The 72089-nt window shown below is 37.7% G+C and overlaps 3 protein-coding genes across 5 annotated transcripts; all 3 read left to right on the top strand.

Moving 5' to 3' along the window:
- The first annotated feature begins 19859 nt into the window (after window positions 1-19859).
- On the top strand, window positions 19860-34982 carry LINC3 (little nuclei3). Of its 3 annotated transcripts, XM_088213052.1 has the most exons (8): window positions 19862-20340; window positions 28599-28808; window positions 29258-29511; window positions 29643-29913; window positions 29994-30077; window positions 31054-33089; window positions 34208-34400; window positions 34493-34982. In XM_088213052.1, the coding sequence occupies exons 1-8, from the start codon at window positions 20005-20007 to the stop codon at window positions 34724-34726; spliced, it is 3618 nt and encodes a 1205-aa protein (XP_088069178.1). In that variant the 5' UTR covers window positions 19862-20004; the 3' UTR covers window positions 34727-34982. The 3 variants fall into 3 exon arrangements, with proteins under 3 accessions (XP_088069179.1, XP_088069178.1, XP_021910301.1); XM_088213053.1 differs by lacking the exon at window positions 34493-34982 and having other exon boundaries at window positions 19860-20340; window positions 31054-33102; window positions 34208-34346; XM_022054609.2 differs by lacking the exon at window positions 19862-20340 and having other exon boundaries at window positions 28668-28808; window positions 29258-29416.
- A 12929-nt stretch (window positions 34983-47911) lies between these two features.
- On the top strand, window positions 47912-51253 carry LOC110823866 (piriformospora indica-insensitive protein 2-like). Its single transcript, XM_022054363.2, has 2 exons — window positions 47912-48946; window positions 49926-51253. The coding sequence occupies exons 1-2, from the start codon at window positions 48734-48736 to the stop codon at window positions 51147-51149; spliced, it is 1437 nt and encodes a 478-aa protein (XP_021910055.1). The 5' UTR covers window positions 47912-48733; the 3' UTR covers window positions 51150-51253.
- Window positions 51254-54261: 3008 nt separating this feature from the next.
- On the top strand, window positions 54262-54997 carry IDA (Putative membrane lipoprotein). The gene has a single exon (XM_022054352.2). It carries the CDS (start codon window positions 54414-54416, stop codon window positions 54714-54716), a length of 303 nt encoding a protein of 100 aa, XP_021910044.1. The 5' UTR covers window positions 54262-54413; the 3' UTR covers window positions 54717-54997.
- The last annotated feature ends 17092 nt before the right edge of the window (window positions 54998-72089 follow it).

The following is a 72089-nucleotide window of genomic DNA, read 5'->3' as shown; positions in this document are numbered from 1 at the left end:
GAAGAAATTGAAGAAAAAAAAAAACGTGTGTGCCACGTCAGCAGCCACGTCAGCAGACCCAGTCAGCAGGCCTGGCCAACCAGGACCTGCCACGTGGCAAAACCACGTCGACCGGGGACGGGCCACGTTGGCGATCCGCGTGCGCGCGATCTGACGGCCCAGATCAATCGCGCGCACGGACGGCCCAGATTTAATTGCACAGACGGTCCAGATTTAATCAAAAACGGACGACCCAGATTAAATCAAAATGGACGGCTGAGATCAAAAGGCAAAAGGGTATAAATAAGACCCCCAAACCAGAACCCAAACCCTAGCCGCCTGCCCTCGCCGGAGAAGACGAACCAGAAGCCGGCCGCCGCCACTCGCCGCCGCACCGGAGGGATTTCCGACCGCCAATCGAGGTAAATTTCATACCCCCAACTCGTTTTACCACGCTGATTTCTCCAGTGGCCAAATCGGAGCCAAAATTCCGGCCAAACGGCCGGAAAAACACGGCCGAAAGCCAGCGGCGCCGCCGCGCCCCTTCTCGGTTTTTGCCTCCGATGAGGCCCTTCCCGGCCTCCGTTTAATGCAATTTTTATATCACCGTGATCACCATTCTTTTCTCTACAGGTTGATCGGAGCCGAATCACCAAAACACGAACTTCACCGGAGAGCCGCCGCACCCGAGAGCACCGCCGCCGGTAAGCTTCGGTTTTCCGTAAATTTTCGGCCCCCCGAGGGCCGTAGGGTTGTTTTATCGCAGGAACCAATGCGAGTGTGGCCGAATTCGGCCTGAAACGGCCGAAAACGGCCAACCCGAGGCAAACCGCCACCGTGCCGGAGTTGCGATATTGGCCGAAAGGGGCCCTGGGCCTAATTTGGGATTTTTTGGAACACGTGCAGGTACCAGTAGTGCGTTTCAGTTCCCCGAGAAAAATTCAGGAAAAATTTGGGACAGCCTGTAGGCGCACTGTGAAGCCGTGTTCGGACTCCGAAACGAGTAAGGACCCCTCACCCTATTTCCTATCACGGTTTTAAAGTTCAATAAATAATAAAACGGTATTTCATGAATCAACGAATGTGTGAAATTGCTTAAGGTCGCTAATGGAGCCCGAGTCTAGTGTGTTTGTCGGTTAACTGTTATTTGGCATGTTTACAGTTTTAAATGCAGCATGAGCTTCGATGTTTTCATTTTATAGTTTCGTGTGCATATTTTACTGTTTTATTGATTATGGATTGAATGACCAGGATATTAATGCTGTATGTTGTCTGTTTGGCATAAATTATCGTTTTGCTTGTTTGTATGTGATTGATAATGCTGACTGAGGGAAAAGGAGAATGAAAATTATGTAAATGGAAATTGTATAATGTGTTCAGCATGACTAGATATCCTGGGAGATAGTGGACGGACCGGGTCCGTAGGGAACCCTACCGGGATTGTGGTCTCCCATACCGGACGGGGTATGGAGATCTTATGTGTTTTGGCGCCCATACTGGACGGGGTATGGGAACGGCCCGTTTCACCCTCATACTGGAGGGGGTAATGAGGTCTATGGTTTGGCGCCCATACCGGACGGGATATGGGGACGGCCCTGGAATGGATTTCAAGTGTTAAGGATTAACGGGTAGCGGGACCCCTATAGATCCCCATGGATACTAGTGGGCTGGTGAATTAGGAAAATATGTTGTGTAACGATTGAATTACGAAAAGTTTGATAGGTACTATGTTATACAGTTCATATATATGTTTTCATGATGATGATGATGTTATTGCTTTCGTATATTGTTTTATGAATTTCACCGAGGTAAGTGAATGGTAAAGGTTTTATTATTAATAAAAGGATTTGTTGTAAATTATGCTCCATTGGTCTTTTTGTGTTTTCTACCCACCTTTACCTCCGTGACGGTGAGATATCGTGATGTCCTTACTGGGCTAGTATAGCTCATTCCTTATTTAATCATTTCAGATCAAGAGGACATCGTTCCCGAGCCGGTTCCGCAGGAGGACGACGAAAGGGACGCCTAAAGACTCCATAGTCACATTCGTAGTTTTTACTTTCAAGTTTCTCCTTTAGGTAGTTTAATCTTTTATATTTTGTGAGCACGTTTTTGGTTTTAGTGTAAGGGATGTTATTCAAATTTTGACTTCGCTTCTGCATTTGATATTTATAATATAAAGTCCATTTTAAATTTCCGGGGCTGCTACAATCGATCCTACGCGCGTGGACGGCCTGGATTTGTTCCCCCTTTAAACATGATCGGACGGTCGAGATCAAACGCGATGAATGGTGCAGATTCATTTCTTACTTAAGCGTGATCGAACAGTCGATATCAAATGCGATAAACAACCCAAATTAACGCGAGGTGAGTATAAATATTTCATATCACACTAAATCCGAACCTTAGCCGCCAACCCCCCGCCAGAGAAGAAGAACCAGTCGCTAGAGAAAGGAGCCGACCGCCGACTATCGCTGCACCGAAGCCACCTCCGATCGCCAAAAAAAGTAAAAATTCTACTACCTGTTCGTAATTCAATTTTGAGCACTCATGTGGCCATATCAGAGCAAAACGAAAGGCAGGTGAGCCAGGAACTACAAAAAAAGCCTGGCGGCGTCGCTACAGGCAAAACTCATAACCTCCTCCGATGAACCCCTTCTTGTTTTCCATTTTGTGTGATTTTTCCACCGTTGTGTTTACTGTTCTATTTTTTACAGGTTGACCAAATAAAAAATTTCAGTTGTGAAGGTGAGTTGGCTGAGCTGCCATACCCAGAAAACTCCACTACCGGTATATTCGTTTTCTGATTTTTTGGGCCAACCGAGACCCCCTAACGTATTTTTTCACATGGATATGTATAAAGGTGGTCGAAATTGACCAAAATCGACCGAAAATGGTCAGGCTGCGGCAAACCACCACCGCGGGCGGTGGGGTCGTCACCGGAGCACGGCGACACCGCCGTGTCGAAACCCCGAAATTGGCTGAAAATAATTTTTAACATCGATTCTAGGTAAAGATCTCTCACTCTTTTATCTGTTACGGTAAATTGAGAATTAATAATGAATAATTATGTATTTTGTAAAAAATTAGAAAAATTCTAAAAATAATTACAAGTCATTAGTGGAGGCGGAACCGATTAGTTCATATTTATCCTGATTTCCTATTTATTTTTCTGTACTGCCTAAATTACTTACTATTATATTATGCGTATTTAAAGTGATAATTTTTATAATCTTCTCGATTATTTAATTTATTTGGTTCCTCCTACATTGTTTATTTGATTGTTTGGTTACTTGGTTATTCGGTTATGTTAAATTATATTGCTTGCTTAAATACCGTTTAAATTAATTGATGAATATGAAATGAGATGTTGGTATGCTTTAGTGGTTATTTGGATGATGAGAATCTAAATAAATTAAAGCTTATTGGGCATCATGAAAAATGATAGACGGACCCGGTATATAAAAAATCTTACCTTTTATATTATCTCAGTCGAACGGGACTGAGAAGCCCCATACCAGAAAGGTTGGGAGATATGGTTTACTATCATATTGGACGGGGTATCGAAACAATAATATTTTTGGTGCCCATTATCGGATGGGGTATGAGAACGACCGGGTTAATTGTCAAATCTTGATACTAGGTCCACAAGTAGAGAAATATCTCTATGCATTCTCAGGGATCCTAATAAATAGGTTAAAAGGAAGAATTATGCACAAAAATAAAACGTTACCTGGTTATTTGTCTTCATATGTTGATTTTAGGAAAACTTGTAACAGTAAGTATGGAATAAAACGTTTTAAAGTTAAATGTATTTACTTAAATCAAATGCTCAATTAGTTTTTTTATTATTTTTACCAATATTTGGTTTTCTGTATGAGTGATTAATGTGATATTCTTATTAAGCTAGTATAATTCACTATTTTAATAACAATTTCAGATCAAGAAGACCAAGATCCAAATCTCAATCAATAAAATGGTTGTAAGTAGTTCACCTCGTGGACTTCCTTCAAATGTTAGTGAAGGTTAACCCCTAAGATATCTATTTATTTATTTTTAATTACTATTTATCTTTTTTATGAACAAATGTAGAAGGAACATTTTCGTAACCCTATTGGGCATTCTAATTTACTGTGTAAGAAATGTAAACCCTAACTTTATTGTTCACTTATGCATTAAAGATAATAAATTTATTTTCTTTAAGGTTTCATGTAATACTCGGACCCAGAATTTGGATCGGGATTAATTTTAAAATAAAAAAAATGTAAAAAAATCTAATTTTAAAATTAATAAAAATTTAATTTAATGTAAAATTATGGAAAAAAAAATAGGTTGAAGATAAAATTGAAAATAATTTTGAGAAAACATGGTAAAAATTTGGGTTCAGATGATGTTTTTGAAAAAAAAAAATCAGAAACTAGGAGTAAGAATGCAATTAAGAAAAATTGTGTCACATAGGACTATCTAGTCAGTAATCTCGACGAACCAGAGCGCATCGCGTGGCAAGGCACGCTTAGTACCACACGGGAGGTCACGCTGGCGATCAGTGTGCCTCGCGATCAGATGGTCCAGAAGTATTTTCAGGCATGTGGATGGTCTCGATCTGTTCCCTCTTCAGGTACGATCGGACGGTCGAGATCAAATCGCGATGAACGGTCCATATTCATTTTCTCTTTAAACATGATCGAACGATCAAAATCAAACGCGATGAACGATCCAAATTAACGCAAGACGGGTATGAATATTTTGTATCACACCAAACCCAAACCCTAGCCGCCAGCCTTCTGCCGAAGAAGAAGAACCAATCACTGGAGAAGGGAGTCGATTGTCGCCCGCTGTACTGCCAGAGCCACCTCTAACTGCCAAAAAAGATAAAAATTCTCCCATCCGTTCGAAATTTGATTTCGAGTACCCCATGGCTAAATTAGAGCAAAAGGAATGGTGAGTGAGCCGAAAATCGCGGGCAAAGTCTAGCGGTGCCGCCACGGGTAAAATCTGAAACCTCCTCCAATGAGCCTCTTTCTGTTTCTTATTTTGTGCGATTTTTTCTCTATTGTGTTCATCGTTCTATTTTTTACAGGTTGACCGAAGAAAAATGTTCGACTGCAAATGTGAGTCGACGGAGCCGCCGTACCAAAAAATTTTACTGCCGGTAAGTTTTTGTTTTTTGACTTTTGGGGGCCAACCAAGGCCCCTAACATGTTTTCTCATAGGGATGGGTATAAAATTGGCCAAAACTGGATAGGCCGAGGCAAATTGCCGCTGCGGGTGACAGTGCCGCCGTGTCAGAATTTTGAAATTAGCTGAAAAATATTTTTAACACTGATTTTAAATTTTTTGGGGTATTTTTATGTACGTGAAATATGTTTTAATCTCTGTAGAAAAATTTAAGAAACTCGGAGATCACTAGTAGATGTAGTAGAAAGTTCGATATTTTGGACACTGATTCGGATAAAAATCTCTCACTTTATTCTTTATTATGGAATTGAAGCTTAATAATCGTTAATATAGTATTTTGTGTAATTTAAAAAATCTTGAGAATAATTACAGGTTTACTAATGGAGCCGAAACTGATTAGTTATTTATTTGTTGTCTTGTGTAACTAATTGTTGAATTTATAACTTTAAATATATGATGATATACTAGAATGGTTGAATGATTCAGTTGTGCTTTCTTGATATATATATATATTGTTTGTCTTGTGTGATTTACGATTGATTTGTGAAATTGGTAATTAATATGCAAACAGAAAATAGTTTGGTCATGTAAATTAATGAATGATAGTTTTACTACATATCCTGATAGATGGTGGATGGACCGGGTATAGGGAACCCTACCGTGAACATTGCCTTATACCGAACGAGGTATCGAGGAATTATATTTTTGGCACTCATATCGGATAGGGTATGAGGACGACCCGATTCACCTTCATACCGGACGAGATATTGAATGATGACATTTTTGGCACTCATACTGAACGGGGTATGAAGACAGATGGTTAGTTGACAATGTTAAATATTAGTTCACGTATAGTGGGATATCCCTATGGGCCCTAAGGGATACCAGTAGGTAAATAAAAATAGAAAGTTATTGTTATTGCTCACTTGAAAATAAGATTAATATATTATTTGAGTTATTGTCCATATAGGTCAATTTTGAAAATTTCATAACAGTAAATATATGCAATAAATGATTTTTGTATGATAAATTAATTTATTTAAATCAAAAGCTCCATTGATTGTTTTATGATTTTTACCAACATTAAGTTTTTGTATCAGTGAGTAGTGTGATATTTTTATTGGTATAGTGTAGCTCATTATTTCATTTACTATTTCAGATTAAGAAGACCAAGATCCATATCCCGACCAACAAAAAAGTTATAAATAGTTCACAATCGAACTCTCTTCAAATGTTAGTTAAAGTCGTTCTAGAATGTTTAGTTATTGGTTTTTTGTTTATTTTCTTAATTTTTGTAATTTCTTTTAGAATGGTTATTCCCGTCATTCTATTGGATATTCTAAATTATTGTGTAAGGAATGTAAAATCTAAACTCTATTATTTCGCTTTCACACTTAATTTATGACTTTATTTTTTTTTAAGTTCCGGATCTTTATATTTCGAACATTTACATAAAGATTAAAAAAAAAGAGAGACATGAGATGTATATTTATAAAAATGGAGAGTGTGTGTGCATTTGTATGTATGTATATTTGAAGATTATTAACAATTTTTAAATATAAAATAATAATTATTAGATTTTAGTTACATAAAGGTCAATCCACAAAAGTAAATAATTTTTTGAAAATGGTGTTATTGGTATTAAAAAGGAATTGATAATTATACTATTTTTTTTTTCACATTTTAACTATAAATATATTAAAAAAAAACATAATACAACTAATTATATAATCCATGCATAAACTAATAAAAATGTAGCATTGTCATTGTTTTTTTTTGTTATCTACTAAAATCAAACTTTTTAAAATATAATTTTACCTTTTATAATTTGACTCCATTGTAATTTCTTTAAAATAATAATATTGCAATTCGTTTTTATATTTTATTGTGACAATTTAATATTCCACAATTTGTTTATTTCAATATTTTAAATAATATTATTTTTAAATTTATCAAATAGAGACAAAAAATATAATAAAAATAGATACTCTCATTTATTTGTTTGCATAAAAATAAGTAAATAGTGTTAAAAAAAAGAAGAAAATCATTATATTAAAAATAAAATAAATTATGATATTAAATAGAAAGTAAACCAAAATATAAAAAAAAATAAATTAAAATATTAAAAATGAATTGTAATATTAAGTAAAATACATATCAATCAAAAAATTGTTATTGACAAATAGTAACAAAAATAAAAAATAAAAACAAGTAAATCTTAAATGAAAGAAAAGAAAAACTCATTGTTTGGATAATTAAAAATTGAAAAGGTGAAAGGAATAAAACCATTATTGTGAGATTTTATTAATTTAATTATAAATAAAATAAAAATATTTGTTACGAATAAATAATCTGTAGCAGCCCCGGAAATTTAAAATGGAAATTATATTATAAATATCAAATGCGGAAGCGAAGTCAAAATTTGAATAACATCCCTTACACTAAAACCAAAAACGTGCTCACAAAATATAAAAGATTAAACTACCTAAAGGAGAAACTTGAAAGTAAAAAAACTACGAATGTGACTAGGGAGTCTTTAGGCGTCCCCTTCGTCGTCCTCCTGTGGAACCGGCTCGGGAACGATGTCCTCTTGATCTGAAATGATTAAATAAGGAATGAGCTACACTAGCCCAGTAAAGACATCACGATATCTCACCGTCACGGAGGTAAAGGTGGGTAGAAAACACAAAAAGACCAATGGAGCATAATTTACAACAAATCCTTTTATTAATAATTATGTAGCACCCGGAAAGGAGGAAAAAAAAAAAAAAAAAAAAAAAAAAAAAAAAAAGAGGGCGGCCACGTCAGCAGCCACGTCAGCAGGCCCAGTCAGCAGTCCCGGCCAACCAGGGCCTGCCACGTGGCAAGACCGCGTCACTCCAAAAGGAGCCACGTTGGCGATCCGCGTGGGTGCGATCCGACGGCCCAGATCAATCACGCGATCGGACGGCCCAGATTCAATCGCACGGACGGCCCAGATTCAATCAAAAACGAACGGCCCAGATTAAAACAAAATGAACGGCTGTGATCAAAAGGCAAGGGGTTATAAATAGAACCCCCACACCAGACCACAAACCCTAGCCGCCAGCCGCTCGCCGGAGAAGACGAACCAGAGGCCGACCGCCGCCACCCGCCGCCAGTCGCCGCCGCACCGGGGAAATTTCCGACCGCCGATCGAGGTAAATTTCATACCCCCGACTCGTTTTTCCCCACTGATTCCTCCTATGGCCAAATCGAAGCCGAAATCCCGGCCAAACGGCCGGAATACGCGGCCGAAGCCCAGCGGCGCCGCCGCGCCCCCTCTCGGTTTTTGCCTCCGACGAGGCCCTTCCCGGCCTCCGTTCGATGCAATTTTTATATCACCGTGATCACCATTCTTTTCTCTACAGGTTGACCGGAGCCGAATCACCAAAACACGAACCTCGCCGGAGAGCCGCTGCACCCGAGAGCGCCGCCGCCGGTAAGCTCCGTTTTTCCGTGATTTTTGGCCCCCCGAGGGCCCTAGGGTTGTTTTCTGACAAGGACCAATGCGAGTGTGGCCGAATTCGGCCGAAAACGGCCGAAAACAGTCAACCCGAGGCGACTCGCCGCCGCCAGCGGCGGCGCCGTCGCCGGAGCACGGCGGAGCCGCCGTGCCGGAGTTGCGATTTGGTCCGAAAGGGGCCCTGGGCCTAATTTGGATTTTTTTGGAACACGTGCAGGTACTGTTAGTGTGTTTCAGTTCCCCGGGAAAAATTCAGGGAAAATTAGGGACGGCCTGCAGGCGCACTGTGAATCGTATTCGGATCTCGAAAACAAGTAAGGACCCCTCACCCTATTTCCTATCACGATATTAAAGTTCAAAATGGTAAAAACGGTATTTCTTGAATTAACGCATGTGTGAAATTGCTTAAGGTTGCTAATGGAGCCCGAGTCTAGTATGATTGATGATTTACTGTTATTTGGCCTGTTTTACACTGTTTACAGCTTTAAATGCATTATGGGGTTTGATGTGTTCATTTTATAGTTTCGAATGCATATATTACTGTTTTATTAATTATGGGTTGAATGACTGAAAAACTGATATTGTATGTTGTCTGTTGGTATGAATTACGATTTGCTTGTTTAAAAGTGAATTGATGATGTTGATTGAGGAAAAGGAAAATGAAAGATTGTATAGACTGATAATTGTATTATGGGGGTCAGCCTGACTAGATATCCTGGGAGATGGTGGACGGACCGGGTCCGTAGGGAACCCTACCGGGATTGTGGTCTCACATGCCGGACGGGGTATGGAGATCTTATGGTTTTGGCGCCCATACCGGACGGGGTATGGGGACGGCCCGTTTCACCCTCATACCGGACGGGGTATTGAGGTTTATGGTTTTGGCGCCCATACCGGACGGGGTATGGGGACGGCCCGTTTCACCCTCATACCGGACGGGGTATTGAGGTTCATGGTTTTGGCGCCCATACCGGACGGGGTATGGGGACGGCCCTGGAAACTGATTATGAATGTTAAAGGTTAACGGGTAGCGGAACCCCTATGGACCCCCACGGATACTAGTAGGCTGGTAAATGAGAAAGGGATATTTTGTACAATGATGGAATTACAAGAGGCGTGATAAGTGTTATGTTTTACAGCTTAGATTATTCAATGATTATGATGATGTTATTGTTTTTCTCATATTGTTTTCATAAATTCCACCAAGGTAAGTGGATGGTAAAAGTTTTATTATTGATAAAAGGTTTTATTGTAAATTATGCTCCATTGGTCTTTTGTGTTTTTCTACCCACCTTTACCTCCGTGACGGTGAGATATCGTGATGTTCTTACTGGGCTAGTGTAGCTCACTCCTTATTTAACCATTTCAGATCAGGAAGACATGGTTCCCGAGCCCGTTCCGCAGGAGGACGACGAAGGGGATACCTAGAGACTCTGTAGTCATACTCATAGTTTTATTTTCGAGTTTCTCTCTTAGTTAGTTTAATCTTTTATATTTTAAGTACGTTTCTGGTTTTTCGTGTAAGGGATGTTAACTGAATTTTTGATCTCGCTTCCGCATTTGATATATTTAAATACTCATTTCATTTTAATATTTACGGGGTCGTTACAGTTGGTATCAGAGCCGCATTTCCTCGGACCCATCCCTTACACTATAGTCCTTCAAAAAAAAAAAAAAATACTCATCGATGGGTCGTTACTCAACCATTCCTTGTAAATGCAGGTACACAGAAATGAGGAGAGGAAGGCCCCCACTAAACCGAGCGGCACAAGATAATTCACTTCGGGAGGATTTGGACAGATTATATGAGATGGTGGAAGCTCTCGTAGCTGCCCAGCGAAGGCAAGAGGAGAGAAGGGAGTTACCCGGACCTCCTCCGCTAGCGCAGGTTGAGCCCCCGTTACAGCAGGCTGATCCCGAGCCACCCCGGCAGGAGCCTGTTCCTCCACAGTACCACCCGGCACCACAGCCGCGGTACGACCCGGTACCACAGCCACAGTACCAACAGGTACCGCCACAGCATATTCCAGTGCCCCCACCCCATCAGCAGGCGCCACCACAGGGTCCCCCAGTTCACCCTCAGCCGGCCCCAGTTCCTTTACCTCGGGACCTCGCTCCCTCCTTGATCGACCCCGGCTTCATAGAGAGGTACAGGAGACTGAACCCTTCTACTTTTTCAGGGGGATCCTCTTTCGAAGAGGCCCAATACTGGCTGACGGAGACTGAGAGAGCATTTGAGACCTTGGGAGTAATTCCTGAGCAGAGGGCTGCCATTGCCTCCTACATGCTGGTAGGGGAAGCAGTACGCTGGTGGGAGCTCAAGCGGGCCACCTTGCCTGTACCAGTTACTTGGGAGCAGTTTCTAGCGGCTTTCCATGCGGAGTATCTCCCTAAGCACATCCAACATTTAAAGGAAATTGAATTTGCTCAGTTGGTCCAGGGTAATATGACAGTGTCGGAGTATGCCCGCAAGTTCCTGGAGCTGGGTCGACATGCCCCGGAGACATTGTTGGATGAGGGCCGAAAGGCCAGGAAATTCCAGTGGGGTCTCCGCCCGGAGATCAGACAGCACTTGTTGGTGATGGAGCTCGAGACATATTCGGCAGTCCTGGCAAAGGCGCAGATCATAGAAAGGAGCTTCGACACCCGCCCTCAGCTAACGGGAAGTTCCCGACCTTCAGCCCCGCTCCGCAGGCCAGCGCCTACCATGCCTGTCCAACCCAGTAAGAGACCCAGGCCTGCCGTTCAGGGCCCTCCTCAGGCTATGGGGGCAGCTCGTGGGAAGATCTGCCAGTACTGCGGCAGGGATCATGGGGACCGACCCTGCTACCGTCTCAACAACACCTGTCGCATATGCGGCAGTGCCCAGCACTATGCGAGGGAGTGCCCTAGGAACCAGAATCAAGGGAGGCCTCCAATCCAGGGCAGAGTTTACAACCTTACCCAGAAGGATGCCGATGCAGACCCGGACGTGGTACATGGTATGTATACTATCTCTGGCCACATTGCTCATATTTTGTTTGATACTGGTGCATCACATTCTTTTATTTCACATGTTCTTGCTTCCAAAATTTGTGTATCACCTGATAGACTAGATTCATTATTGTTTGTATCTACCGCTGGGGGGGAGACATTACTAGGAGAGGTTGTCTACAGGGCATGTGCCGTGGAGATAGCAGATAGGAAATTGAGGGTAGACCTGATAGGGTTAGACACAGGGGATTTTGATGTAATCCTAGGAATGGATTGGCTGGCGGCGTATCACGCCACCATAGACTGCTTTAATAAAAAGATTGTATTTAATCCTCCCAACGAGGAGCCATTTACAAGTTAATAAAATTATTCGGTACTGATTCTCCCTAATGACAAATTCTTTTCTTCTTAATTCCCAGTGCGTTGATATTGTATTTTCCCTAACTAGGTAAACCCAAGAAGGAAGTTTGTATCCAAGAGATTCCAGTAGTCCGAGACTTTCCAGACGTATTTCCGGATGAACTGCCCGGTCTACCAGGGGACAGAGAGGTCGAGTTCACCATAGACTTACAGCCAGGAACCCAACCCATCTCGGTAGCTCCTTACCGAATGAGCCGCATCGAAATGGAAGAGCTAAGGAAACAAATCACTGAGCTACAAAACAGTGGCTTCATTAGACACAGCATTTCCCCATGGGGTGCCGGGGTTACTTTTGCAAGGAAAGGAGATGGAACGTTGAGGCTGTGTATTGATTATAGAAGGATAAACAAGGTAACAATTAAAAACAAGTATCCTCTCCCCCGGATTGATGACCTTTTCGATCAGTTGCAGGGTGCACAGGTCTTTTCTAAAATAGATCTACGATCAGGTTACCATCAGGTAAAAGTGAGAGCAGAAGACATCCCCAAGACGGCATTCCGAACTAGGTACGGACACTATGAGTTCCTGGTTATGCCGTTTGGGCTAACCAACGCCCCGGCCATCTTTATGGATCTAATGAACAGAATCTTCAGAGAGTTCTTGGATAAATTTGTCATCGTGTTCATCGATGATATCTTAATCTACTCAAAAAGTAGAGAAGAACATGCTCATCATCTTGCCCAAGTCCTCCAGGTACTCAGGGAAAAGAAGTTGTATGCAAAGTTGAGCAAGTGTGGATTTTGGCTCGAGCAAACCGCCTTCCTAGGACATGTTATATCGAAGGAAGGGGTGTCGGTGAACCCCGAAAAGGTTGAAGCGGTACTTGGTTGGAAAAGGCTGACAACAATTAAGGAAATTCGCAGTTTCCTAGGGATGGCGGGTTATTACCGCCGGTTTGTCGAAGGGTTCTCCAGTCTAGCGGCCCCTCTAACCCGACTCACAAAGAAGAATGCAAAGTTTGATTGGAATGAGAACTGCGAAAGGAGTTTTTCAGAATTGAAGAAGCGACTGACTACTGCACCCGTGCTGGCTCTACCGAGCGGATCAGGAGGGTATACAGTTTATAGTGATGCCTCCTATCTGGGCCTGGGTTGTGTCCTGATGCAGCATGGAAAGGTTATAGCATATGGGTCTAGACAGCTAAAGAATCATGAGAAGAACTATCCTACCCATGACTTGGAGCTTGCCGCAATCATACACGCCTTGAAAATCTGGCGCCATTATTTGTATGGAGAGACCTTTCAGATCTACACCGATCATAAGAGTTTGAAGCACATCTTCACTCAGAAGGATCTCAACATGCGTCAGAGAAGGTGGATGGAACTCCTCAAGGACTATGACTGTGACATCCTATACCATCCAGGTAAGGGCAACGTAGTAGCCGATGCCCTCAGTAGGAAGAGTGCAGGCACCCTAGCCCATCTGATGGTTTCAGAATGCAAGTCCATTGGGGCTACGCAGCAGGTTCGACTGCAAGATCTGAAGAGGGCCACATGTTTGAGCCACCTAGCAGTCCAACCCGAGTTAATCCAAAGAATAAAGGAAGCCCAGTCAGTCGACCCCGCCCTAGTAAACCGCAAGAAGGATGCAGAACAAGGAGTGAACTCAGAATTTCAGATCTCTGCCGACGGATTGATTCGTTTCAAGGACAGAATGTGTGTCCTAGACGACAATGAATTAAAAAGAGACATCATGACAGAGTCCCATAGTTCAAGGTTCGCCATGCATCCAGGAAGTACAAAAATGTACCAAACTATGCGACCCCGATTCTGGTGGAATGGGATGAAGAGAGATATAGCCGACTTTGTATCTAAGTGCTTGGTATGTCAGCAGGTCAAGGCAGAACATCAACGCCCAGGGGGGTTGCTTCAGCCTTTACCGATTCCAGAATGGAAGTGGGAACACATCACCATGGACTTCGTATCGGGACTACCCAAGGCACGATCGGGACACGATGCCATATGGGTAATTGTTGATCGACTCACTAAGTCTTCCCACTTTCTGGCCATCAGAATGACTGATTCGTTGGACAAGTTGGCAAGAATGTATGTCCGGGAAATAGTCAGACTGCATGGGGTCCCGGTAACAGTGGTGTCCGACAGGGATCCCAGATTCACTTCTCGGTTCTGGAATAGTTTCCAGCAAGCTATGGGAACAAAGCTGTCCCTTAGTACTGCCTTCCACCCCCAAACCGATGGACAATCAGAGAGGACAATCCGTACGCTGGAGGATATGCTCCGAGCTTGTGTCCTTGACTCCGGAGGCCATTGGGACGACCATCTACCCCTGATAGAGTTTGCCTACAACAACAGTTACCAAGCAAGCATCGGCATGGCCCCATACGAGGCGCTATACGGTCGTCCGTGCAGGTCACCGATTTGTTGGGAGGAAGTGGGCGATAGAAGATTGTTTGGCCCGGATTTGGTGGAAGAAACCACGTCCAAGATAGTTAAGATCAAGAAGAACATCCAGACGGCTCAGAGTAGGCAAAAGAGTTATGCTGATACCCGGAGGAGAGACCTGGCCTTTGAGAAAGGTGACCGGGTGTTTCTTAAAGTCACCCCCTTCAAGGGAATTAGTAGGTTCGGCAGAAGGGGAAAATTAAACCCCAGATACATTGGACCCTTTGAAATCTTAGACAAGATTGGTACCACTGCCTACAGACTTGCACTGCCCCCTGAGCTCTCCCGGGTTCACAATGTGTTTCATGTATCTATGCTGCGCAAGTACAATCCGGACCCTTCTCATGTCGTGGCTCATGAACCGCTTTCACTCCGAGAGGACTTGTCTTATGAAGAAGTACCGGTCAGTATCACAGACCGAGAAAGCAGAATACTCCGTAACCGGGAAATATCATTTGTAAAAGTCTTGTGGCAGAACCACACGCCTAGGGAGGCGACTTGGGAGCTGGAATCAGAATTTAGGGCCCAATATCCTCATCTGTTTGATTAAGAGTAATGAGGCAAATTTGGGGACCAAATTTCTTTATGGGGGGGAGAGTTGTAGCACCCGGAAAGGAGGAAAAAAAAAAAAAAAAAAAAAAAAAAAAAAAAAAAAAAGAGGGCGGCCACGTCAGCAGCCACGTCAGCAGGCCCAGTCAGCAGTCCCGGCCAACCAGGGCATGCCACGTGGCAAGACCGCGTCACTCCAAAAGGAGCCACGTTGGCGATCCGCGTGGGTGCGATCCGACGGCCCAGATCAATCACGCGATCGGACGGCCCAGATTCAATCGCACGGACGGCCCAGATTCAATCAAAAACGAACGGCCCAGATTAAAACAAAATGAACGGCTGTGATCAAAAGGCAAGGGGTTATAAATAGAACCCCCACACCAGACCACAAACCCTAGCCGCCAGCCGCTCGCCGGAGAAGACGAACCAGAGGCCGACCGCCGCCACCCGCCGCCAGTCGCCGCCGCACCGGGGAAATTTCCGACCGCCGATCGAGGTAAATTTCATACTCCCGACTCGTTTTTCCCCACTGATTCCTCCTATGGCCAAATCGAAGCCGAAATCCCGGCCAAACGGCCGGAATACGCGGCCGAAGCCCAGCGGCGCCGCCGCGCCCCCTCTCGGTTTTTGCCTCCGACGAGGCCCTTCCCGGCCTCCGTTCGATGCAATTTTTATATCACCGTGATCACCATTCTTTTCTCTACAGGTTGACCGGAGCCGAATCACCAAAACACGAACCTCGCCGGAGAGCCGCTGCACCCGAGAGCGCCGCCGCCGGTAAGCTCCGTTTTTCCGTGATTTTTGGCCCCCCGAGGGCCCTAGGGTTGTTTTCTGACAAGGACCAATGCGAGTGTGGCCGAATTCGGCCGAAAACGGCCGAAAACAGTCAACCCGAGGCGACTCGCCGCCGCCAGCGGCGGCGCCGTCGCCGGAGCACGGCGGAGCCGCCGTGCCGGAGTTGCGATTTGGTCCGAAAGGGGCCCTGGGCCTAATTTGGATTTTTTTGGAACACGTGCAGGTACTGTTAGTGTGTTTCAGTTCCCCGGGAAAAATTCAGGGAAAATTAGGGACGGCCTGCAGGCGCACTGTGAATCGTATTCGGATCTCGAAAACAAGTAAGGACCCCTCACCCTATTTCCTATCACGGTATTAAAGTTCAAAATGGTAAAAACGGTATTTCTTGAATTAACGCATGTGTGAAATTGCTTAAGGTTGCTAATGGAGTCCGAGTCTAGTATGATTGATGATTTACTGTTATTTGGCCTGTTTTACACTGTTTACAGCTTTAAATGCATTATGGGGTTTGATGTGTTCATTTTATAGTTTCGAATGCATATATTACTGTTTTATTAATTATGGGTTGAATGACTGAAAAACTGATATTGTATGTTGTCTGTTGGTATGAATTACGATTTGCTTGTTTAAAAGTGAATTGATGATGTTGATTGAGGAAAAGGAAAATGAAAGATTGTATAGACTGATAATTGTATTATGGGGGTCAGCCTGACTAGATATCCTGGGAGATGGTGGACGGACCGGGTCCGTAGGGAACCCTACCGGGATTGTGGTCTCACATGCCGGACGGGGTATGGAGATCTTATGGTTTTGGCGCCCATACCGGACGGGGTATGGGGACGGCCCGTTTCACCCTCATACCGGACGGGGTATTGAGGTTTATGGTTTTGGCGCCCATACCGGACGGGGTATGGGGACGGCCCGTTTCACCCTCATACCGGACGGGGTATTGAGGTTCATGGTTTTGGCGCCCATACCGGACGGGGTATGGGGACGGCCCTGGAAACTGATTATGAATGTTAAAGGTTAACGGGTAGCGGAACCCCTATGGACCCCCACGGATACTAGTAGGCTGGTAAATGAGAAAGGGATATTTTGTACAATGATGGAATTACAAGAGGCGTGATAAGTGTTATGTTTTACAGCTTAGATTATTCAATGATTATGATGATGTTATTGTTTTTCTCATATTGTTTTCATAAATTCCACCAAGGTAAGTGGAGGTAAAAGTTTTATTATTGATAAAAGGTTTTATTGTAAATTATGCTCCATTGGTCTTTTGTGTTTTTCTACCCACCTTTACCTCCGTGACGGTGAGATATCGTGATGTTCTTACTGGGCTAGTGTAGCTCACTCCTTATTTAACCATTTCAGATCAGGAAGACATGGTTCCCGAGCCCGTTCCGCAGGAGGACGACGAAGGGGATACCTAGAGACTCTGTAGTCATACTCATAGTTTTATTTTCGAGTTTCTCTCTTAGTTAGTTTAATCTTTTATATTTTAAGTACGTTTCTGGTTTTTCGTGTAAGGGATGTTAACTGAATTTTTGATCTCGCTTCCGCATTTGATATATTTAAATACTCATTTCATTTTAATATTTACGGGGTCGTTACAAATAAAATCTTTACCATTCACTTACCTCGGTGAAATTCATAAAACAATGTACGAAAGCAATAACATCATCATCATCATGAAAACATATATATGAACTGTATAACATAATACCTATCAAACTTTTCGTAATTCAATCGTTACACAACATATTTTCCTGATTCACCAGCCCACTAGTATCCATGGGGATCCATAGGGGTCCCGCTACCCGTTAATCCTTAACACTTGAAATCCATTCCAGGGCCGTCCCCATACCCCGTCCGGTATGGGCGCCAAACCATAGACCTCATTACCCCGTCCGGTATGAGGGTGAAACGGGCCGTCCCCATACCCCGTCCGGTATGGGCGCCAAAACACATAAGATCTCCATACCCCGTCCGGTATGGGAGACCACAATCCCGGTAGGGTTTCCTACGGACCCGGTCCGTCCACCATCTCCCAGGATATCTAGTCAGGCTGACCACATTATACAATTACCCATTTACATAATCTTTCATTCTCTTTTCCCTCAGTCAGCATCATCAATCCACATACAAATAAGCAAAACGGTAATTTATGCCAAACAGACAACATAAAGCATTAATATCTCAGTCATTCAATCCATAATCAGTAAAGCAGTAAAATATTCACACGAAACTATAAAATGAAAACATCAAACCTCATACTGCATTTAAAACTGTAAAACATGCCAAATAACAGTTAACCGACAAACACACTAGACTCGGGCTCCATTAGCGACCTTAAGCAATTTCACACATTCGTTAATTCATGAAATACCGTTTTATCATTTATTGAACTTTAATACCGTGATAGGAAATAGGGTGAGGGGTCTTTACACGTTTCGGGGTCCGAACACGGCTTCACAGTGCGCCTACAGGCTGTCCCTAATTCTCCCTGAATTTTTCTCGGGGAATTGAAACGCACTACTGGTACCTGCACGTGTTCCAAAAAATCCCAAATTAGGCCCAGGGCCCCTTTCGACCAATATCGCAACTCCGGCACGGCGGCTCCGCCGTGCTCCAGCGGCGGCGATTCGCCTCGGGTTGGCTGTTTTCGGCCGTTTCTGGCCGAATTCGGCCACACTCGCATCGGTCCCTGCGAAAAAACAACCCTAGGGCCCTCGGGGGGCCAAAAAAATCACGAAAAAACGGAGCTTATTGGCGGCGGCGCTCTCGGGTGCGGCGGCTCTCTGGCGAGGTTCGTGTTTTGGTGATTCAGCTCCGGTCAACCAACCGGGAAGGGCCTCATCGGAGGCAAAAACCGAGAAGGGGCGCGGCGACGCCGCTGGGCTTCGGCCGTGTATTCCGGTCGTTTGGCCGGGATTTTGGCTCCGATTTGGCCATAGGAGGAATCAGCGTGGAAAAACAAGTCGGGGGTACGAAATTTACCTCGATCGGCGGTCGAAAATTTCCCCGGTGCGGCGGCGGGTGGCGGCGTCCGGCTTCTGGTTCGTCTTCTCCGGCGAGCGGCAGGCGGCTAGGGTTTGTGGTCTGGTGTGGGGGTTCTATTTATAACCCTTTGCCTTTTGATCTCACCCGTCCATTTTGTTTTAATCTGGGCCGTCCGTTTTTGATTGAATCTGGACCGTCCGTGCGATTGCATCTGGACCGTCCGATCGCACGCTTGATCTGGGCCGTCCGATCGCGCTTACGCGGATCGCCAACGTGGCCCGTTCCGGAACGACGTGGTCTTGCCACGTGGCAGGTCCCGGTTGGCCGGGACTGCTGACCAGGCCTACTGACGTGGCTGCCGACGTGGCTTTTTTTTTTCGGCCCCTTTCCGGGCGCTACATAATCGATACAAATTATTTATCAATAGAATAACAAATTTGGTAGTAAGAACAAAATATTTATTTTAAAAAATAAATTATTTTCTTTCACTTTCTTTTCCTCTAATTTATTATAAAAATTCAAGACTAAACAAATAAAAATAAAAATAACTCATTTATAATTTTTTTTTTAAACTAATGGATTTGATCATAATTGAGTCCACAATACAAAACCTTCTCATACTTGACTCAAAAAGATAATAAACTAAAAAAAATAAGTAATCTTATAGAAAATAAACAATAACATTTTATTAAACTATTAATTTACAAGAACAATAAACCACATTAGGTGAAATTATAAATTAACTATACATGCGTATAAAAATTCAAGATAATACTACCTTCACTTTTGACAAGAATTTTTTTTCAAAATATTTATATTTTATCATTGCGGCCAAACATTATTTTATTTATTAATGATATTATATATATATATATATTTTTGAAAATGAATTTTTACTATTATTAATTTAACTGTTACTTATAATTAATCATTTTTTAAATATTTTTTTACATTAGTTATTTCCTCACACTTCTTTTACTAAATTTTTTAATATAATATTACGTAAATAAATAATTATAACAGAGCTAGAGGGGGAGAGCATATAATCTTATAAATTATAGATATAAATTATATAAGAAAGGTGAATCTGAGTTAGTTTGCATCTTCCCCGACCCCGATACCTCTGATTACCGCTTCACTGTAGAAACAAAAGGAATCAAAAGTATTCTTTTTCCCGGTATTCGATAACCTCGTGCCCTGAAATCACCCTCGGTTTCACCAATGTTCACGCCACAGAGGAAGCCATTCCCTGGGCTGGCGCTGACGCCGCGAAGCGAGGCGCTGCAGAGAACTGCAGCCACCGCTCCCGGCATTCCAAACCCTAGAAGTGGTGGTGGCGGTAAAGGGAAAGAAGTAGCATTTGCCGATCCTCCCGCTCCATTTCATCCGCCGCCGCCAGTGGCTCTATTGAGTCAGAATGGGCCGTCAAGGGCCGGTATGGATCAGGAGACGGATGATTGGAGGAGCTTTAAAGAAGCAGGACTGTTGGACGAAGCGTCCTTGGAGAGGAAGGACCGGGAAGCGCTTTTAGAGAAGGTTGCGAGACTTGAAAAAGAGGTTAGTTGTGATGCTCGGTTTGGTTTCTTTTGTTGTGATATGTAGGGTTACCTGTTACTTGTAGATAACCAGATCTCCGGTATAGTTTCTCCTCCTTCCAAGATTACTGTAAATTATCATCATAGTAGACCCTGTGCTTTGATTTTTCTGCTCTGTTTTATTTGGTTATCAGAATAGAGCCTAGAGCTTTCTCAAAATAACGGCCCCCCTAGATTTTCATAAGAACATGATGTTAGTAATTAGGAAAAAGAAAAAAGAAAAGAGAAATGAGAGGGAGAAATTTAGTATTTGACAAGATTGCCACTCTTCTAAGGACTTTCTGTCTTTTATAGCTCTTCAGAGTCAGCAAGCAGCCCAACAATATCCTTTTAAAAGATAAGCCTATTCTTTTGACTGTTTTCTGAACTAGATGCAAAGAAAGGAATGCTAGAGTTTTTGAGGTTGTTGAGAGTAGTATGTACAAAATGAAGGATGGGTGGATTTATTATTTTGGGTTCATTTTGTTATGTCATGACATGATTAGTGATGAGAATTTTAGAAATATCATTGATATGATAACACTACTCTAAAGTTCTTGTATATGAGCGGTACCTTTTTTTGTTCACTTTTTATTTTTAAAAAAATCATTTTAAAAGAATATTTCAAAAAAATCCTTTTAAAAGAATAAATTTATTGAAAATAGAAAGAGAAGTTACAATGCAAGGAGGATAGGCTATTCCCGAATGAAAAAGAGAGAGCAAAAAACAAAAAAGAAAGAACTAAAAAAAAAACAACCAAGCAAAGATTAAAAAAGATAATTAACATAAATTGCAACAAAAGCAAGGACCTAAAATTGATGAAGCAAAAAAAAAGCCACAATTACTGAAGTAGTATCTATATAAGGTAGTGAATGGTTGGTTTTGAATTCAAAATTTTAACTCAAAATACTGTAAGAGATGGGATTCCTGATAGAAATGATGCAATATCGAGAAGAGTAGTAGGTTTGTATTATCTATTCGAGCACATCCTTAATAGTTTCCCAGTACCATCACTTATGCCAGTATCCTTCTGTCATGGGCTTCAGGAACATTTGATGCTGGAGCTGTCTACAAAGAACTAAAGAGAAAACTCGAGTTCTTCATAAGTCAAGTCTTAGACTAAATCTCCAACTCAACTTATTCTTATTGTCCCTAGGGAAACCGTTTGGACGAAACTAACAAATTGGACATAGGCTGAGCATATATGTATGGCTAATGTCACCTCCCTTGGGGAAACACTCATGGTGCTCCTCAGAGAAGCAACTTTTTGGTGATTGAAAGTAAATCATTCGATGGTGTCTATGCAAGAAAGAAGGTGGATGGAATTAGGGTGAGCAAGACGGGACGGGGTTTAGGGTTTCAATTACCTTTTGGGAAGATGAAGTTGAATGGCTATTGGGAGCTTTCCATGAGTTCTAATGGACGAAAAGAGGGAAGTTATGAGGCTGAAATAAGATAGACAAAAGTCACAATATATTAGTGGCAATGAAAGGTAACAATCAGGAAAAGCTTCTGGTTATCACATAGGAGAAAGAGGAGGAAGTGCGATGCATCTTCGTTCCAGAAGGTCCACAGGTTGGAGATGGTGAAGGACGATGATAGCTTTGTTTGAAATGGCAGGGAGGAAATTTGAGGCGTCAAAAAAACCAAATTAGGTTGAAATGAGAAATCATAAGAAAAAGTATAGCCCGGAGGTAGCTCATGATAATATGCCAGTATTGCGATGCTGCCCAAGTTACAAAATGGAGTTGAGGGTGAGAAGAGAGAGGAGCTTCATAGACATGGTGAACGAAGGCATTTGACAGGGGAGCCAGGTAGGGAAGATAAGACCTGACCTCGAAATGGGTCGAATTAGAAACTGAAAATTGAAAATTAAAAATTCAACTCACCACTAAAATATCCATGGATGAGGTACCATTTTGTTTATTTGAGGGAATTGAGTGGCCCTCGATTTGGAGAGCCCAAGGACAAGAAGCAGGCTGGACTTATTAAATGTTTTACAGGATTGGGAAAAGGAAGTGGATCAAGTAGGGTGAAACAAAGAAATGGGTTAAAAGCTTTAGGACTGGGTTTGGACTCGTGATTGTGACGAGAAGTAGAAAATTGAGCTGTATATTAATGGAGATCGAGAGAATCCCAACATAGTCGCGATGTCGGACTCAAAGGTAGATTTTTACAACAGAGAGGATAATAGAGAGAGGGGGGGGGTGTTTAAGTGGAGCTCGTGAGGAAGAATTGGGCAGGGAAACAGTGATGGAAGCTGAAGTCGGTTTGATAGAGAGCATTGTGACCGAGAAGGAAGAACAGGGATCTGTTTAGTCACTGACGGTGGTTCTAGTGATTTGTGACAAGGTCGAGGAGGACCAATGCGGGACAAAATGACTATGGTGCGAAGGGATGAGGTGTTGATGGTGAGGATGAGATGAGGGATAGATGAGGGAGTTGATTGAGGAAGAAAATTCTAATCGGGTATTCTAGAACATCTAGCGGATTAACATATGCTTGGTGTCATTTTTGACAGACTAGAAGAACAAGCCATGGTGCTCTTCAATGAGAAAAAAAAGGAAGAAAGGAGAAAGTGAGAGGCGAAGGGATAAAGTTCAAAAGAAAAAACAAACAAAGGGTGGAGGGTTCTAGAGAATTGAGGAGGTTGCAATCCTTCATAATCATGATAATTTATGAAAGGGGGAAAATAAGGGAGAGGAAGTGATTGGGAATACTTAAATAATGTTAGTTTGTATCATCTTTTGGAATATTAGGAGAATCAATGAGCATAAGAAGAGACAGATGATAAGGGTTATATGAATCGATGAAAACCTAAGGTAATACGCTTTCAAGAAAAATGGAATCCATCTTGATTGGTATTGTTCGTGGCCTTTGAAAGACTAAGGTGATTCGTCAGAAAGAACCACTGACTAGGGGGGCTTCTAATGGGATTCGAGTTCTATAAAATGATGGTTTACTTAATTGTGAGGAGATATTGTCGGGGAAATGCTTTATCTCATGCCTATTTGAAAATCGTAGAAATGAAATAGAGGTGGGAGGTAACTGGTGTATATAACAGATGTGAAGGGGAGAGAGAGGTTTGTTGTGAAAGGATCTGGATGATTGTAAACAGAAATGGACCTCCCATAGATTGTGCGAGGGAACCTCAATATGGTTTTGAGTGGACAAGAGAGATTAGGAGAGCATGTTTCGATGGTTTGCATTAATGAGTTTCTGGAGACTTAAGACAATCTTGAACCAATCTTACTCCTTATGGGAAGTAAATGGACATAGTCCAATCAGAGGTTAAGTCAGACTTGTTCTAGAATTGAGAGACTTTTGGTGCTTGTCTTCTACCAATTTCAACTGTCGGGTCTATGCCAAAACTTTTGCAACGCACTATCTTTGATCATTTCCCCATTTACCTATCTTTCGATGGGATTAAATGAGGTTCTTGTCCTTTTAGGTTCAAGGATAAATAATTAGGAGTTTTTGGTTTTTGTGGCAAGATCAGTGAATGGTGGGAGGGATAAAGGTGGATGGTAATACTAGCTTCAGAGTGGTTTAGAAGATGAGGGAGGTGAAGTCCGAAATTAAGAAGAGGTGCAAGAAGGACGAGGGGAGGGTAAAGCTACCATCACTCAGTCTCTACTATAATATCTTGAGGCCTTAGAAAAGTTGGAAGGGGAGGGGCGGCTTGTCCACTAAAGATTTGGCTCACAAGGAATCTGTAAAGTTTTAAGTGATAAATAGATTGCAAATGGAGAAGATCTCATGAAGACACAAATCAAGAGCAAGATGGATTAAGGAGGGTGATAGATACGAAATTTTTCGACTTCATGGAAGATCATCACAAGAAAATCAATTATGTGGAGGAGATCAAGATAGATGGCCGTTTAGTGAAGGATAATGAGTAGCTTAAGGAGGGGGTCATGAAATTCTTTTATAGGTTAGACCATGAGGAATTCAGCTAGAAGCTTAAGCTGAATGGTTTGACTTTTACGTATTTGGATGAACGGAAGTGAGAATCGCTTAGAAGAGAGTTCACTGAGAAGGAGATTCTAGAGGGACTCATACACTTTAGGAAGGATAAAGCCCTTGGATTCAATGGTTTGAACATGAGTTTTTTATAGGAATTTTCCACGTGATGAAAAAAAAATATTTTTGGGCTTTTTAAGGAGTTCCATTCTAAAGATTGAAGGAGCAACAAACATTAAGGATTTCAGATCTATCAATTTAGTTGAAAGTGGTTATAAACTCATTATGAAAGTGCTGAGGAGGATAATAGCTAAGGATATGCATAAGGTGGTAGGCGAGTGTCAACATGTTTTTTGTGGAAGACAGACAGATCTTGGATGCAGATCTTGTTGTTAATGACATTTTAGATGATTTGCTTCACAAGAATGAGGAGGGTGTTTTATGCAAACATGATGCAAAGAAAGTCTATGACCATGTAAATTAGGACTTTCTTGATTATATGCTGAGGTAATTGGGATTCAACAACAAATGGTGTAGGTGGATAAATTCATGTATCTCTACGTCCTCTTTTGTAATCATGGTGAGTAGGGATCATCATCGTTTGTCAAAACCTCTAAAGGCCTTAAACAAGGCGAACCCTCATCCCATATGCTATTTATAATTGTTATAGAAGCTCTCAATAAAATGTTATTAAGGATTATAGAGTGTAGTTGTTTAAAAGTGGTTGAGGGCAAACATGTGAAGGAGATAACTCATTTTTTGCAAAGGACACTTTGTTATTTTCTGAATAGGACGAGAGGATTATTAAAAAAAAAATGAACAGGACAAGAGGACTATACTTAACTTTAGATGCATTTTGCTGAATTTTCAAGCTCTCTCTGAACTCAATATCAATTTAGTCAAGTTTGAATTGGTGAGATTGAGTGTTGGAAGGGATGCTCTTAGATTGGGGAAAGTTTTGGGGTGTAAAAGTATGGAGTTGCTGATTAAAACTTGGGGATACCATTGGAGGTTAAATATAAAGATGTGGCAATTCGGGACCCTGCGGTAGCGAAATTTTAGGGAAGATTGACAAGATGAAAGAGAAACCCCATGTTTAAAGGGTGAGACTCAACTCATAAAATTAAGATGATCAATATCCCCATTTATGACATGTTCCTTTTGACAAAGTCCTTGCAAGTGTAGTCAAGTGATTAGAATCAATCCAATGTAGGTTCTTATGAGGCAACTCGGAGGATAGAAAAAGTTATTACTTGATTGTGTGGGATGAGGTTAAAAAGGCTATATATATGGAAAATTTGGGGTTGAGATCTTTGATGGAGATGAATTTGGCTCTACAGAGGAAATGACTCTGAAAATTCAGGAATAAAAATGATAGTCTATGATGGAGGGTGATCAAGTGAAGTTTGGGACCGTGGATCGAGGTTGGTATACCATATTACAAGGTAGACCTCATGGAAAGAGAATATGGATGAAATATGCATGGGTAAGAATGAATTCTTGGATTGTATTAGTTGGAGGGTTGGTAATAGGGACGACATGGTTTCTGGTATGATGCTTGGTTAAGTGGGGGGTCGTTCAAAGTACTATTTCTTCATATCTATGCTATTGCACGACATAAGAATATCGCGATCTACGAGTTGTATAAAGCTATCGAGGGAGAAGGGGAGTGACATGTGGAATTTATGAGAAAACTTAATAATTGGGAAGTAAATGACAATGAGACTCTCTAAACTCTTTCTATCGCTACAATTAATGAGAGTAACGATCAACTAATTTGGAGACTCAATGTTAGATGGTCCTTGGTCAGGTATTTTTACAGTCATTTGATTAAAAATGACACCACGAACATCAGTTTTCCTTTTTGGGAAATTTGAAGGTTAATGCTCCATCTAGAGTTACTTTCGTTGCTTGGAAAGTAGGTCAATGATGTATTCGTACTCTTGACAAGCTTATTAGGAGGGGAAAATATTGGTGAATTGATGTTTTTTATTTAAAGGGAGGCAGAATCATGTAATCACATTCTTCTTGGGTGCCTGCTTATGTATAAATTGTGAACCTCGGCTTATGAGTTATTAGACATTAATTGAGTGATGACTTGTTCAGAGAGGGAAAAGATTTGCGCGTGGAAGGGTATTAGTAGAGGGAAGAAACATGCTAGTTTCATTCGCCTTACTACTTTTTTGGTGGTATGGAAAGAGAGAAACAAGAGAGCTTTTGAGGGAGTAGAAAATGGTTTTGATAGGGTTAGAGATAGATAGTTTCAAACCCTGAGTTTTTTATTTATGGGTCATCCTCTTTATTCAATAGATGATTTTGATAATTTTATTGATATTTTTATTGACATGTGAATATTTTATACATGGGTTGACACCACTTTGACACTTATGAATGAATCATACCATACTTTTTATTTCAAAAAAGAAAAAAGCAGTTTTGCATTATCAATTTCTGATGAAGGGATGAGAGATTACTTTGACTTAAATTTATCAAGGTCAAGTTATGGTTGGGAGATGTAAATAGGTGGGAAGCAATTTCTTTCTATAGCTACTATAGATGATGTACTGAGATAATGTTTACCTGATCATATACCCTTTTGCAAATTGCACGATAATTATAAAAATGTAGCCAGCTGCAAAATGCCTTATCTGAAAAATATATTTGGTGTAGTAGTTTAGTTTTATAATTTTGACATTTCAGAATTATATAGAACTTGACAATTTCTTTTGCAATAATAAATTTGAGTGGAGAAGGTTAGGCCTTGTTTGGTTATAGGAAGTTGTTTTGGTTTTTATTTTCTAAATTCTTATGTGTACATGAGAATGTGTAATTGTTGGAACGGATAACAAGGTTTGGGAAAGGCTATTGAAAATAAATCAAGAGTTTGAAAACAATTTTTTATTGTTTTCAAATTCATTCCATATTTTCATTATCAGTTCCGAATCTTATTTTCATTTTTAATAACTATTTGTACTTTTTATACAAACATATATTAAGTTATACAAAAACTCAAGACTGTTCGTGATTAACCGTAGTGATTATAAATATATGCTGGTTTCTGAATAAACTGTGCTTTAGAAGATGAAGTTTCACCTATCAACTTGGTTTTCCTCTCCATTCTAACTTTTTGATATTTTGATAGAATTACGTGATTGTTTTATCTCAAAGCAACTATGGATGTCTAAGAGATCTTACTTATGGTGATTCTGAATAGAACTTTTCTTTGGAAGATGAACTCTTACCCATAAGCTTGGTCTGTGTCCAATTAACTTCTTTTTGTATTGGGTTCATAAAATTGCTCTCTGTTCTTACCATGCTGCGAGACTGGTTTCTTGTATTCAAGGTGTTATCTTTTTGTGTTTAAATGAAATAAAGATGTTGGTGATGGTCAGGTAGTTACTTTTCAAATCTTTGGAATTACATGTTGCTGCTAACCTTCAAACCAAGCTTAACCATGAATCTGCTTTTAGGGGCTCAATTTAAATTTGGTTAGGTTGTTCAATTTTAGTTTTTTTTTTCTTTTTCTTTTCTTGCCTTAAGTTCTCATGAATAGTTCATTGTTTTAAGCTTCCTTGAAGATTTATGTTAAACGGAACCATTAATGCTTTTTATTGGAGTCCTTAACTTTTTTGTCTTTGGGATTATACATCTATTTCTGGTATCTTGGTTTATTATTATAGACCATATCTATTTATCTAACTATGGCCTGCAATTTTGAAGATTTGGCACTCCTTATTTAGAGGCTGAAGCTGCTGTTTGTTATATTTAGCCCATACAAAATCTTACTATTACCTAGATGTTGTAGATATTACCATCTTTTGAGATGAGATTTTGTCTTGTATTTTCTTAGTGCTAAACTACTATTGTAGACTGGCCATATGCTGTTCGTGGGTGCATATATTTAGTTTTCCCTTCGCTCAAAATTTGTGTTGAAAAAAGAACTTTTTTTTTTTCTTCTGAGAGGAGTTTGGTCATTATTCATGTAATTTGTCATAGTTAATTACTAGATTTTAGTAATGCTTTCTTATTTATTCAACATAAATGAGTATTATGATTTAATGATTTGATTCAAGTTGATAAAATTTTGAATACATTTACAATAATGGAGCTTATGTTATATTAGAGGTGAATCGCTCATATCTAAAATTAAATTTTATTTCTTCCTTAAAAAAATTGGAATTTGTTTTATAAGGAGACACTATTCTTTTTCTTACTTTGAGCTTTAGATTTCGAAATGTAATGGTCTGCACTATTTGATATAATTGTTCTTTGGCATAGCTATTTGATTACCAGTATAATATGGGGCTTCTCCTCATTGAGAAGAAAGAGTGGGCTTCAAGGTACGAAGAACTAACGCAAGCATTAGATGAGGTAGAGGAGATTCTCAAACGTGAACAATCAGCAAATTTAATTGCTTTATCTGAAGTTGAGAAGAGAGAGGAAATGTTGAGAAAGGCTTTGAGTGTTGAAAAGCAATGCGTGGAAGAGGTATCCTTCTTATTCTGCATTCTTTATGAAACTCACCTTTGATAATAAGTGTTTATTCTTCTCTAATTCTTGGGTTGATCATATTTTTCTTTTGATGCTCTAATAAACATGCTTTTATTTGGTTTTAGTTTGTGATATTTAGATCCAAAGCTAGTATATCATTAGAAAAACTAGCATAATTAGCTCTGGCCATTAGGTTGACATACTATGTATGTCATGTAATTTAGTTATAATAGACTTCCTTTCCCTTACACTGCATGATGCATGAAACGTTTGCTAGTGAAAGAAGTAGCTGATGTTATTCTAGAAGCTTTTATTTTCATGCTTGATCTCTTTGTCCTTATCTGTATGTTTGTGTCACTATAAAGTCTTTGATGGATATTTGTTAGTCATTATACTGAAATTTTCTGTCTCGGTGTTGGTGTCATGTTATACCTTTCTTGCTGCAGCTTGAAAAGGCTTTACGTGATATGCAAGAGGAGCATGCACAAATGAAGCTTACATCTGAAAATAAGTTGTCGGATGCAAAAGATTTGGTGGTTGGAATTGACGAGAAATTATTGGAGGCAGAAGAAAAGATGCGTGTTGCTGAAGCTCAGCTTGCAGAGGTAAATAGAAAGAGTTCTGAGATGGACATAAAATTGCAGGAGGTGGAGGCTCGTGAAAATGTGCTTCAGAGAGAGCATCTGTCTTTAATTGCAGAGTATTTTCCCTGCTGAACCGATTTGATAAATATCATAGTGACTCTGGTTGTCCTACATTTTCTCTCAGCATGTGACTCACTTCATATGGAAATTTTCATTTATTTTGTGTTTTCCTTTTTGCTGCTTTTAGGCGAGAAGCACATGCAGCAACTTTCTACAAGCAGAGAGAAGACCTGCATGAATGGGAAAGAAAACTACAAAAACAGGAAGAGCAGTTGTCTCAACTTAGAAGAAACATTAAAATGAGAGAGGAAAAAGAAAATGAAAATGACAAGATTCATAAGCAAAAAGAGAGGGACGTTGAAGAGTTGCAAAGGAAGATTGATTTTGCAAGCTCAACATTGAAGGAGAAGGAAGATGATATAAACTATCGGCTAAAAGATTTAGATGTGAAAGAAAAAGTGAATTCCTTATCTGTTAAAACTATTGAAAGTTTATAAATGAGTTCATGCATAATACTTCATTTGTTAATTTTGTACAGGCAGCTAATTCCATGAGGAGCGCACTTGAAATGAAAGAGAAGGAATTGTGTGTATTGGAAGAAAAGCTTACTGCTAGGGAAAGAGTGAGTCTAAACACTTGATTGTCTTTCGTACTCAATAAGATGTGGTGAAGATAATGTAGTTGCTATACATTGCATTAAATCATTTATCCTGTTTGGATTAGTGTCTTAATGAGCGCATGACATGAATATATGTATGTATATGAGTATGGCACTAGTGGAAACTTATTGGATTTGGTTGTAGAGAAGATGGAATTAGTAAGAGGGATGAAGAGGGAGAAATAAAGGGGGTAAAGGTGAAATAAAGCATTACAATTCGAAGAGAAGAAGAGTTGAAAACGTTTATTAGAGCTAGCTGGCTAGAAATGGGGGCTAGATAGCTTGGTAACAGGACACGTACTAAAAAGTGTCATGATGTGTGAATGTAATTTTCAGTGTTTATATTAGCTGAAGTATTTTGCTTTTTTTCTTTTTTAAAAAATGGGCTTAGTTGTTTTATTAGTTCCTAAAAAAATTATTTAGTTAGACATAATTCCCAGTTTCTTGTTGTATACTGGACGGGCTATTTTCAAAGAAAATGACAGTGCAAGTAAGAAATCCGTAGAGAGTGATTTCTTAAGACCAGGTCATTGTATAGTCTTCAAGTAGAAAGTCACTTCAAGAGCTTTGCTGATTAACAGTGGTGCTTGTAGTAAAAAAGTTAGAAATTTTTACTGATCATCTTTCAAGTTATGATCCTTTTGCTTTTTAGCAATGGTCCTATAAGTCTCTTTCTTGGAAATAATAGGAGAAAATTATATGTTTCAATATACTAGGTATTATCTTGCATGTATTTCTTAAACTAGAGCAGTTAATATGTTATACAGAAAATTTTTAAACAAGAAAGAAGGTTTACTGTGCATGCTGACATGTAGAGAAGGGTATGCCTTTCCTCAAAGAGGAGACGTTCACGTGAATGGTGTCCTTTTACTTCTCCTCCCATGTTGTAAGACTATTTCAGTGATCTAAAGTTTTGTTTTGCTTTTGAGTTTTTTGACAGGGGGAGATTCAGAAGCTGCTTGATGATCAACGGGCTCTGCTGGATACTAAAATGCAGAAATTTGAGTTGGAACAAGAAGAAGAAAAGGAATCTCTGGACGAGGAACTGAGAAAAAGGATAGAGGTTGTAGAACAACAGGAAGCTGAAGTTAACCACAAGGAAGAAAAATTGAGAAAAAGAGAGCAAGCATTGGATAAGAAGTCAGAGAGACTGAAGGAGAAAGAGAAGGACTTGGAAGCGAGGTTGAAAACTATTAAAGAGAAAGAGAGGTTTTTGAAAGGTGAGGAGAAAATGTTTGAGTTGAAAAAGCAACAATTAGATACTGCTAGAGAGAGCCTGCAGGATCTCAAAGAGGAGATTGATAAGATTGGGGCTGAAAGTACTCGGCAGGAGTTGCAGATTCGTGAAGAGTATGAACAGCTTAAAATAACTGAAGAAGAGAGAGCAGAACACCTCCGGTTACAGTCAGAACTGAAACAACAGATAGAGAAATGGCAACATCAGGAAGAGTTGCTTTTAAAGGAACGTGAAGATCTGAAACAGGATAGAGAAAGTTTTGAAAAAGAGTGGGAAGCCCTGGATGAAAAGAGAGCCAAAGTTTTGAAAGAGCAAAAAAGTATAGCAGAAGGAAAAGAGAAGTTTGAAAAGTTCCAGCTATCAGAAGAAGAAAGATTAAAGAAAGAAGAATCATCAATGAATGATTATATTAAGAGGGAGTTGGATAATATTAGATTGCAGAAAGAATCGTTTGAAGCTGAAATGAAGCATGAGCGATTAGTTTTATCTGAAGAAGCTCAAAATGAACAGAGCAAGATGCTTCAAGATTTTGAAACACAGAGAAGGAATCTTGAGACTGAGATGTGGAGAAGGCAGGAAGAAAATGAGAAATATCTACAAGAAAAAACATCAGAATTTGAGGAGAAGTGCAAGAAAGAAAACTATAATATTGATCGTCTGAAGGAAATTGCTCGGAGGGAAATTGAAGAAATAAAGATTGATAGTCGAGCGTTGCAGAAAGAGAAACAAGATATTCTGATAGATAAGGAGAAGCTAAAAGAACAGCAACTTGAAATGCGTAAGGATATCAAAGAGCTTGGTAATCTTAGTAGCAATCTCAAGAAAAAGCAAGAACAATTTATCCGTGAAAGAAGTCGCTTCTTAGTATTTGTTGAGAAACTTAATAATTGTAGTGACTGTGGAGAAATTACTAGAAACTTTATAATCTCTAATCATATTCGGGATGCCCTTCCTCCTGATGTTAGAAATGTTGACAGATCCCCTGATGTAGTTGATCTGGGAGATGCGAACTCCGGAGGGCAGCATGTGTCTTGGCTTCAGAAGTGCACGTCTAAGATTTTTAGCATATCTCCTACTAGAAAGGGTGAGCGCATTTCTGTTTCTCATTTGGCAGAACATATGCCTTTGTCTGTGGAGGCTAGTATTGAAAGAAAAGTGGATGAGCCTGGTATGACCATCAGTAATGAAGATAGAGATCTTGGTACTGGCTCTTTTGATGTTCAACCACCCACATCCGAAAACACAATCAGGGACTTGGATGATGCGTGTACTCAGTCTTTTGATGATAATAGCTGTATGGACAGTAAGAGACAAGAACCTCCGGAAGATTCCCAACAATCAGAGCTGAAGAGTGGCAGGGGCAGGCGTGGTAAGAAGCCCAAACTGGCATTGAATAGAACTCGCACAATGAAGGCTGTGGTTGAAGAGGCAGAGTTGTTTCTCAAGGACAGCTCTAGAGGACTGGAGCAGAACACAACTGTACAGCCTAATGACATTCCTCAGGAAAATGAGGAGAGCATGAGTGTTTCTGGACGAGTTGAGAAGGCAGCTAGTACTGTTGCAAGGAAGCGGCAACGTGCCCAAGGTTCTAAAATGACAGAAAGTGAGCAGGATGCTGTTGATAGTGATGGTCATTCAGATAGTGTGACAACTGTTAGGCGCAGGAAGAGGCGACAGACAGTTGCTTCAGCCCTTCAAACTCCAGGGGAAAAGCGATACAATCTCAGACGACACAAGACGTAAGCTTCTAGTGTGAGTTTGTATGTTTTCTTCTTCTTCCTACTACTGGTAAAGTGACTGTTCATATGCTCGTGGCCATTTTATGTTCAAGTTCAACACGAGAAATATTCTGGACTAGGTATTGGCGATACGTTTTTCAAATGCTCCAGTAGATTTGGTTGAAGATCTTAACTAAATTCATCCACGTTTTCTATGGGAAAAAACCACCTTCAGTTGACTCACGTTTTAAGGGTTATGACATTAAAGAACTTCAAATGATGTGGGCGAAGTATCAATTCAAAAATCAAGCAACCATTGAGCTGTAAAATTGTGCCCGTCAAGTTTTGTAAGGCCTTGTTTTTTGGGTGCAAACTGGGCACCTTAAGTTCATGTTTTGGAACATATCCAAAAATTTTGTGAAATTAATTTCAAATTTTGACTTATTTTCAATTGGTAGAGAATGTAAATTATATTAGATGATGAAAAAAATTCACCTCATATGAAATTCTATTAAAATTTTGTATAAGGTCAATTTTTATCATTAGGGAGAATTTTTACCATCTTCCAATTACATAAGTGTGGATTTACAAATAAATTTTAAATTTTAAATTTATTCCAAATATAGACTAATTATTTAAGATAGCATTTTTTTTATAAAAAAAAACTAAAATGAAACAGGATTTCATAACTAAAAAATAAGCTTGATCACCTGAGTGGAGCCCTTTATATCATTGAAAAATTGTTTTTCCTTCACATTGTGGTTCATATTCATAAGAATAAATGTTGTGAGGAGCATATTAATGTTCCTTATTTTAGCAACCTTTATGTAGAAATTAATGATTTCCTTTGGTCTGTTATGTTTTTTTTTTCAATAACTAGGTTATATCTTACCATGAGAATAGACTGGAAGCAACTGAAATAGAATAGTATGACCGTAGGAAGCTTGGTTGCATAATTTGGAAATTTCTTGCTACTGCTTTACTGAGGGAGATAATGTGTTTTTTTATGGAATTTGATGTTGGCTTAACTGGTTTTTTCACTGGTTAATTTCCTTGTCTATAGTATCATCCTGTAATTAAAGAAATTAAAAATTGTGGGAGAAGTTAATCATTCTGAAATTTTATGTACATACAATCAGTGCTGGCAAAGTAGCAGCACAAACCTCTGCTGATCTGACGAAGACTGTGGAGAAAGAAGTTGGTGATGCAGAAGCAATTACGAATCCTGAAGCTGTCTCAGTTGATGTTGGTACTGAGAGTGGCAAATCTACACCCTTGGTGCCTGTTGGGAAATTAAATGTTGTGGATTTCTCTCAAGATAGGATTGTTAGGGTAAAATTCTCCTTGCCTTTTCCAGTGTGCTCTAATTGCTCTGTTATGGCCCTGAGCTAAGTAATAGTCTTGTTTTTTATTTCATGAGCCAGTTGAAAACAGCTGCAACGGAAAATACAAAGTCAGCAATTGCCAGGGATAATGCTGATATGAAGACAGTTGAAAATACTGAATTCAGTGAGGAAACAAATGATGCAACAGATTATGTGCAAGAGGATAAGAGTGGAAGCAGAGGCCAGGAGGAGGAAGATGAGTTTGATGATGAGTTTGAGCATCCTGGCGAAGTGTCTATAGGGAAGAGGATTTGGACCTTTTTCACAACCTGAGTTCTCTTTAAATTGTTATCATTTCTGTTGGCAAAAGATACATATGTTAGTTTCAGACGGTGAATTTTTCTTGTAATTTTTTCCTGCATGAGCAGTAGGCCATGTATTTTCTTCGTTTCTTAGGAAGGTTGGCTGGATTTTTTAAGTTGTTTTGAAACTCGGCTGATGTAACTTTACTCTCTACTCTCCACTGGAAGTTATTATGTAGTCAGTGATCGATTCGATGGTGCCATATAAATGCCCACCATTTCTACAAGTTCCTTCTATCGGTTATCATCGTTCACTTTTCAAGTAAACATGTACTTGTTTTGGACATCTCTTGATGTTGGGATCTCAATTTTTTTAGGGTTTTTTATTTGAGGCTGTTGTAATGGTGTGTAGAGTTGAATCCGCAGGCAAGGGTTTGAAGTTTCATGGATAAGAATATTTTCTTGATTCCCAGAGGAACTCCCTTTTTTATTTTTTAGCTGTGATAATTTCAGGAGGAAAAAATATAACATAAGCTGATCACCAGGAACTTTGTGCATTGTGATACAGTTTTCTAAAGGCCTACATCCTAAGCTGCTTCAAGTTAGTCAAACATTGTAGTTAGAATGTACAAAATATCTATCAGATTATCTTTCAAAAAAGTTGATAAACACTTGGTAAAGAAGCTGTTAGCATAAAAATAAGCTAATACCCAGCAGCTCCCAGCTCTGTTACTGTTAATTCCCAAATGGAGCCAAGAGCAAAACCGAGGTGCACAAAAGAAAAGGACATGTCAAAATAGGCCTGCCAAGTAAAAAATTGGAGGGTTCTCTTTTTTCTTTTTAATAGCTTTGTTATTCGTATCGGACAAGAGAATGGTCCGAAACTTAATCCCTATTTTTACCTTCAAAAAGTCTTCCCTTCCTTAAATTCAAGCCTTTGTACTTTTCTTCTGCATTTGCTTCTTTTCTTTCTCTTCTTATTTTCTATACCACATAATATAATATTATAATTGGAGTACGATGCATGCAGTTTTTATAATCATCCCTCCCAATGACCTCAAATTGGCAGCCTAGTGTGTGCCTAATTTGCTTTAAATTTTAGTAGTGTTATGATTTCTTTCTATCCTATTTACTAGTACCAATTTGATTTTAATCTTTTTCATTGATAATTTAAATTTTAGGATATTCTTCATTAATATTTATGGGCAACTTTATATTATTTTAGTTGTTTGTTATATATATTTTAGTAGTTTTACATCATATGTAACAATTGAGATAAAAACAAAAGTACTAGTAGTTTGAAATTATCTACAATTATCCTTACCTTCATTAAATCATGTCCTTTTTTATCCAATAAACTTCTAAAACTTATATTTTAAGTTATGATTCAAAGAAGTTTTTAGATACTTTTTTGAAATAAACATTTTATTTAATTAGGCCATGATAAAAATTTTATCTTCCAAAATATTAACAACTAATATCTTAAAAAATTTTAAATTAAATTAAAAAAATAAATTATACGACGTCATTTTACATCTATTGAAAATCCAAAAATACTTTTATTATATTATTAATCATTTTAGACAAATCCTTAATTAATATATATATATATATATAAATCATTATGTTTTATCTATTACATTAGAGATGAGACAGAGATTCTTAATCCGTGAATGACAGAAGTTAAATAAATTAGATTAACAATGCATTAACATATGGCGAAACTTAATACACATTGCTGTTGAGGCCATAAAAGAAAAACGTGATAAAAAATATATTGTTAATGTAACGATCCCGAAAATTCAAAAGAAAATATATATAATAATTTGAGTGCGGAAGCGAAATAAAATATTTAAGTTAATATCCTTTACACAATAACTTAAAAATAATAAACAATATCAAAGAATAAGTTCTCTAAAAGAAATACTAAAAATGAAAGAAGTATAAAGAAAACTATAAGACATCTGGAATCTACTCGCCGTCTTATTGTGGATCGGGCTCAGGAACTAAGTTCTCCTGATCTGAAATAGTTAAATAAGGAATGGGTTATACTACCCCAGTAAGGACATCACACTATTTACCGTCACAGAAGTAAAAATTGGTAGAAAACAAAAAACAATTAATGGAGCACAAATTTTAAACAAATTTATTTATCAATAATCGAACCATTTACCGTCCACTTATCTCGGTGAGATTTATAAAAAATGACCTATAGAAACAATAATATCATAGATATCATGAATTCATACAAAATCTGTACCATAGCACATGTCATACTTTTATATTTCAATCATCAAACAACAGTTGCCCCCTTTTCATCAACCTACTAGTATCCATGGAGATCCATAGGGGTCCCCGCTACACGTGAACCATTCCCTTAACAAATTTAATTTTCAGGACCGACCCCATACCCCGTCCGGTAGGGGCGCCAAACAATAAACCTTAATACCCTGTCCGGTACGATGATGAAGCGGGTCGTCCCCATACTACGTCCGGTATGAGCGCCAAAACATTTAAAGTCTCCATACCCCGTTCGGTATGAGACAATGTTTCCGGTAGGGTTCCCTATGGACCCGGTCCGTCCACCATTTCTTAGGATATCTAGTGAGGCTGTCATCTTATCCAATTATCAATCCACACCCCTTTCTTATTTTTTCTTTAGTCTCCGTTACCCATTCAAACATGAATACTTAAACAAGCAACGTACATCCAACAATGGAAGCATATCTTAGATTCACAAAATCAAGCAGTAGTGAAGTAAACAGTGATTAATACATTCAAAACTATAGAATAAATAACCCAGATACCATAATACATTTAAACTGTAAAATAAATCAAACAGAAACTGACAGAGAAATATGTCCGATTCGGACTCCATTAGCAACCATAATTAGTTATGCATATCTACTCAATTTATACATAATACAGTTTTATCATTTATTCAGACTTTAATCCTATGATAGGAAATAGGGTGAGGGGTCCTTACCTGATTAGACGTCGAAAATTGAATTTTTATTGCGCCTACGGGCAGTCCCTGGAATCCATGATTTTTTTTTTCGGGAATTGAAACGCATTTACGGTACCTACACATGTCATAAACAACTCAAAAATCAGACCCAGTGCCTACTCGACCAATTTCGGAATTCCGACACAGCGGCTCCGCTGTGCTCCGACGACAGTGCCGCCGCGAGCAGCGGTGATCCGCCTCGGTTGGCTGTTTTCGGCCGAATTCAGCCAAACTTGTATTGGTTCCTGTGAGAAAATACCCCTAAGGCCCTCAATGGGCTGAAAAAATACAGAAAACTGAAACTTACTGGTGGTGGGGCTCTCCGGTGTGGCGGCTCCTTCGGCTCGCGTCCCAGTTTGGTGTTTTGCTCCGGTCAACCTGTAGAGGAAGGAACGGTGGTCACCATGGTAGAAAAATTACATCGAACGGGAATTGGGAAGGGCCTCATTAGAGGCAAAAATTGAGACAACCTGCGGCGGTGCCGCTGGGCTTCGGCGGCACTTTTCGGCCAATTGACCTGTGTTTTTGTTCCAATTTGGCCATATGTAGGTTCAGAATCGAATTCTGAGCCAAGGGGAGAATGTTTACCTTGTTTGGCAGTCGGAAGTTGTTCCGGTGCGGCGGCAGGTGGCGGCAGTCGACTCCCCGGCGGTTGGGCTGTCTTCTCCGGCGAAGGGCTTTGGCGGCTAGGGTTAGGGTTTGGGTGCGGATAAGATTATTTACAACCATTCGCTTTTAATCTGAGCCGTCCATCGCGATTCAATCTGGACCGTCCGATCGCGATTAAATAGGAAATGAATCTGGACCGTTCATCGCGATGCAATCTAGACCGTCCGTACGCAATTCAATCTGGGCCGTCCGTGCACGTGCAATTTGGGCCGTCTGTGCGCGATTCAATTTGGATCGTCTGTGTGCGCGGGAACAGATCTTAGCCGTTTGATCGCGCACATGCGGATCGCCCACGTGTCTCCCTTTTGCGTGGCATCCCGCGTCAGTGTCTCTGCCACGCGGCTCGTCCTGCTTGGCTGGGGCTGCTGACCGGGCAGCTGACGGGCCGCAATTTTTTTAAATTGCGTTTTGACCCCCCGATTTTCAATTTTTCTTTCAAAAATACTCCAAGAATCTAAATTTTCACCCATTTTTTCCAAAATTATTTTCAACTAAATCCCTAAATAATTTTTACCCATTATTATTATTATTATTTCCATTAAAATAAATTAAACTAAATTAAATTCAATATATTATTTCATAATTAATCATTATATTTATATAATAATTACAAAATTATTATTTTCAAAAAAATAAAAATAAAATTAAAATTAAAAAAGAAAGAAAAGGGTTGAGGTGTTACAACTCTCCGCCCATTAAAGAAATTTGATCTCTCAAATTTGTCTCTTACTCTTGATCGAACAAATGGGGGTACTGGGTTCTAAAGTCTTATTCTAGCTCCCATGTAGCCTCCTTTGATGTGTGATTCTGTCATACGACCTTTACAAAGGATATTTTCTGGTTGCGGAGTAATCTACTCTTTTGATTCGTAATGCCGACTGGTACTTCCTCGTAGGATAAGTCCTCCTGGAGTGGGAGAGGTCCGTGGGCCAAGACATGAAAGGAGTACGGGTTGTACTTGCGTAGCATGGACACATAGAACACATTGTGGATCTTGGAAAGCTCTGGAGGTAGTGCTAGTCTGTAGGCAGCGGTACCAATCATGTCTAAAACTTCAAATGGTCCAATAAATCAGGAGTTCAATTTTCTCCTCCTGCTGAACCTACTAATTTTCTTGAAATGAGTGACCTTAAGGAACACCCGGTCGCCTTTCTCAAACGCTAAATCTCTTCTCCGGGTGTCCGCGTAACTCTTCTGCTTGCTTTGAGCCGTCTGAATGTTCATTCTGATCTTAACAATCTTGGATGTGGTTTCCTCTACTAGCTCCAGGCTGAACAATTTTCTATCACTCACTTCTTCCCAACAAATCGGCGATCTGCATGAACGCCCATATAGCACCTCATACGGAGCCATGCCAATGCTTGCTTGGTAGCTGTTGTTGTAGGCAAATTCTATCAGGGGCAGATGGTCTTCCCAATGGCCCCTAGAGTCAAGGACACAAGCTCGAAGCATATCCTTAAATGTACGGATTATCCTTTTTTATTGTCCATCCGTCTGAGGGTGGAAGGCAATACTGAAGGACAACTTCGTTCCCATGGCTTGCTGAAAGCTACTCCAAAATCGAGAAGTGAACCTAGGGTCCCTGTCGGACACCACTGTTATTGGGATTCCATGCAATCTGACTATTTTTCGGATATACATTCTTGCCAACTTGTCCAAGGGATCGGTCATCCTAATGGCTAAGAAGTGGAAAGACTTAGTGAGCCAGTCAACAATTACCCAGATGACATCATGTCCTGAGCGTACCTTAGGTAACCCTATCACGAAGTTCATGGTGATATGTTCCCACTTCCATTCTAGAATCGGTAAAGGCTGAAATAGTCCGTCTGGGCACTGATGCTCTGCCTTAACCTACTGACATATCAAGCATTTAGACACAAAGTCAGCTATGTCTCTTTTCATCCCATTCCACCAAAACTGGGGTCGCATGCTTTGGTACATTTTGGTGCTTCCGGGATGCATGACAAACTTTGAGCTATGGGCCTCTGTCATGATGTATCTCTTCAACTCACTGTCATTTGGAACACACATCCTGTCCTGAAATCGGAGTAACCCATCGGCAGAGACTCAAAATTCTGAACTAACTCCTTGTTCTGCATTGTTCTTGAGGGCTACTAGGGCGGGATCAGCTGACTGAGTTTCTCTTATTCTCTGGATTAACTTAGGCTGGACGGTCAAATTGCCCAAACATGTGGCTCTTCTCAAGTCCTGAAGTCGAATCTGTTGTGTAGCCTCAATTTGCCTACATCCTAAGACCATCAAATGGGCTAAGATACCTGCACTTTTTTTGCTGAGTGCATCGGCTATCACGTTGCCCTTACCCGGATGGTACAAGATATCACAATCATAGTCTTTAAGAAGTTCTATCCACATTCTCTGACACATATTGAGATCCTTCTGAGTGAATATGTATTTCAAACTCTTGTGATCGGTATAGATTTGAAATGTCTCTCCATATAAGTAATGGTGCCAGGTCTTTAAGGCGTGTATGATTGCGGCAAGCTCCAAGTTATGGGTGTGATAATTTTTTTCATAACTCTTTAACTGTCTGGACCCATAAGCTATGACCTTCCCATACTACATTAGAACACAACCCAGGCCTAGATAGGAGGCATCACTGTAAACCGTATACCCCTCCGATCCACTCGGTAAGGCTGGCACAGGTGCAGTAGTCAGCCGCTTCTTTAGTTCTGAAAAACTTCTTTCACAGTCCTTATTCCACTCAAACTTGGCATTCTTCTTTGTGAGTCGGGTTAGGGGAGCCGCTAGACTAAAAAGTCATTCAACGAACCTGCGGTAATAGCCCCCCATTCCCAGAAAGTTACGGATTTCTTTAACTAATGTTAATTTCTCCCAGCCGAGCACTGCTTGAACTTTTTCAGGATTCACTAATACTCCATTCTTTGATATGATGTGTCCTAGAAAAGCAGTTTGCTTAAGCCAGAATCCACACTTACTCAACTTTGCATACAACTTCTTTCTTCTGAGAACCTGCAAAACCTGGGTTAGATGGTGAGCATGTTCTTCTCTGTTTTTGAGTAGACCAAGATGTCATCAATGAACACGATAACAAATTGATCTAAGAACTTTCTGAAGACCCTATTCATCAAATCTATGAAGATGGTTGGGGCGTTGGTTAGCCCAAATGCCATGACCAAGAACTCATAGTGTCCGTACCTGGTTCGAAAAGCCGTATTGGGGATGTCTTCTATCCTTATTTTCACTTGATGGTAACCTGATCGCAGGTCTATTTTGGAGAAGACCTGCGGATCCTACAACTGATCAAAGAGGTCATCAATCTTGGGAAAGGGATACTTGTTCTTGATTGTGACCCTGTTCAATCCTCTGTAGTCAATACATAGCCTCAACGTTCCATCTCTCTTCTTGGCAAAAGTGACTCCGGCACCCCAAGGGGACACACTGTGTCTGATAAAACCACTGTCTTGCAATCCAGTGATCTGTTTCCTCAGCTCCTCCATCTCAACGCGGCTCATGCGGTAAGGAGCAACTGAAATGGGCTGGGTGCCTGGCTGTAGATCTATGGTGAACTCGACTTCCCTGTCCACTGGCAGTCTGGGTAGTTCGTCCAGAAACACATCTGGAAAGTCTCGGACCACCGAAATTTCTTGAATACAATTCTCTTTCTTGGATTTGCCTAGTTAGAGAAAATAGTAAGGTTAAGGTACTTGACAATTAAGAAGACTTGCCATCAAGGAATAAGTATTAAATAATTTTATTAATTTGTAAATGGCTCCTCATTAGGAGGATTGAATACAACCTTTTTGCTAAAGCAATCTATGGTGGCGTGATGTGCCGCTAGCTAATTCATCCCTAAAATTACATCAAAATCTCCTGTGTCTAATTCTATCAGGTCTACACTTAGTTTCCTATTTACTATCTCCATGGCACAAGCCCTGTAGACAACTTCTCCTAATAGTGTTACACTCCCAACAGTAGAGACAAATAATATTGAATCAAGTTTATTAGGTAATACATTAATTTTAAATGCAAAAACAGGTGAAACAAATGAATGCGATGCACCAGTGTAAAAAAAAAAATGAGTAAGATAGTTATAGATAGTGTACATACCCTGTACCATGTCCAGGTTGGCATCGGCATCCTGCTGGGTGAGGTTGTAAACCCTGCTCTGGATAGGAGGTCTTCCCTGATTCTGGTTCCTTAGGCACTCTCTCGTATAATGTTGGGCATTACCACATATGCGACAAGTGTTGTTGAGGCGGTAGCATGGTCAGTCCCCGTGATCCCTACACTAATGCTGACAGATCTTACCACATCCTGCCACTGGAGCCTGAGGGGGAGCCTGGATCACCAGTCTGGGCCTCTTGTTCTGTTGGACAGGCGCAGTAGGTGCTGGTATGCGGAGTGAAGCTGAGGGTCTGTGGTTCCTTGTTGACTGAGGGAGGGTGTGGAGGCTCCTCTCCACTAACTATGCCTTGGCCAAAACGGCTGAGTATGTCTTGAGCTCCAGTACAAATAGGTGCTGCTTCATCTCTGGGCTGAGGCCCCACTGGAACCTCCTAGCCTTCTTGCCCTCATCCATCAATGTTTCAGGGGAGTATCGGCCCAACTCCAGGAACTTACAGACATATTCTGACACCATCATGTTTCCCTAGACCAACTGGACAAACTCCATCTTCTTAAGATGTCGGATGTGCTTTGGAGGGTACTATGCATGGAAGGCTGCTAAGAGCTGTTCCCAAGTGACTGGAACAGGCAGGGTGGTCTAATTGAGTTCCCACCAGCGGTCTGCTTCTCCCACCAGAATGTAAGTAGCAAGGGTGACCCTGCTCGGGAGTCACTCCTAGGGTCTTGAAGGCCTTTTTCGTCTCCGCTAACCAATACTATGCATCTTCAAAGGAGGATTCCCCTGCAAAAGTAGATGGGTTCAGTCTCCTGTACCTCTCTACATAACCTGGGTCAATCATGGAAGGAACTGAGTCCCGCGGAAGAGGGACTGAGCCAGGCTAAGGATAGACTAGGGGCCCTGTGGTGGCACTTGCTGATATTGTGGGGGCACCGGATTATACTGTGGCGATGCCAGGCAGTACTGTAGCTGGGGCACCGAATTATACTGCAGCGGTGGCACCGGGTGGTACTGTGGAGGAGCAGGCTCGTACCAGGGTGGCTCGGGATTCTCTCGCTGCAGTGGTGGCTCAACCTGTGGCAGCGGGGGAGGGTCAGGTAGCTCCCTTCTCTCCTCTCGGCCCTGCTGGGCAGCAATGAGTCTCTCCAGCATCTCAGATATTTTGTCGACATCTTTTCGAAGCGAACCATCCCGGGCTACTCGATTTAGTGGGGGTCTTCCTCTTCTCATCTCTTCGTACCTGTATTTCACAAGGAATGATTGAGTAATAATTCATTGGTTTAGTGTTTCTCTAAGTATCATTGTGTAAGGAACGAGTTCGAGGAACGCAGCTCTGATACCAACTATAACGACCTCAGAAATTCAAAAAGAAATATATATAATAATCTGAGTGCAGAAACGAAATAAAAGATTTAGGTTAATATCCATTACACAATAACTTAAAAATACTAAACAATATCAAAGAATAAGTTCTCTAAAAGAAATACTATAAATGAAAGAAGTATAAAGAAAACTATAAGACATCTAGCATCTACTCGCCGTTCTCTTGTGGATCGGGCTCGGGAACCAAATCCTCCTAATATGAAATGGTTAAATAAAGAATGAGATACACTTGCCCAGTAAGAACATCACACTATTCACCGTCACAGAAGTAAAGGTTGTTAAAAAATAAAAAACAACTAATGGAGTACAAATTTTAAACAAATTTATTTATCAATAATCGAACAATTTACCATCTATTTACCTCAATGAGATTTATAAAAAACGATATATAGAAATAATAACATCATAAATATCATGAATTCATACAAAATCTGTAATATAGCACATGTCACACTTTTATATTTCAATCATCAAACAACAGTTGCCCTCTTTTCATCAGCCTACTAGTATCCATGGAGATCCATAGGGGTCCCCGCTACACATGAACCATTCCTTTAACAAATTTAATTTTCAGGACCGACTCCATAACTTGTCCGGTAGGGGCGCCAAACAATAAACCTCAATATCCCATCCGATATGAGGGTGAAATGGGCCGTCCCAATACCCCGTCCAGTATGAGCACCAAACCATTTAAAGTCTCCATACCCCGTCCGGTATGAGACAACGTTCCCGGTAGGGTTTCTTATGGACCCGATCCGTCCACCATCTCCTAGGATATCTAGTGAGGCTGTCATCTTATCCAATTATCAATTCGCATCCCTTTCCTATTTTTTTCTTAGTCTCCGTTACTCATTCAAACATGAATACTTAAACAAGTAACGTGCATCCAATAAGGCAAGCATATCTTAGATTCACAAAATCAAGCAGTAGTGAAGTAAACAGTGATTCATGCATTCAAAACCATAGAATAAATAACTCAGATACCATAATACATTTAAACTGTAAAATAAATCAAATAGGAACTAACAGAGAAATATGTCCGATTCGGGTTCCATTAGCAACCATAATTAGTTATGCATATCTACTCAATTTGTACAAAATACAGTTTTATCATTTATTCAGACTTCAATCCTATGATAGGAAATAGGGTGAGGGGTCCTTACCTGATTCGACGTCGAAATCCAGATTTTCACTGCACCTACAGGCAGTCTCTGGATTCCTTAATTTTTTTTTCGGGAATTGAAACGTGCTTACAGTACCTATACATGTCCCAAACAACTCAAAAATCAGACTCATGGCCTACTTAACCAATTTTAAAATTCTGACACGGCGGTGATCTACCTCAGGTTAGCTGTTTCTGGCTGTTTTCGGTCGAATTCAGCCAAACTTGCATTGGTTCCAGTGAGAAAACACCCCTAGGGCCCTCGGTGGGCTGAAAAAACACAGAAAATCAAAACTTACTAGCGGTGGGACTCTCCGCTGCGGCAGCTCCCCCAACTTGCGTCGTAGTTTGGTGTTTTGCTCCGGTCAACCTATAGAGGAGGAAACGGTGGTCACAATGGTAGAAAAATTACATCAAATGGGAATCAGGAAGGGACTCATCGGAGGCAAAAACTGAGACAACCTGCGACGGCAGTTTTCCGGCCAATTGGCCTGTGTTTTTGCTCCAATTTAACCATAGGTGGGTTTAGAATCGAATTCTGAGCCAATGGGAGAATTTTTACCTCCTTTGGCGGTCAGAAGTTACTCCGGTGCGGCGGCGGGTGGCGGCGGTTGGCTCCCCAGCAGCTTGGCTGTCTTCTTCGGCGAGTAGCTCTGGTGGCTAGGGTTAGGGTTTGGGTGTAGATGAGATTATTTACAACTATTTGCTTTTAATCTAAGCCGTCCATTGCGATTCAATCTGGACCATTCATCGCGATGCAATCTGGGCTGTCCGTGCGCGATTCAATCTGGGTCGTTCGTGCGCGTGCAATCTAGGCCGTCCGTGCGTGTTTTTGACGGGGTGTAATTTTTCTAAATTGTATTTTGATCCATAATTTTCAATTTTTCTTTCAAAAATACTCACAAAACTCAAATTTTCACCACTTTTTCTCAAAATTATTTTCAATTAAATCTCTAAATAATTTTTACTCTTTATTATTATTATTATTTCCAATAAAATAAATTAAACTAAATTAAATTTAATATATTATTATATAATTAATCATTATATTTATATAATAATTACAAAATTATTATTTCCAAAAAAATAAAAATTAAATTAAAATTAAAAAAAAAAAAGAAAAGGATTGGGGTGTTACGGTTAATTTATTTTTAATTACTGGGAGTTTCATTTCATTTAATATAAAAATATAAAAAAATAGGAGAACACAATACCTTTAAATATAGTAAACCTCTCTCTTGGGTTTTTTAGATGAAAAAAAAAACTTAAATTTCTATTGATTTTATTATCTCCAAAATTAATAATTTAAAATATGTTTAAATAGACTTACATAAAATTTAAATTTTTTAAAAATAATTTGTCATAATATAAAAGATGAAATGAACTAAATCTTTTAAGAAATGAATTCTCACCAATTACATTATATTTAAAAATAAATATGAACTAAATCTGATTTTATTTATTAATTTAAATTAAAAATAAAATCTTATTAAATTCAAATTAATAAATAAAATAATAATATTTATATTAATCTTTAATCTTCTCTGTACATTAAACTAATGAAATTAGGTTTATTTTATTTTTTAATAATCTATCTATTATAAGGAGGAGGACACACTCTAAAGAGAACAATTAGAGTTAACCTCTTTCAATGGAATTAAAGAAATATACCACCTAATCTCAAGTTGATTCTAATTATTGGATGTCAATTATTATTGCCTTATTATTTGTTGACCACTAAAAGAATGATTCAAATGAATTGTTCACAAGAGTAGGGGATATATAGTTCTTCCTAATGGCAAACTATTCATGTGTAATTATTTACCTTGTCTCACAAGTTTTATAACTATGGTTTGGGAAGTTCCTTTAATCTTTACATGGTGCATAATTTCAATTCATTTATTATTTTTAATAAATAATATTAATTTTTATAAAATGAAAATATATTTGTAATTATTCCTCTACCCACTATGCTAATAATCATGTTTTTTTTTTTATATTTTGTGATTATTTGTTACCATTGAACCCAAAGTCTTGATTTTTTAATTTTTCAATAAAATATTTATTTATTATTGTTATTATTATTATTATCGTATAAATGACACATATCTAATTGCCGTTTACTATATATTAAGTTAATTGAATTGAATAATATAGTATATAATTATTTCGACAATAATATTATTTATTATTTTCTTACTTAGTTGTACGGAGTAAAATATAATAAAATTTTTATTAATATAACAATAATAAGTTTATTTATTAAGTGAAAAATAATCTTATTTCACTAAAAATAATTTGTTAAATTACATTTCATATGGAATGAGAGAATTTAATTAAATTTAATTTTAAACTATTAATAAAGAGAATACATGAGGTTTATAATAATCCCCTCTGTTCCCCCCTTACTCATACAAAAACACTCACCAACAATAGTATTTAATAATTACTCAATTCTTTTTTTCAAAATTAAAATTCATATATTTTATTAATTAAGTAATAAATCTATAATTTCTTCAAAAACAGTAGCGATTATTTAGCTAAAAAATAATTAATAATCTAATTTTCATAAAAGACTCAGTGAGCAAATTGTATAGTTTTTTAAGATAGACTGAGTTAAGAGAGTAGAGAGGAAGGCAAGAGAATAAGGCAGTTGGGTTGTGACTTATTTTGCCATAATCCAAACAGGAAATTAGTAAGAACCTTTTTGCAGCCTCAATTGCTGTTTTGTCTTTTCACTCTCTGATCTCTTCAGCAACATACACACACAGGAAAATACATTTTTTTTTCATTAAAAAAAAAGAACCAACTTTGTCTTGCATGCATTTACATGCATCACTTACTTCCATTAGCAAAATGGTCCCCTCCTCCTGCTCCTCCTCCTCATTATCCCCCTGAAACCCTAACCCTATCTAATCCTCCTACCAAGTACTTAACAAAACATCATCTCAAACATTTACTCTTCTCCCAACCACCATTTCTTTTTAGTGAGATTACTTTTGAAAATGGTAATATATAATCACAACCTAATAAGATCAAGAAATCACAACATGGGTATACAAAGCAGAGTAAAAAGATAAACTCTTGCTTTCGCTTTCACAAATCAGAACCTCTTCGATTACTAGTTACAGCCCTCTTTTCATCATCTTATCATTTATTACCCATTACTTTCTCTGCTTTGAGAACCGAGCTTCAACTCTTGTGTTTCTATCTGCTAAATGCTTCCTTAGCTTTTCTATAAACATTAAAGAAGCAAAATGATCCAACTTTTCATTACTTGGCTTTTGTTTCTTTCTCTTCCCTTCCCTCTCCTCCATTTCCCTTTCTGGCTTCACAGTCTTTTGGATCTTTCTATCAAACACTTCGTGGGTTTTATAAATGATGGTCCCATTCCATGTTTACAACTCTTCTAAACATCTTTTCGGTCTTTTCTTTTCCCTACTTGGATAAATACTCCCACTCACACTTTTTTCCAGTTTTCTTCATCAGTGAAAACGAGAAATGACTCACTTATAACTAAGGAGGAAAAGGAAAACACCAATTTTTGTTCGATTGCCTGAATGAATGTTCAGTACTTGGCTTCTGCTCAACTTCTTTCACTCTGCTCGCTAATACCTTTTCCTTTCTCTGGTTAAAGTTAACTTGTTCCAGTCTTCTTGTTTGCTTCTCTGGGTTGGAAATTTTTAAGGCTGCTGTGCTGTAATATATAGCTATGAAGATGCTTATGATGATCACCAACCACTTCTTTTTACTTCTTTGCATATCTTGTTTGGTTCTCTGGTGTGAAGGAGAGGGAGACTTTGATGTGGCTCCAATGAAGAAAGCTGAACAAGCAGCCCTGTACTCTGCCATACAAGGCTTTGTGGGAAACTGGTGGAATGGCTCAGATCTCTATCCAGATCCCTGTGGCTGGACTCCTATACAGGTTTTACTTTTTTACTTTTTAATCCTCTGGAATCTGCATAATTGCATTGCTAAGTTTCTTATTGGCTTCCTTTTCCATTTTCTTTGTCATTTAAGAATATTGACATCAATTTTCAATTCAATGAGTAAATGGGCATTCACTTTAAGTAGTAGGCTTCTGGAACTTAAAAAATCATCTCAAAAAGATACCTGAGGAAAAAACTGAATGATGTTACCAGACATCTTAATTTGCAGTTTGTGTTAGGGATGTTCACAAAATATTATTATTTTGGCATTACATGCAGTTGTTACAAAGGCGTTACCTTTTGAAGGAGCTCTAAGCATTTTTCTGATTGGTTAGTTGTTCTCATGAGCCTGCTTTTTATATTGGTGGTACTCACGTACTCTACTAGCAGTAGCCAAAGTGAAACAATTTGAAGTATTTGTTGTTGAGAGGAAGCGTGAGGTTCATCAAGCATAACTATGAGATGCATGTAAATCTTTTACACACTGACGATATGAGCTTCAATCATTTGTCACCAAGGTGATAAAATTGCTGAAAAGTTGACTAGAATACAACCATCTCTTTTGTTAATTTTAACAGTCTAAGTTGGAAAGTTTTATGTCCTTCAATAACTTTGTTACTTTGAACTGATCTGGAGTTCTACATATCAGTGTGCATGGCAGATTTTTAAGTCTTTTCTCCTTTTTGGCCTAAAATCATGATTCCGAATTGCACAAAAGTTCAGTTTGGACTTAAGAGCTGGAGAGCCATTTTTTTTTCAACGGTGTAAAATCATCTTCACTATCATGTGCAGAGCATTGTTGTTTTACCTTGGTGCACATCAGCACATGGGATGTTTAATGTCATTACTCATCGACCATTAGCGCTTAGAATCATCTAATAATTGTCATTTCACATGTTGGATTTTCATCAATGAATAGATACTAGCATCTTTAACAGTAGTTCATAATAGAGATTGTGATGTTTTCCCTCACAGGGTGTTTCTTGTGATCTCTTTGATGGCCTTTGGTATGTCACTGCCTTAAGCTTTGGACCTGTGCATGAAAACTCCCTTGTTTGTGCTGGAGATGTGGAATTTAGGTCACAATTATTTGAACTTAAGCACCTCAAGTTCCTCTCCTTCTTCAGTTGCTTCTTGTCACCACACCAACATCCAATAACCATTCCTGACAAGAAGTGGTTAAATCTTGCTGACAGCTTAGAATCACTGGAATTTCGATCAAACCCCGGTCTGATTGATCATGTTCCTACAAGCATTGGTGAGCTCGCCAAGCTACAATCTTTGGTGCTACTGGAAAATGGCTTAACAGGTCAGTTGCCGCAAAATATTGGCAACCTAACAAAGTTGAAGCGCCTAGTCTTGGCTGGAAATTCGTTCGCCGGTGAGATTCAAGATAGTTTTGGGTATTTGCCTGACCTGTTAATCGTCGATTTGAGTAGGAATTCACTATCCGGGCATTTACCTATGAGTCTTGGAGGGTTGACCTCGCTATTGAAGCTTGATCTAAGTAACAACCAGTTGCAGGGGACGATACCAACAGAAATTGGAAATCTCAAGAATTTGACTCTCTTAGATTTAAGTAACAACAAGTTTTCTGGTGGTTTGATCCAAGCTCTTCAAGAAATGTATTCCTTGACAGAGCTGGTATTATCTAACAACTCAATAGGAGGAGACTTGATGAGTGTAGAGTGGGGATATCTTCAAGATTTGGTAATTTTGGATCTCTCTAGCTTGGGCTTGACAGGTGAAATTCCTGAGTCTATGGCCAAGTTGAAGAAGTTGAGATTTTTGGGTCTTAGTAACAACTTTCTTACAGGCAATCTCTCGCCAAAATTGGTTTCTTTGCCTCTTGTTGGTAGACTCTACATAAATGGAAACAATCTGACAGGAGAGCTTCAATTGTCTCAGTGGTTTTACAGGAAAATGGGGAGGCGCTTTGGTGCCTGGAACAATCCTAACCTATGTTACCCAGTTGGAGTTATGTCAACCAACTATAAACCATATGGGGTAAAGCCATGCCAGCAGGAAGTTACTTTGAGTGAACCAAATTACACAACAAAATGGGTTGATAGAAACGTGAACCAAAGTTCCTTTTCCATTACTTCTTTGGGATTCTCAAGCCGCGTGTGTAATGGGTTTTCATGGATATTCCTGGTTGTGATATTTATGATCTTACCAGACTTGCATTATTTTCCATAGGCTTTCTTTGTAATGGCAGGTCTCGAAGAAATTAACCTTTTTAGGTGTATCTCATATCTTTCGTTTCTTAGTCGTTAACAAGAAAAGCTAATTGCATTTGCCAATTGTGAGTAATACCAATATTTCACATATAGTTTTACACTAAACTTGTCTTAAGAGCTCCTCCATGGCATACCTCTATAATCGGTGATTGCCTCTGCCAGTTACGAATAATACCAATATTTACTTGATATATCTTTAAGCTTTACTGTACGCACCACAGAATTCCCCAATGAATATCTGTTTGTTTTATGGCTTGACCAGCCACTTTCTCATCTGGGTTTGCAGTGGACAGATCAACCTTCCCCAACCAAGCTTTGAAAAGTGGGAATTTTGGCAGTTGGGGAGGAAAGAAAGGCTTAAAAAATTGATGTGGGGATTATTTACTGGAATTTACAGGCACGGCTGTTATGACTTTTTAATGCAATGAGAGTGAAGTGTGGGGAGGATGGTTAAGACTGATAGGCTGTACTTTTCAACAGGGCACAGGATCATTTGTGTTTTGTAGTTGAGACCATTAGACTGCCATAGCTATGTTAGTGTTTCAGTAAATGGGTGTCTGGATCATACGTTTAAAGATGATGAGGATTATAGGGTTGGGACCATATAAAAGAGAGAAAAAGTAAAAAAAGCCATTTTTGTCAGCTTGAGTTGGGTTTTCTCTTGGTTCTATGCTGCTATGGTTTTCTTTTATCTTGATTTCTTTTTTGGGGGGGCACTACATTAAACTTCTCTGACCTTTTCAATTGAATGTTCCTTGCTTTTCTTTTTCTTATAATAATAAGAAAAAAAAAAAACAATGGAAGAAGGATTTTGAACTTCACTGATTGGGCATCATTTCCCAATCTGAATTTTACTTTGAATTGAAAAATTTTGCAGTGATTTGTATTGGGTTTTGATCAATGGATACTTTGGTCTGCCTTGATAAATATTATATCTTGGGGGTGAACCAAATCATAAGCCAGCCAGCCCATTTACCCATTTTGATTAACTATAAGGCCTGATATGAGAAGGTGATTGATTACTTTTCTCTTTATCTCTTGGCCTAGTCCAGTTCAGTTAAAATTAGTAAACGGGTCAGTTTGGTTCAATTTCAATCTCATATTCCCTATTTAATTCTGACTTTGGATTTAAATCATATTATAAAATAATTTGAAGTGGTTCCAATATATGACTTTTATTTTATTTTATTAGGGTGATGAAATTCCAATGTTAGTGGTTAGATCATACATGTAAGGAATGTCTTGGTAGATGAGATGAGTATAAAAACGTTGCTATCGGACGGTCAAGATCTGGCATATCAAGTTGACATTTTTCACATTAGAAAATAGAATAATAACGAATGAATTATTTAGTTATCATTAAAATGCCTACCGACTACACTTGACAACTGCCTCCCATATGTTCAACGCCCTCAAATTCTTTGTTCAAATCCCTCAAACCGGACCCCCCCCACCCTTTCTATTTTACAATAAACAAATAATTAAGTAACTAAATCGTGATTTTTCTTTAATTAATTAATTAGTCAAGGTCAAAATGCAAGTTAATTATATCAAGGTTAAGATTAAGGTTAGTCAAGTTTGCAACATATGTCGTTGGTCCGGGTGCACGTTGAAATATTGCTGCACGAGGTGAGAAGACTTTTTGTTTATGTATTTATAATTAATTAATCAATTGTATTTACTATAAGTAATTATAATTATTATTGGTGTTGTGGAAATTAAATTGAAGGTGATGTAATTGGAGAGTGAGATTCTGAGCCAAATACAGATCATCTGGTGAATGTTTAAATAAGTATTACATGGACCCCATTAGGCTTCCCTTTCTTGTCTCAGCTTCATACGCAAACGATTGATTCCCTTCTCTAATTGGAATTACATTTTAATTTATTTCATATTTATCACATTTATAAATACAAAATTTATTCATGTGTATGGGAATTTTCTTGTGTTTATTATATATGGGTTTGAGAAATTGGGATCCAATTTTATTGCTTTTGAAAAATTCTAATATCTTTGAATAGGAAAGCTGAGGAAGTGTTTAGTTTCCTAAAACAAACACGAGAAAGGAAGAGGAAAGCAAGTGCCAAGTCGTGGAAATTTTTACTTGTTATATAATTTTAATCATTTTTTCAAATAAAAAAGAAAGATATATGAAGAAGGAAAGTAAAAAATCCTGCTTGAAATAAGAAAAGGAAAGTAAGAGTCATGTTTTTATTAATTTCATTATTAAAAGAAAACAGAAAAGTACGTGGCATTAGTTTCAGCAATCTGTCATATTGACACAGTCCTCATGGTGGGGGGAGGTGGCATTCTTTTATGACTGACTACTCATTTCTCCGTCACATTCACCAGCTTACTCTTACCAGACTCGATAGGTATGTGTGTGTATATATAAAATTATGTGTGTTAAGTAATGTGCAGACACAAATTCACTAATACCCATTTTACTATATTTAATTATGTGTCAATACTTGCCGTCTATAAACTCCATTTTCATGTGTGGACGATAGATTACTTATTGTCATCAAGTCTAAGACACCAAATTAATCAAAGTAATTAAATTAGTCTAATAAATGATATGGGATGAATTAACTCAGGGAGGGCTGGCCATTAATTAAAAAGCTAGCTAGGTACACGTTAATGTCTGCAAATCTGATATATTATTTGATGTGAGCCAAAAAAAGTCTAATTTCAATATACCCACAAGCAAGCAGCCACAGTTTCAAAGAAATTTCTTCCTAAATATTGACCCCAAAATACGTATTCAATTCGAATGGAAAAACAAATAATGTAAACAGGAGAAATTAAAATAATAAATTAATTTATTTTCTCATTTTTCGTACATATATATATATATATCAAGTAATTAATACTCTCTTAGCCGGCACCAAATAGAAAGAAGCTCCAAGTCGTTTAGTTTTGGTATTATTTTCAATCGTTGACATATCTTCCTACCCAAGAAATTTTTAAATTAAATAATGATTATAATAAGTTATATATATATTATATCTAATATATAAAATAATCTTTGGCGTGCGATTTACTTCTCTCTACTCTTTTTCCGCATAAACCCAATTGCCAAACTTTTTCCTTCTTGCCTCCATGAACGTACATAATATATATACTTCATCCGTTGCCTTCTCTCTCACTTAAAAGTCAGAGAAAACCTCTCCCTTTATCTCCCCGCTATACCCATCTCCCCAAAACGGCTTCATATTGAACAATGTCTCTTCCTTATTCCTTTTCTTCATCTTCTTCATCTTTTAGGCCTATGCAAAGAAAGCTTCTGTTCACTCTGTGTCTGGTTTTGCTCCTTCTTTTGGGTTCTTGTGAAGCTACAAGGCTCGGCGTAACGATGAAGGAGGAGACAAAGGTTACGACGAATGCAGAGAATCACAGAAGCTGGGACAAGACAAGCTTTGTATATAAAGAGCAATTGTTCAACTTCTTACCCAAAGGGCTTGTACCGCCCTCTGGTCCATCTAAGAGACACAACTCTCTCATTCATTCTACTCCACTACATTGAATTTTTCTTTTTATTATTTTACTACATACCTTTTGTCTTGAAATGGGTTTTGATTTTTGTCTTTTGGGTTGTTGAGATTTTATGATGAATACGGAAGAGTTGCAAAGGTTTTGTTCTTTGTGATTCTGGTGATACTTATAGTGTACATATATATATACACGATAGATTATTAGATTGCCCTATTGAGAGAGATATATGTATGAAGTTGCTAAGTTGATACCAGTTAATATATGTAGTAAATAATCATATTGAATGGATTGAGCCTATTCCGTGAATTCAAATTTTTTACTTATACATTTTAAATTATTCGGAAGAATGGGTTAATATGATCATCTTTCTGCTTCTTTTGAATATTGGGATTTGGAACTGAGTTTAATGAACTGTAGAATAGAAGCATAGAATGGTAATGAGAGAAAGTCATAGAAGTAAATTGCCTTGGGGCAAGGCCACACCCGACTGCCCCACCATCTTTTCCGAGTCCATCTCGTGATTCAACGCGACTGATATGCATGTTCTTGGCTGCTCATGCAAATATGAGTGGGCAGATTTTATAAACGTTATTGATATATAATAAAATAAATATTAAAAAGTACAAAAAGTAAAATGTAAAATATATTATTTTATTCTACGTGTGAATTCATCTGTAAATTGGGTGCAACTTATAACTCCCTCTGATTTGTTATCTCGCAGTATTTATGATTGTAAAGTTGACTAATTCATGATAATCATCATCCCCGTGGTTTCAACATTTATTTCGTTCTACTAGTTTTTTTTTTTTTCAAAAGAAGATTAAAGGAGTTAGTTTTGAGTTATGATTATTTGCTTTGTGATGTCATCATAAAAGATGATTAATGTTTAATTAGGTAAAGATGACAAATTAATTCAATCTCCAAAATGGGTTTAATTTAAACTTAAATCAAATTCAAATGTCACACGTGTTCCTCGAAATGGGTTTGCAGTAGATTTAGACCACATGGGATGATTTTTCAATTGGAGTAACATGGATGAGTTTGATTACACAAGAAATTATATTATTAAATTAATTAAGCATGGAATGAAATTCATGGGTGTAATAGTGTCTGGGAAATTGACCCACAAAATCACAAATATCAGAAATGTATGTAGAGAACAGCTGAATCAAGGCCAGGGATCTCATCTCACATATATTATAATATATTTATATACATACACCCCCATATATTTGAACCTCTCACACCCTTCAATTGTCTTTGGCAAATAAAATATTTGTACGGAGTGCCACCGTCCCATTTCTCATCTTATTTTATGGGGACAGTTAAACTACGCCCATCATCCTATGCTGCATTCTGTTTATTCATTTATTATTATTAATTTTTTATTTTCGTACACTTATTAAACTACTAGTAATATCATATAATTAGCTATATATATATGTGTGTGTGTGTGTGTGTGTGTGTGTGTTGACAAAGATGTTATTGACTTAGTGGCACGTACAAGTCTGCTTTTGATGGTTCAATTAGTAATTTTTTATAGTTATATATTGTGTTGTGATTTCTTTTCAATCTACTTCAATTCCTGTTCTGTCATTATTAAACAGTACTACGTAAAAATCTAAGTTTAAATAAATTTCAGATCGCATAATAATAAAATGTGATTAAAAATTTCAGAAATTAACAAGAATTAAAAGAAGAGAACAGTGATTCAGTCTACAATTAATTAATGGCTGTGTATCAATCAAAAACAGGAGGAAGAGAATATAGAGGTTGGTATATTCGGGCTGACTTTATTTGGCGCATATATATATATATATATATGTATGTATGTATAAATATATGTACGATACAATTCGAATGGTGGGTCAGATTGCATGCATGGAGATTAACATCGATTAGCCTCTAATTTCTTTGGAAAGGTAAACTTGTTCTGAAAAGCTTAAAAGGGCGAAAATCCCAAAGAAATGTGAATTTTGGTAGTCAAATATTATGGTGCCTTTTTTTTTTCAAAGACCATTTAAATTTTATTTTTTATAGTAAATTTATATATGTATTAATTAATTATCTAATTAACATTTATAATATAAATTAATTAGACATGACACAAAAAGTACAGTTAAACCTATAATTTTTTTTTTTAATGAAATAAGAGATTATACAACTATTTAACTAAAGATATATTGGTGGTTTAAATCATATTTTAATTATTAGATTGCTACATTTTTTTAAAAAATAAAAATAAAAAATGCATGCCCTTATTTTAAAAATTATTAGATGATTCCATGACCTCTTTGCCATTTGAAGGGTGTTTAACTTAGTTTTTGTGTTGGATAAAAACAACTTATAAGTTTGTAAAATTTTCATATTACTGAGAACACAAAAATTCCTTCCTAATTTTTCCTTAAATATGTTATTTTTTATGATAAAAATCTAAATTACTCGTTAATATATTTAAAAATTTTGGTCTAAATATGTAACACCCCACACTCGATATGAAACATAATTTTTACTCATATAATTTTCATACAATAGACCTACAAAATATACATATGCATAGTTCAAAATTTATCATATAACCTAACATCCCATATGATATATATATAATAATTATATATACAGAACAAGAGATTAAAATTTAAAGTTTAACAAAACAAAACGAAATTTTTTAGAATATAAACAAAATGTACATAAACAATAATCTTTTTACAGGTTCTACTCGTCTGGCAATGGTTCATACTCTTTTTTCTCATCTAAAAAATATCAGAGTAAAATTTAATAAATTTCACCATTTCAATAAGTATTTTTGTTCTTTCAATATATATAATATTTTATGTAAACACACAATATGAGATAAATGCAGTAGTAATATTTTAATGCAAAGTTTATTTATTATTTTCACCATTTTCAAATATTTCTAATCAGATTTCTAAATTTCTCTCGAATATCATTTACAATATTTGAATGTATATCCACATACTATCGAAAGAACTCATATATACTCTCGAATATCAATCCTAATCTCAAAACATAACAACATAAACACGAAAGATTACATATATACTCGAAAGATCATTTCTAAGATTTTCATCACGCGATGTCATTTTTAAGGAGAGGTGAAACGGATCCATTCATCGCATGGATAACACACACACAAATCTCATAATCGCCTCAGCAGATATATTTGGTAGGTGACCCACACTCACAAACACTTATCTACGTCTGGATTAGGTTTTAAACTCTATCCATGTGCAAGTTCACTATGCCCGCTGAACTTTAGCCACACACATTCCCCTCCTCGATTCAGACAAAATGAAACGGCATTCAGGGTTCATACCTTAATCACTCGCATCCTCTCATTTCTTATTTCTCATTTATTTTACTCTCATTCTATTTTTTTCTAAAATTTTATTTAAATTGATCGTTTCACCATCATAATTAATCTTTTTCATTTTTATTCATTTATTTATGTTATTTATTTTCTTTTTCAACTTTCTACTTAATTAGTAATTTCTTTTTAGGTTAAAATCCATTTCTCATCATAGTCCAAATATTCCTCAGCCTTTGAGTTTGTTTTCTGGTTTCATCTCCTCATAAATTCCAATAGCTTAGGTTCATTGGTTATATGTTCGGGTTCTGTTCTTCATCAAAAATGGGTTAGTGAAATACATGCAAATTTCAAAATCTGAATTCAGATTCAAAATAAAAAATACTTACACTCATATGCAACAATCTTTCTGGATCCACATAAACGTCCTAATTCCATGTTCGTGCACGACAAAAACTAATTAATATAATTTAAATGCTAAAAAAAAACTAACTTAACTGAAATTACGGGTTTCAATGACAACCCAACGGAATACCCAAAAATATCGAGATCCATACCCAAGGAAGACCTTTAGGCTTTCCGTTCGGTAGATCAGATTTTTGTACTCGAGAAAGACTTTTCAGCTTCCCGAGCAGTGAATCAGAATCTGAAAAGGGTAAATTTGATCTCCATTCCCGAGGAAGACCCTTCAGCTTTTACGGGTGGGTCAGTTTCTCCACTCCTGAGGAAAACTCCTCGATTCCTGCGCGGGTGGGTGGCTAAGCCGAGCTTGCACGGCCAACTCGACACCCAACCACTGCTCCTTGTCACTCAATAGACATAAAAAACATAAAACAAAGATTTACCTTCCCAGTGTGAGGCGATTCGGCCTCGATTTGGCTCCCAATGGTTTTCTCTCTACCACCCTGCGGCTCCCTTACTTGCTTGTAATTGGAATGATCATTTTCATGCCTAAAAAATCGATTAATGTAAAATAAAAAAAGATTGAAAGAAAAATAGGGGGGAAAAAGATGACAAACGAACCCTTTTTACCTCGCTCGCATCGGTCTCCGCCGTTGCACGACGTCTTAGGCTGATTCCTTTTCCTTCCCTTGCGATGGCTGTTCTCGACTTCGCCTTCCATCTCCTGCTCGACCACTTTGTTTTTCTCCTTCTTCAGCCTCTCTCTTCCTTTCCTCTCCTTCTTTCTTCCTCTCGGCTCCCCCACGCAACCATCTCCTCTTTTCCCTCTCACTCGATCAATTCACCTCTTTCTCTCCTCCTCTCACTTTTTCGGGTACTCACCCAAATGAAAAAAAAATCTTAAATTATTCTTTTTTTATATCCGTCTGCCCCAACCTTTGCATCTTGCTAGCTCGATTTGGGTCATCCATTCTAGATTAAATCTCACCCATTTGATCTCCTTAAACGGTTCGATTAGGACCATCCGTTCCTTGATTTCTTTTTGCCCCCTTCCACTTCTATTTATTTATATTTTTATCCCCCTTTTCTTACTTGTTTTCATTTAAGTCCATAAAATTACTTTGTAACATCCACCCAAAAAAAATTAAAAAATGTAAAATAAATCAATAAAATTACAATTAAGATTTAAATGAAAGAATTTTACAATTTTGGGGGTTTTTATTTAATTTCAAGGACCTAAATGAAAGCATATAAGAAAATGAGGGGTAAAAACATAAATAACGAAATGTGGAAGGGAGCAAAGGAAATCAGAAAAATGGATGGCCTAGATCTGACTGCTAGAGGAGATTTAAAAGAAAGCGGATGGCCCAGATCGAGCTTATGAGATCTAACGGCAGGGGGAACGGGTATAAAAGGGAAAGAGATTAAGGTTTTTTTCATTTGGGAGAGAAGTTGAAAAAGAGAGAGGGAGAAGGAAAGAGGGGCGATCAGGGAGAGAAAAAAGAGAGGGTGTTGCACGGGGAAGCCGAGAGAGAGAAAAGAGAGAGGAAAGAAGAGAGAGGTCGGAAAGGAAGAGGGGAAGGGAGAAGAAAAGAGAATAAGGGAAGAAAAAAAGCATGGCTGAGTGGGAAGAGGAGGAAAGCCAACGACTGCACAAGAGGGAGTAGAAGAGAAAGAGTCACAGAGACGAAAAGCTAAAGAGAAGGGAAGCAAGGGAAATCGCGACCGAGGAGCACCGTGTGACGACGAAATCCAAAATCGAGGCTATTTCGAACATCCCACCTGAGCCAGGTGCGTTTTGTTTCCTCTTTTGGTGTGTGTTTTTTACCAAACGGGTATTCATGTGTGTGTGTGCAGGTTCAGAAACTAGAGAGACGTGGGGTGACTAAGAGAAGATAATCGGGAGCTAAATCGAGACCGAATTACTTGTACTGAAGGTAAAACTATTCTGTTTTCGTGTTTTTGTGGTGGTCTAAGCGGTGGTGGGATGGGGTTGGTGTCGGGCTAGCCAAGAGAGCTCGGCTGGGTCACCCACTCGCACGGGAACCGAAGAGTTTTTCTTGGGAATTGGAAAACCCACCCACCTGCGGAAGCCGTGGGGATTTCGATTCGCCGTTTGAAAAACTGAATAGTTTTCCTAAAAAATAAAAATTTGATCCACCGAACGAAAAGTCGAAAGGTTTTCCAGGTACAGATCCTGACAATTTCGGATATTCGATTGGATTGTCGTTAAAACCCGTAATTTTGATTAAATTAATTTTATTTAGTATTTAAAAGTATATTAATTAAATTATGTCATGTGTATACGGAAATTAGAATATTAAGCGGATTCAGAAAAAAGTATAAAAGTGTAAGTATTTCTAATTCTCAACTAGATTCAAATTTTAAAAATTGCATGTATTTTATAAAATTGTGATATTTTAAAATTTGAACGGATACTGACCCAATTTTTGATGAAGAACAAAAGCCAAATCTATAACCAGTAAACATAAGCAATTGAAATTTATGAGGAGATGAAACCAAAAAATAGACCCAAAAGACTGATGAATACTTGGACTGTGATGAGAAATGAATTTAGAATTTCAAAGAAATTCCTAATTAAGTGGAAAGATGAAAAATAAAATAAAATAATATAAGAAAGTAAAAATAAAAAGGAAAAAAATAATTATGGTTGTGAAACGATCAGTTAAATTAAATTTCAGAGGAAGGGGAATGAGAGTAAAATAAATAAAAAATCAGAAATAAAAAATATGAATAATTAGAGTACGGACCCTAAATGACTTTTCATTTAGTCTGAATTGAGGAGGAGAGTGTGTGTGTGTGGCTGAAGTTCAGCAGGCATGGTGAACCTGCACATAGATGGAGTTTAAAACTTAATCCAAACATAGATAAATATTTGTGAGTGTGGGTCATCTAGCGAATGTACATGCTATGAATATTGTAAGATTTGTGTGTGTGTGTTATCCATGCAATGGGGGGATCAATTTCGCCTCTCCTCAATGACAAGGTAAGTGGCATCGCACGATAAAACCTTAGAAATGATCTTTCGACTGTATATGTGATCTTTCGTGTGTATGTGATTATATTTCGAGATGATGATTGATATTCGAGTGTATATATGGTCTTTCGAGAGTATGTGAATATAAATTTAAGGATTGTATATAATATTCGAGAGAATTCAGAAATTCGATCAGAAACATGTGAAGTGGTGAAAATAATAAATGAATTTTGCATTAAAACATCCCTATTGCATTTGTCTCATACTATATTTTACATGAAATCTTATCTAGGTTTAGAGGACGAAAATACTTATTGAGTTGGTAAAACTCATTAAATTTAACCTTAATATTTTGCAGATGAGAAAAAAGAGCCAAAACTGTTGCTAGACGAGTAGAACTTATAAAAAATGTTCATGTTTTGTATATTTTGTGTATATTCGAGAATTTTTCATTTTGTTTTGTTAAATTCTAAATTTTAACCTCATGTTTTGTATATATAATTAATGTTTATGTTACATGGGATGCTAGGTTGTATGATAAATTTTGATATGTATATTTTGTGGGACCATTGCATAAAAATGACATGAGTAGAAATTACGCCTCATATGAGTTTTCGGGGAGTTACAGGTGGTATCGGAGCCCACGTTCTTAGAACCATCCCTTATGCATGATGTTTTAAAGTTTAAATGTGATTTCTTTCAACATTTGGCATGTTGAAAAGTAGGAATATTTTAATTTATTCTTTTCTATACGAAGGGTTGTAAGATGAGATATGGATGAACTCCACCAGAGCAACATCCCAATTATATGTCTTTACGGGAACACATTGATCGGTTGTACCACATGGCAGAGGAGCTTATTAACAAGCCTATAAAAGAGATACTTGGCCCACCTCCAATATTGGCTCCATACAATCCAAAACCAGTTGTTATAGATCCAAATTATCATAGAAAGTTTATGAGACTCTATCCTCCTACATTTGTTGGTACCAAAAATTTTATTAAAGCTGAAGGATGGTTGAAAGAAATTGAAAAGTCATTCTAAGTTTTAGGGTTGACCTCTGAGCAGAAAGTGATCCTGGCTACCTCCTTGATTGTGGGTGAAGCTGACCACTGGTGGAAATTTAGACAGACTACCTTACCTATTCCCATCACATAGGAGAGATTTCTGGGGGCATTCAATGCTGAATACTTTCCAGCACGACTCTGACACCCTAAAGAGTTAGAGTTCATGCAGCTCACTCAGGGGAACCTATCAGTAGTTGAATATGCTCAAAGATTTATTGAGTTAACCCATTTTGCTCCAGCCATACTAACTAATAGAGGGCAAGAAAATTTTAGTTGGGGCTACGTCCAGAGATCCAGAATTCCCTTACAGTTCTAAAATTGAGTACCTATTATGAAGTCTTAGCAAAGGCAAAGATAGTAGGAAAAAAAACTTAGAGGCTCATCCTTAAGAGCAGGCAGTTCTAGACCTTTTGTACCTCCAAGAAGGCCGATTCTAGGGTTTGGTTCATAAGATAAAAGGCCCAAAATGGTAACAGAGATATCCCCTAGACAATCATCAACTCCTGGTAAGATATCGACCTGTCGTACTTGTGGAAAAAATCATGGTAATCAACCTTGTTATCGTGTCACTCGATCTTATTTCAAGTATGATAACCAACAACATCTAATTCGCAAATTTTCACTTATGAAAGAACAACCAGAAGCTCAAATACAGGGACGAGTGTACACCCTTACGGCATCAGATGCTGAACCAAACCCAAATATGGTTCAAGGTATGTATCCTATCTCAAAGAACTTAGCCAAAGTATTAGTAAATCCTGGTTCCACACACTCATTCGTGTCACATACTTTTGCACCACGATTGAGTGTTACACCTGTTTATTTGGAGAATATCTTGATGATATCCACACCAAGCACGAAGGCGTTAGTTTATGATGTTATCTATAAAAATTGCATAATAGAGATAGTTGGTAGGGAATTAAAAATAGATTTTGTACTTTTAGATATGGGGAATTTTGATGTAATTATAAGAATAGACTGGCTAACAGCTCGTTATGCGATTTTAGATTGTCATAACAAGAAGATTGTATTTAATATCCTTAATGAATAAATTTTTATTTTGTAATTGAACGATATCATTTACAATATATTATGGTTATTTAAATTGTATAACTTATTGAACCTAACATATAGAGGTTGACGTGGTAGGTGATAAAGATAAGGAGATTGATTTTATGATGTGTTGGTGGTTCGAGAGTATCCAGATATATTTTTCGATGAACTTCCAGGGTTACCTCCAGACTGTGACATAGAATTTTCTATAGATTTACAACCAGGCATCCAACCAATCCCCATTGCTCCTTACAGACTGGTGAGAGCTAAAATAGAAGAATTAAAGAAGTAATTAACAAAACTTTGAGAGAAAGAATTCATTCGTCCTAATGTTTCTCTTTATGGTGCTCCTGTAACATTTACCAATAGGAAAGATGGAACCAAGTGAATGTGTGTTGATAACAGACAACTAAATTGGGTCACCATCAAGAATAAATACCCTTTGCCCAGAATTGATGACCTATTTGACTAATTGCAAATGGCCCAAATCTTTTCCAAGATTGATTTATGATCCTGTTACCTTCAAGTGAAGATTAAACTCGAGAATATTTCAAAGACCGTCTTTAGAACCAGGTATGACCATTTTGAATTCTTGGTCTTACATTTTAGATTGACGAATGCTTCAGCAGTATTTATGGACATGATGAATCGAATGTTTGAGCCCTAATTAGATCAATTTGTTATTGTGTTCATTGATGATATATTGATTTACTCCAAGAGTCGAGAAGAACATGTTGAACACTTAAGTCAAGTTCTGAAAAATTTTAGAAAATAAAAGTTATATGCGAAATGGAGTAAGTGTGTCTTCTGGCTTGAATAGATCACCTTTTTAGATCATGTGATTTCTAAGGATGGAGTAGTTGTGGATCTGGAAAAAGTAGAGCCTATAATGGAATTGGAACGTCCCACTACTGTGAAGGGTGTCCGAAAATTTTTGGGTATGGCTGAGTACTACCTCCGATTTGTGAAGGAATTTTCTAAGATTGCAACCCCTCTTACCCGGCTTACTAAAAAAGATACTAAGTTTGAATGGAGCTCAGATTGTAAAAATAACTTTAAAGAACTCAAAAATTGACTTGTGACGGCTCCAATACTAACACTACCAAGTGGATCAATGGGTTATGCAGTGTATACTGACGTATCAGGTTAGGGTTCAGGATGTGTGTTAATCTAAAATCATAGAGTTATTGCCTACGAATCAAGACAATTGAAAAACCATGAATGTAATTACTCGACCCATGACTTGGAATTGGCTGCAATTATACATGTCGTTAAGATCTGGCGTCATTATCTACATGGAGAGACATTTGAGATTTATACTAATCATAAGAGTCTTAAATATCTCTTCATGCATAGGAAATTGATCATGTGACAGCGTAGATGGATGAATCTTATTAAGGACTAAGATTGTAAGATATCTTACCATCTAGGGAAAAAAATGTGGTGGCTGATACACTGAGTCGCAATACCTCCAGTATGATCGTAAAACTGATAGCTTCTGAATGCAAGACTCTAGAGATCCTACAAGAATTATAATGGGGTGTTCACAAACGAGGAATGTACATAGCAGTTTCAGAATCGAGGCAGTATTGATTCAAAAAATTAAAAATACTCAAAAAAACTAATACTACTATAGGGACCTTGAAGAATGAAACTGAACAGGGTTTAAGGCCTGACTTCAGAATACACAATGATAGGTTGCTTCAATTAAGAGGAAGGTTGTGCATTCTTGATAACCCTAATTTGAGGAGACTTATCTTAGAAGAAGCACATAATTCTAGGTCTACCATACACTCAAACATCACTAAAATATATAAAAATTTATGATATTGGTATTGGTGGATTGGGATGAAAAAAAATATCTTAGAATTTGTTGGTAAATGTCTCACATATTAGAGGATTAAGGCTGAACACCAAAAGTCAAGGGGACTGCTCCGACCCCTACCAATTCCAGAGTGAAAATGGAAAAAAATCACTGTGAACTTTGTGATGGGTTTACCTAGAACCAAACTGAATCATGATATGATTTGGGTAATAGTAGACTGATTAACGAAGTCATCCCATTTTTTACTAATTAAAGCTGCAGATCCTCTAGATAAACTTGTCATATTATACATTAAAAAAATTATTAGACTTCATGAAATCTCTGTATCAGTAGTCTCGGATCGAGATGCTCGTTTCACCTCCAGATTTTGGACAAGTCTTCAACAAGCCTTAGGCACCACCTTATCATTCAATATAGCATTTCACCCACAAACGGTTAGTCAAATGGAAAGAACCATCCAGATATTAGAAGATATGCTTAGGGCTTCTGCACTAGAGATGGGAGGAAATTGGGATGACTATCTATTCTTGATTGAATTTGTCTATAACAACAACTATCAGTCTAGTATTAGTGTAGCTCTATATGAAGCACTTTATAACAGACCCTATAGATCTCATGTGTGTTGGGAAGGGATTGGGAACTTAAAATAAATTAGACCCGAATTAGTTGAAAAAATTGCATCAAAGATTGTCTTAATCAAGAAAAACTTTCAAACTGCCCAAAATAGACATAAGAGTTATGCAGACTATCGTAGAAGGGGTTTAAAATTTGATATAGGGGATTATGTGTTCTTAAAGGTGTCACAAATAAAGGGTCTTATGAGATTTGGAAGAAAAGATAAATTGAACCCTCGCTTCATTAGATCGTTCAAAATACAGTAGAGAATTGGAACTACTGCTTACCGATTGGCTTTGCCATCAAAGTTAGCTAATTTCTATGATGTATTTCATGTGTCCATGTTATATAAATACCATCCTACTCCGTCACACGTAATTCAATATGAAGAGATTCCTATTGATGAAGAAGATATATCATATTAGGAAATGCTTATAAACATATTGGATAAACAAGAGCGAGCATTGAACACCACCAGAAACCTTTCCCAAGTGATAGGAACAGGTAAAATAGTTTGTTTGAATTTCCACCAACGATCATCTTCACCTACAAGTTGGTATGTAGTCAGGATCACCTTCTGCTTAGAAGTCACCCCTAAAACTTGGAATGTCTTTTCAACTGTTTTCAAGTATCCTTCAGCTTTAATGAAATTCTTAATACTAGTAAAGGTAGGGGGATTAAGTTTCGTAAATCTTCTATGACAATCTGAATCCCTAACGATTTGTTCTAGATTATATAGAGTCGGTACTGGGGGAAGACTAAGTATCCATTCCCTAGTTTGATTAACAAGCTCTTCTACTATGTGGTACAACCGATCAATATGTTATTGTAAGAACATATAATTAGGATGTTGCTCTGATGGAGGTTATCCACGTCTCATTTTACAACCCTACATTTAGAAAAGAATGAATTAGAATATTCCTACTCTTCAACATTCCAAAAGTTGCAAGAAATCACATTTAAACTCTAAAACCTCATGTACAAGGGATGATTCTAGCAACATGAGCTTTGATACCACCTGTAACACCCCACACTTGATATGGGGCACAATTCCTATTCATACCATTTTCATACAACGGACCCATAAAATATACATATGCATAGTTCAAAATTTATTATACAATCTAACATCGCATATGATATATACAGTAGTTATATATACAGAACATGAAGTCAAAATTTAGAGTTTAATAAAATAAAATGAAAATTTCTAGAATATGAACAAAATGTACATAAACAGAAACACTTTTACAAGTTCTACTCGTCCGACAGTGGTTCTGGCTCTTCTTTATGCTCTGAAAAATATCATGATGAAATTTAATGAGTTTTAATAACTTAATAAGTATTTTTATTTTTCAACTCAGATAAGATTTTATGCAAACACACAATATGAGACAAATATAGTAGTAATGTTTTAATGCAAAATTCATTTATTATTTTTACCATTTTTACATATTTCTGATCGGATTTCTGAATTTCTCTCAAATATCGTTTATAATCCTTGAATGTATATCCACATACTCTCAAAAGAATACATATATACTCTCAAATATCTATCATAATCTCAAAATATAACCACATACACATGAAAGATCACATATACACTCGAAATGTCATTTTTAAGATTTTCATCGCGCGATGTCATTTATGTCGTCATCGAGGAAAGGCGAAATGGATCCCCTTATCGCATGAGTAGCACACACATAAAAATTTCACAATGGATACAGCAAATACATTTGTTAAACTCATAAATACTCTCATCCACGTCTGGATTAGGTTTTAAACTCTATTCATTTGCAAGTTCATCATGCCCGCTGAATTTTAGCAACACACAAACTCCCCTTCTTGATTCAAATTAAACGAAAAGGGCATTCAGAGTCCATACCCTAATCACTCGCATCCTCTCATTTCTCATTTCTCATTTCTCATTTATTTTACTCTCATTCTATTTTTTCTAAAATTTTATTTAAATTAATCATTTCACCATCAAAGTTAATCATTTTTATTCTTTTTCAACTTTCTACTTAATTAGTAATTTCCCTTTAGTTTAAAATCCATCTCTCATCATAACCCAAATATTCCTTAGTCTTTGGCTTGTTTTCTGGTTTCATCTCCTTATAAATTCCAATAGCTTAGGTTCCCTGGTTAAAATTAAGTCAGTATCCTTTCAAATTTTAAAATACATAAAAATTGATAAAATACATGCAAATTTCAAAATCTGAATCCAATTTCAAAATGATAAATACTTACACTTCTACGAAACAATCTTTCCAGATCCACTTGGACGTCCTAATTCCCTATACACCTACGATACAAATTAATTAATATAATTTAAATGCTAAATAAAAATTAATTTAACTGAAATCACAGGTTTCAATGCCAACTAGATAGAATACCTAAAAATATTAGGATCTGTACCTGAGGAAGACCTTTCAGTTTCTCATTTGGTGGATCGGATTTTTCTACCAAAGGAAGACTTTTTAGCTTCTCAAGCAGTGAATCAGAATCCCAAAAAGGTGAATTAGGTCTCCATTCCTGAGGAAGACCCTTCAACTTCCATGGGTAAGTCAATTTTCCCACTCCCGAGGAAAACTCCTCGGTTCCAGCGCTGGTGGGTGGCTAACTCGACACCCGACCACCACTTCCCGTCGCTCAATAGCCACCAAAAACACAAAAAAAGCTTTACCTTCCTGGTGTGGGGCGATTCAGCCTCAGTTTAGCTCCTGGTGGTTTTATCTCGGCCACCCCGCAACTTCCTTGCTTGCTTACGATTGGAATGATGATTTTTATGCCTAAAAAATTGGTTAATGTAAAATAGAAAGAGATTGAAGGAAAAATAGGGGAAGAAAAGACAAAAAACGAACCCTTTTTACCTTGCTCGCATCGGTCTCTGTTGTCGTATGGCGTCTCGGGTCGATTCCTCTTATACCTTCTTCCTTTCGGCTCGCTTCCACCATTCTCCAGTCTCTGCCTCTCTCTTCTTTGCTTTCATTCCCTTGCGGCGGTTGTTCTCGGCTCCCCCTTCCCTCTCCCGCTCGACCACTCTTTTTTTCTCCTTCTTCTTCTCCTTCTCCGGTCTCCCTCTTCCTTTTCTCTCTTTTTTTCTTCCTCTCGGCTTCCCCCGCGCGAACCCTCTCACCCGAACGGCTCACCTCTTTCTCTCTTCCTCTCTCTTTTTCGACTAATGAAGAAAAACCTTAAACTTTTCTTTTTTATACTCGTCCTCCCAAATCGTTGGATCTCGCTAGCTCGATATGGGTTGTCCATTCTCTATTAAATATCAGCTTTTTTGATCTCCTCAGACGGTTCAATCAGAATCGTCTGTTCCTTGATTTCTTTTTGTCCCCTTCCACTTCTATTTATTTATATTTTATCCCTCTTTTTCTTATTTGTTTTTATTTAAATCCTTAAAATTAATTAAACCATCAAAATTCTTAAAACTTTTTCATTTAAATTCAATTCCTAATTTTTTTTAATTTATTTTTGACAAATAAAAGGGGTGGATGTTACAAAATATGTATCTCAATCATAATTTAATTTTAATATAAAATTGAAAAGAAAATAAAAATAGGAAGAGAAATAATCTTTTACATTTACTTTATACTCTAATTATTAGGAAATGTAAATAGATGGATTTTAGACAAAAATATTCGGACAGCTCTATAAATAAATAAAAAGTAGTAGAATTGTTATTTTTGTCATTCTAATTTTATTGAGGCATAACTTAAAAATTATACGTCTCATAAATAAACTAATTCAATTCATACATTTATGCTAGCTAACCACTGCAATATTTTATTTATATTAAAAAATGTATAAACTTATACAATACTTACAAATTTATAAATTAATCAATTTATAAGCTCCTAAAAAGGATAAACCAAATATCTTCATACATACTCATAATTGTTTAGGCATATATTTTATGCTTCTCTAGATCCATATAGAATGAAAAGCAAGATATTTGGTGATATTAGGATAAATTCTAAGCACGTTACTTATTTTTCATGGCAACACATGTGTTAATTAGCTTAAATTAATGTCATGACTTACTTAAATTATTTTTACTCTAGTTTATGAAATATCATAAAAATCTAGATAAAAATGTATCTGATCTAATCTAACATAACCTCATCCTCAAAAGTATGCCCTTATTGGGCAAGGTAATCAATGCAAATATTTTGTTTTCATAAATATGTGTGGTCAACATGCCAATCCCATTAATATGTTGTAAATGTTGGAGGAGGAAAAACAAGTTCACCTTAAGAAGCATCCTCATATTCCCCTTAATCCAAGCTTAGTCGAGACTTTCAATGATATTTATGGTCTTAGCAATACTAAAGCTATTATACATGAAATGTTATATATAATCCTATTATCTGATTGCTATTGTTTGTCTCGAATAAAACTACCGGCAAAAATAACACTAGGTCATCTAAAGTCGAGCTGTCAGTGTTGAGTTTGAATTAATGATCACTCAGAGCGACCCACCTCACCTTAGGGCCATAATGGCAGTTGTCAATATCAAGTTTGTGAATGCAACGCTTATGAGCCATTTAGAACTCCATACCAAGATTAATGGTCTTAAAACAAGAGGGGGTCTTCGACACGGAGTTTTTTTGTTCTTTTCGTAGGAGTCAAGTCGTAGTAAATGAGATAATCTTCTAATATATGATGTTGTGTACACTAGTTCCCTTGTGCAAGTTTCAAGCAATCCACCTATAAAAAATAAAAAATAAAAATCATTAGTGTTAGTTACAATTAATAAACTCTCTTCATACTTATTTAGATGTAGGGTAGTCACGGAATGCATGGGTAATACTCTTGCTTTCACGTGGTATCTACAGCAAAAACTTGTAGGAATAACTTAAAATATTATGATATTATATATATATATATATGTATATTAATTAAGTTGCACAATATCAATAGCATTAATGTTAAAAATCTTTATTAATCACTTTTTACTTTTACGTCTCTTACTTTATAAGAATTTACTTATATTATATTATAACTAATATGTACATTAATATAATATGATTAATAAATATAGATGTGTTCAGCGAAAGAAATTATTATTATTTGCAAAAGATTTATGAGTGGGATAAAAAGCCCAAGTCAATCAAAATGTGATGAATAAATATGCTTCTGAAATTTCAATCACATGCAGAGATATAAACTTAGCCCAGCAAAAGAACAAAAGCCATTGGAAGTAACGAATTCCCATTTATTTATTTATTTTTTAAAGTAATCTTACATTATCTTCCTCAAATTAAAATAAATAATAAACAGGATATGTCCCATGTTAAAAAATAAAAAAATATATATGTATATATAGATATATATTTCAATTTAATCTCTTGTAATTTTAATTTTAATTTTAATATTTTTAACTAAATCATGAAGTAATAAGTTGGTAAATAAAAAACTAAAAAAGTTTTAAATTAAAAATTTCAGACTCTTCAATGGGCCGGGATACCTTTAATAATTGTCTTCATATTTCTGGGCTTTTTTGATTCTCTTGTAGATAAGATTTGTTTTTCCTGACGCTCGCCCAGGTTTATCATTTTCTCGTGGGTTTCAACTTTCGTGCATGCTAGTTTTTTTTGTTTAGTATACATATTTATGTATGTTACGTAACAATATATTGTTTTATTATTTTAATAAATTCAGTGAAATAATAAATTAGAACTATATAATGTAAAATTTAATCACATTCTACAAAAACAGAAGTTTGCGATTTATTTCAAACATAACTTCCGTCGGTAACTCAAATTATTCAAGTAATTTTTAAAATGAATTGAAATCACAGAGTTTATTTGATTCTACCATGTTTGGATTCAATTCCAATTTAAATAATTTAATTTATAAAAATTAATAATAATATATATTTGATGTACAATTGAGTTATAAATTAGAAAAGAATATTAGACGAGTATAAACTTCAATGATTTACACATCATGCACATGCCCTCACCCTACCAAATATATGATTAAGAACTTTTTTAAAGTTTCTTTTAATTTCAATAAAATTTCATTAAATTTTAACTAATAGATGTCTGATCTTATATATTTATAATATTATCATATTTACATATTATTATATTTTGTAATT

The sequence above is a fragment of the Carica papaya genome, chromosome 2 (genome assembly GCF_054855325.1).
Source record: "Carica papaya isolate Zhongbai chromosome 2, ASM5485532v1, whole genome shotgun sequence".
NCBI classification, from domain to species: Eukaryota; Viridiplantae; Streptophyta; class Magnoliopsida; order Brassicales; family Caricaceae; genus Carica; species Carica papaya.
Note: the sequence above shows the minus strand (reverse complement) of the source record. Positions and strands in the feature narration are given on the sequence as shown.

What these genes read in the sequence shown, in the direction of transcription:
- LOC110823866 (XM_022054363.2), top strand. Translation starts at nt 48,734, where the DNA reads ATGAAGATGCTTATGATGATCACCAACCACTTCTTTTTACTTCTTTGC. An exon ending in GTGGCTGGACTCCTATACAG is followed by an intron (nt 48,947 to 49,925) that starts GTTTTACTTTTT and finishes TTTCCCTCACAG; the next exon opens with GGTGTTTCTTGTGATCTCTT.
- IDA (XM_022054352.2), top strand. Translation starts at nt 54,414, where the DNA reads ATGTCTCTTCCTTATTCCTTTTCTTCATCTTCTTCATCTTTTAGGCCT.
- LINC3 (XM_088213052.1), top strand. Translation starts at nt 20,005, where the DNA reads ATGTTCACGCCACAGAGGAAGCCATTCCCTGGGCTGGCGCTGACGCCG. An exon ending in AAAAGCAATGCGTGGAAGAG is followed by an intron (nt 28,809 to 29,257) that starts GTATCCTTCTTA and finishes TTCTTGCTGCAG; the next exon opens with CTTGAAAAGGCTTTACGTGA. An exon ending in CATCTGTCTTTAATTGCAGA is followed by an intron (nt 29,512 to 29,642) that starts GTATTTTCCCTG and finishes TGCTGCTTTTAG; the next exon opens with GCGAGAAGCACATGCAGCAA.